The sequence below is a fragment of the Nicotiana tomentosiformis genome, chromosome 4 (assembly GCF_000390325.3).
Source record: "Nicotiana tomentosiformis chromosome 4, ASM39032v3, whole genome shotgun sequence".
NCBI classification, from domain to species: Eukaryota; Viridiplantae; Streptophyta; class Magnoliopsida; order Solanales; family Solanaceae; genus Nicotiana; species Nicotiana tomentosiformis.
In genome coordinates, this window is record NC_090815.1 from 129981215 (window position 1) to 130053303 (window position 72089).

Sequence of the window (72089 nt, forward strand, 5' to 3'; positions counted from 1 at the left end):
GGATGAAAATTCTTTCTTATAGCTAGTTGTAGGGTTTTTGGGGGAAATATACTTTGCTTCTTCTTTATGTTTGCTTCAAGTGCGATTGAATCAAGTATCCATGGAATTGCTAATTCCTTTAGGAGATGAAAGAAAAGGGAGTCTGTCAATGATGGTCAATTCATCTCCTTTGTCTTTGTTCCTCCCCCAACTCCAAACCCCACCCCCTAACAGTGGATCTGTTTTGTGACCTTATTTGTTTTATCGATGCTATGCATGATAATGTTTCATTCTTGTAGGATTATACTGGGTTGTTGTTGTGCAGGATAATGTTTCATAATATATGCTATTTGCAAATGATCCAAAAATATGAAGCGCCTCTTACAGGATATGTATTTTAAGAGCAGTAGAAGTATGGAATATATGCAGTACAAGTTTAATAAAAATTTCAAGGAGAATAGCCTGATATATGAAAATTTAATGCATAAAATAAAATAAAATGGGTAAAATAGAGGAGGATAGCATAATTAGCGGAAGTCAAAGTGAATTAGATGCAGACAGGTTTTTGTGGTGCCTAGTGCAAGACAATTCAAATATTTAGGATCAGTTTTCTTGGAGAATATAACGATAGATGCATTAACAAATAAGTAGGATAGCTAAAATAAAGGACTGCAATGGGTTGCTAGACTAGTAATGTTATATGAGAGTGAATATAATGTCTGTAAGGCTTAAAATGTCCACGAGATGAATCTCGCAAAAAATGATAACATTGGATAGAAAGGTTAGCACATAGAGGATAAACTTAGAGAAGGCCACTTGAGATGGTTTTGTCATGTCTTATGTGGACCTCTAGATTGTAGTGCTCAATTTGTCCAGCTAGTTTAGGATGTAATTGTAACCCTCTCTTCGTGTAAGGCTAGTAATGTTAATGTCTGTAAGGCTTAAAATGTCCACGAGATGAATCTCGCAAAAAATGATAACATTGGATAGAAAGGTTAGCACATAGAGGATAAACTTAGAGAAGGCCACTTGAGATGGTTTTGTCATGTCTTATGTGGACCTCTAGATTGTAGTGCTCAATTTGTCCAGCTAGTTTAGGATGTAATTGTAACCCTCTCTTCGTGTAAGGCTAGTAATGTTAATGTCTGTAAGGCTTAAAATGTCCACGAGATGAATCTCGCAAAAAATGATAACATTGGATAGAAAGGTTAGCACATAGAGGATAAACTTAGAGAAGGCCACTTGAGATGGTTTTGTCATGTCTTATGTGGACCTCTAGATTGTAGTGCTCAATTTGTCCAGCTAGTTTAGGATGTAATTGTAACCCTCTCTTCGTGTAAGGCTAGTAATGTTAATGTCTGTAAGGCTTAAAATGTCCACGAGATGAATCTCGCAAAAAAATGATAACATTGGATAGAAAGGTTAGCACATAAAGGATTAACTTAGAGAAGGCCACTTGAGATGGTTTTGTCATGTCTTATGTGGAGCTCTAGATTGTAGTGCTCAATTTGTCAGCTAATTTAGGATGTAATTGTAACCTTCTTCGTGGTTGATTATTAAGTTAGAGTAGACAGACAATGCCATGTGAAAGCAAAATTGTTCACTTGTTGAACTGAGGAAATAGTTGGCATGAAAGTCATATTTACTTTTACAATCATTCAATGTCTTTTCTTACTATAGTTGCAAATTGATCTTTGCTGCAGTGGGGGCAGAACCAGTGAGTGAATCTCCAGTTTCTCAAAAGGCTTCCAAAAAGGGGTCTGCTAAGGCACCTGCAAATTCAAATAAGAGGAAGAAAAAAGATGCATCATCAGAATCTGAAGATGAGGAGGAAAATAGTGATGATGAGAGTGATGACTATGAAGAACAATCTAATGGGCGAGCTAAGTCTTCCGGCAGAGGTCGAGGAAAGGCTGCTGGCAAAGCTTCAGCAAGTAAAAAGGGCAGTGGCCGTGGGAGGGGTCGACCTCCATCGGCAAGTAAAAGCCCCCAGCCTGAAGGGAAAGTAACGACAGGTAAAAGAGGAAGGCCCAGGAAATCATAAGAGTTCAACTTTCCTGGTTAAGTTCTCAATATGATGAAATGTATCTTATCTCCATTGGCTACTTAGTTGCACTCAAAGTAATCATTTTCGTCATTATTTCCATTCTACATTCTGAAATTTAGCAAGCTTAAAGCATTTGTGCTTTAAATTTGTAACCTGTATTAACATAGAGCATTGACCGCGAAGATGGAGGTGTTTGTCCGAGTTTGTGCCTGGTCAAGCTCGTTTTTTGGGGAGAAAAAAGGGAAAGAAAAAAAACTTTTCTGGCAGTGAGGTGTATTGGATTTTTCACTAACCTTATAAGTTGTAGCATTCCTCTCTGGTGGCTAATTTCTTTGCTAATTTATTTTGAACAAATCTGCATTGCAATGGAAACAAATCTATGCTGATCATCTATGATAGCGATAAATATGGTGGTCAAAAAGAAGTATTAAACGGAATGTGTTAATTCTGGATTAGCACTTTAGTAATGTTTTGTTCTTGTCGTGTATATGATCAATGATAGTGATTTATCTTCCTTTTATTTCCACATGCCCTTCTGCTAGTTATTGGTTGTTGAGACTAAGAAATAGAGCAAACTGTCGCAGTCTCGAGTTCCCATTTGGAACACAGTGGATAATCAAATTTTTGATGTGTATAACTTAAGAGGAAATGTGCTCTAGCATCTGCAAGGATCATCTTAAGTGAATTTTCCCTTATTTTTGTGTTGTTTTCTTGTCTTTCTATCTCTTTTCCGTTTTTATTGGTCTATAAACAATAAAAGGTAGTCTAAGAGCTAAAAGAACAAAAAGGGAAAGGATGTTTAAGTATCATTATATTCCTTCTCGTATTTGTTTCATTTTCAGAGATGGTGCAAAGGCATTCTTGCAACAGACGTTGTAGTGATTCCAATGACCACAGTTCGTTTATAATTATGTTGAAGTCTGAGTTTTGGACCCTACATTTTAATCGTTGTTGCTTGTAAAGTCGAGCATGGAATAGAAAGAAGCTAGAAACCAGACGTTTAGTTGCTTTCATTTATGGAAAGCTAGTGACTTTTCTCTTTGGGGGAAGCAAAGTTGGGGACCAAATAGAGAAAAACAAAGAGAAAGAGTATTGAAGTTTATGTCTCGACTTGGATTTAAGTCAAGAGTTCTACCAATAAGCATTCATTCAATCATTCGAAAGCTACTATGTTCCTGCAATTTTTTCTTTTTTCATTTTCTTGGGAGAAAAAGAAAAGCCCCCCTCCCCCTCCGAAAGGCCGAAATGATCTCACTTAGTGATATTCGATAAAATTGGAATGATACAGAGAAGATTCACATGAGTTTTGCGCTTGCTTAAAGTTCGAGTTTTAATTCTCAAAGAGAAAAAGGAATAAGTTTACTTAAAGTGGAATAATACCTTGATCGTGATAGTTAACTTATCAATCAGATCTGGAAAAAGAAAAATGATCGATTAGAACGCTAACAAAAGTTTATGGCAGTATATTGTTTGTGAGTCTTGTAACAGAACTCTTGCAAACCAAAATAGAATTGCCCTTTCCCCTTTTCTCTAGTAATAAGGCAAGACTACGATGCCTTATAGAATATACATTACGTTTTCCAGATGGATTTGGGCCTCTTGTTATGGTTACGTGTGTAAACCTACTATTTCGTAAAAATAGCACGGGCTAGCCAGTTTTTGGACTGACAATTAAAAAATAGTCATTATTTTGCTGCAACACGAAAAGTTCCAGCATAATATAGAGATTGGAGCACATGTGTATGAACTTCCAGCATATTATACTGTACCAGTATATTATGCTGGAAGTTCACATGTAAAAAATTCGAAAATATTTTCCGGATTTTGAATAATATTTTCGTTCAAATTTATCTTTACATGAAAAGTTGCTAAATTTTGATTACTTTTGAAACTGTGGCTATTTTTCAATTACCACTTGTAAATCTTGCTATTTTTGAATTTCACCCTATTATTTCTAGCTTAGATTGATGAAATCAATACCCATTATACTACAGTATAACATATGTAATCTCACAAGTAGAGTCTGTGAAGGGTAGGGTGTACGTAGACCTTAAACTTACCTTGTGAAGGTAGAAATGTTATTTTTGATAAACTCGCGGCTCAAGGAAAATATAATCACAGCAATTCTAAAAAAGAAATACAATAGTGGAGAAGCCATGGAAAAAAAAACAATAACAATTGCAAGAAAATAAGATACCGGAAGCATTAAACAGAAGTTTTATAAAAGGAAAATAAATTGTGGGGCATTACTTCCCTCGGGAACATAGTGTTTTTCCTGTGATGATGATTTTACAGAGCACCATTGAGAAGGACTGAAGAAGAATGAGAAGGGTTAAGTCACTTTTGTTTAATAATTTAATTCTAATGATTGCAACTTTTCTCCATTTGCCTAAGGTCCACCACCCATTTTAACATTTTTATACAAGTAAAAAGTAGCAATTTTGTGTGAGTAGCTTTATCTTCTGTTGTACCTAAATGTCAATTGCCCTCTTCTATTTCACAACCTAAAAGTAATTAGGGCCTTTACTTTGGACAGTTGTGAATTTTGATAATGATTTTATGCTTCCAAAATAAGGTTCATCGTAAAATTATTGTCATGTAACCAGGAGGTCACAGGTTTGAACCGTGAAAATAATTTCTTACAGAAATATAGGGTAATGCTGCGTTCGATAGACCCATGTGATCTGGCCTTTCCCCGGACCCCGCACATAGCGGGAATTTAGTGCACCGAACTGCCCTTTCTTTTCTTTCTTTTTTTAAAATAAGGTTCAGTCCCCCCCTTGAATATTTGGTCTAAGTCTATAATATTTTTACTATATAAGGTAAATGGGACCTGAAAAGGCCATTTAGCCTAACCAAAATCTTAAAGTAACAATCAGGATGAAGCTTATATGACTGAATTTGTTAGTTTCACAAGTTATTCTACTACTTCAACCGTAATCCAGCTTGGGAACTTTTCTTTGATTATCTCATTTTGGTTAAGAAAATAGCCGGTTATATTTTATATGATTTTGGATAATCTTAACCTCATGATATGATTTTTGGAGTTACCTTAGGATAAAGATTTAATTTATTAACACGAAATAAGAACCCATTCATAAGTCATAACTTGATCTTTCCATATTGGGTTCCTGTATTATGTTATCTACTATCAATTAGCCTAATCCCTTAGTGTCAAAGTACAAATTCCTTTTTTTGTCTTACCTAAACATTTTTTTTATTTTTTCATATAAAAAAAAACCCTCGTTTAGTAAGATTTTACATATAAGTGTAGGAAAGAGGGACAACATATAATCTACTAGGTGGATGTACTCTTTATTTCTTGGTTTGTTCTGATTGTATATTTAATGTAGAGGTCTCTATCTAAGCTTAACAATTGTTTTTATTTAATTAAAAAATTAGTACATCACGTACTTAAATAAAAATTGAGAGGATGGACAAGGACAACTATGCACAAAATGGAACTCAATCGTCATTTTGCAAGTAATTAGCAAATAATAGTCAATCACATTTTGGGATATATTTTTATCTTCTTTTGTCCTTTCCTTTCCTTTCCTTTCTTTTTCTTTTTCTTAACATGTTTGGACAAAAAGTCAAATATATTACGTGTTCAATGTGCAACTGAACATCAGAACATGGATCCACTCTTTCATCATTTTGGAGTACAAAATATTTATTGCTTACATCCGAAAAGAAATTAAAAGCACTATCAGCTAGAAATTAATTAGGAACTTTAAATAGTAAAAATGGTTACTTGAAAAATGATTGTCATAAGAAAATCTTAGCTATACTCTTTCACTTTATAAATTAGTCAAAATTCCTAGATAAATATCTTTTTTCCCAATCAAAACTCACTCGCTAGTAAAGTTAATACTCTTTCTCAAGAAATTCTTTGATGTACAACTCTTTGAATCTAGAATCTAAATATATGATTATATGATCTTTTTTTCTAAGTTTGCTAAATCAAAATTTATAATATTAAAAAACATATAGACCTAATATAACATTATTCAACAAAGATATATCGAATGTGTCTAGCATGTATTAGAAATGATACCTTGGGACCAGAGGTGGAAGCTAGCATATCGAGTAGTGGTTCAGCCGAACTCAATCACTTTTATTTAAATATTATATTTATACTTAAAAATTTATTAAATATTTATTTAATTGAACCCAGTAACTAAGACGAATTATGGGTTTTGTGGCAAATTCAGAACCCATAAACTTTAAATTCTGGCTTAACTCTACTTGAGACAGTTGTAATCAATAAATTACTACTCAGAAAAACTGTTGGAATGCTTTTAGCTTAATTGCATCTTCCTATTTTCACAATTAATTATAATAGTTCTTGGTTAGTTAACCAGCCAATGTATGATGTATCGATAAGTTCAAGACCTATTTTTTATGCAAGTTATCCGTTAATTATTGGGTTAAATTAATCTCATGAACATGTGTAGTCCATGTACATATACTCCATTATTTCAACCTCACATGCAAATATATTTAAAATAAAACAAAAAATAAAGAAGAAAGAAATTCACCGATTCGCATGCGCTGTCAGTTGTGGAAAACGGGTCGGAGGTTCTTCTCATGTGCTCCGCATGTGTCCGCTAAGCTGTCTAAAACTTGACCAATGTAGAAAAAAAATAGTACTACACTAATTATTACTCTTTTCGATTCAAAATAACTGATTAATTTGTCTTTTTATTTTGGTCTAAAATAAATATTCATTTATATAATAAAAAAATAAATTAATTTATTTTTTTAAAATTATCCTTATTTACGTATCCCTAAAAAGTCTTTTACTCATCACATTAAATTATGCTGCAACATTTAATTAAGGGTAGTTTAGTTACATTAACTATTTTTGTCTAGAATTTAATATTTTCTTAATGGGTGTGCCCAAGGTAAATTGGTCACTTATTGTGGACCGGAGGGAGTATTGTCTAACTATTATTTCTTATTCCCTCCGGTTCACAATAAGTGATTTTTTAGCCTTTTTTGTGGTCCAAAATAAATAATTTTTCCAGATTTCAAGAATGAATTATTTATTTATTTTCTACACTGCCCTTGGAGTAAATAGTGCTGGAATATATGTTAGGAGTGTTTATGTAAAGAGATAATAAAGGTTAATATGGTCAATTTTATTGCTAATTAATGTTAAAAGGTAAATTTCTTAATACGTGTGAAAACAACTAAAAAAATCACTTATTGTAGACCGGAGGAAGTATATTTTTTGCACATTTCTTAAGAAGATATTTGATAATTTTTGTTATAAAAAAATTTCCTTAAATATCCATTATCTCTCTCTTAAACGTTTCAATTTAATTAACACCACTAGTTAGAACAACAGAATTTGAAGGGGGGAAGTACAAAATAATAAATGTATTTTTTGTAAAACGTAAACTATTTAGGAACAAATTCAATTTAACAACGGACAGGAGGAAATACCAAACCATATTGATGGTTCACTTATTATGAAGCCAATTCACAGTTTTATAACAACGATTACAAATTAAAGTACATATATCGTAGTGACATTTTTGTCGATTACAAAGGCGTGCGTGAATGATATTGTTCTTGAGTTTGAGCTTTAGAAATGAAGCTCCTTTATTAGAAAATACTATAATTCTTCCTAATGAATTTTTTCTTGTATAAATTCGAATTAGTGGAATCAGTTTATTTCCTATATAGAATACTTTAACAAAAGGAAGCACAATTTTGTGATAGTGAGATGTAGGAACTTAATATTTATATGATACAACAACAATAACATTACACAATGTATTTCAAATTCAATTGGTGGAATATGTATATGATAGTGTATACATAAGCCTTATCCGTACTTTGTGGAGTTAAAGTGAGGATGTTTTGGATAAACCCTCGGCTAAAGAAAAATATTTTAAAACAGGTTTGAAAAGAAAAAACAATAGTAAAGAATTGAGAATAATAGTGATAAGAACAATAACAACGTCAAAATAACAAAGCAATAAAATAAAGCAGAGGAAACAACATGTAACAATAGAGATCGAGGAATAAGATAATACGAGAATAATAATAATAATAATAATAATAATAATAATAATAATAATAATAATAATAATACTCATATGGAAAATAAGGAACATATAAAGTGTCCCAAACTCGACTATCTACTAATCTTTTACCCTAATCATCGACCTCCGTAATCTTAAAAAATTTAACGGTATTTATTTGTAGTATTTGTTTGCTCTAGTGGTTAGCACCTTTCACTTCCAACCAAAAGATTGTGAGTTCGAGTCACCCAAGAGCAAGGTAGGGAGTTCTTGGAGGGAGGGAGCCGATGGTCTATCGTAAACAGCATCTCTACCCCATGATAGGGATAAAGTCTACGTACACACTACCTTTCTCATACCTCACTAGTGGGATTATATTGGATTGTTGTTATATGTGTTTGGGTTGTTGTTGTATGTGTCGAGAACATTAAAGTATCTTTCGTATCTGCTGTTGCAGTAAACGTACATGAGAGCATTTGTCATTGGATGCTGTCCAACATTGTTACCTGTAATTCGCCTTGATTTTGCACCATCTATGTATATTTTCATGTGAGTTTTTTCTTCTTTTCGCACTATGTATGTTTGACTGTATTTTTGTGGTTATGTACTCATGTATACACCTCTGTATTTTTGTTATTTGTATCCTTGTATGCACCTTTATATTTTTATATTTCATTTTGATTGTATTTGTTATGCGTATATATACAGTTAATACAAATTATATTAGTTGTGTGAATGAATATAATTGACACATAATATATTTATTGCGGGAACGAATATGTACATATAAACACCGACAAGGGAAGATTTGTTAAGAATGGTAAATTTTGTAACAATAGCTGCGAATTGTTTAACTATGAAACTGTAGTGCTTCTAAAATTTCCAAGAAGCCCAAGGGCCCACTTCATGTGAATTGGTCCACTAACTGGGCCCACAACCGTTTTCTACCTTATCTTTTATTTTTGTCTCGCATCTTATAAGCAGCATCACAATTTACAAAGTACTTTAAAAGTGCCATCAATTTTGTAAAACTAATTAGTAGATACCTTTCTTCTGTTTTAAGATTGTTCTGTTATCCTAACTAAGATTAATTAACAACTAATCCATCATTAAGATTTTGATTTAACTAATCCCATCATTGATCAAAGTCACATTAACGGTGTAAGTATATATAGTGTTGATAGAGAAACACCAACTATAATCATTTTGCTTCTTCTTTTTTTGTTTAATAAACTTTATCCTTTAATTTACTTTAAGCTTTCCGTTCACATCACTGAAAAATTGTAGGACTTTGTAATTCTACTAAAACTTATCCAGAAAGATCATACTATATGCAAACGCATAAGAGTAAATTGCTATGTATGTTAACAATTATGAAAAAAATATATCTTTCAGTATAATTTTTATTAATTGACATATATCTATAATGAGTGTATAGAATCTTGAAATAGCTTTTTTCACAAAAATAAAAGAAAGGGAAAAGGACAAAGATAAGGTAAACTACCTAAGAACTTCATTAGAGGAAGGTATATGCGAAATAAAGATAGAAAAAGAATTATTAATTAATATTAAAAAAAGGAAGAAAAATCACTTAAAGTCATCATTATCAGAAAAGGATGAAGTGTCACTTGAAGAATAAAAGAATTAATGGAAAGGTGATAGTTTATGCCATTTCTCGTGATTATTTGTTGTACGAGATATTGGTGAACTACTAAGTTTATGCCATTTCTCGTGATTATTTATTGTACGAGATATTGGTGAACTACTTTCGAAATATTTTTTGTGTCATTAAAGATATTTGACTGTTTTCATTTATTAATTCCTTTTGTCCCTTTCAATTTATTCAACTGTATTCTACACTATTTCTATATAAACTACATATATTGCTCTTCAACATTAAACCACTAATCAGATCTTCCTTTGAATCCAAATGTCACCTAAAATTAGAGGATTCACTAGTAAACTTATTGCAATGACACTAATAAAATGGAAGATCTGATTTTTGTAATTTATTGCAAATTTAGTTTAGTTACATGAAAATTTTCAAATGCAATCGATAAAAATAACATAAAAGATCAGTAAGATAACACAGGAAATCTTTGTAAGATTATTTTCTTCCATTCCAATATAAATAGATACAACAATAATAACAACAACATAATCATATATTCCATAGTGTGTTGTGTGAGGAGGATAATGTGTACGCAAACCTTACTCCTACCTTGAACAGGTAGAGAGGTTGTTTTTGATGGACCCTCGGCTCAAGAAAAAAATTCATAGCAGGTTTGGAAAAAAACAGTAGTAGAAGAAGTCATATTGAAAATAACGAAAGCAAGAATAGTAACAATAATAAAATAATATAAAAGAACGAAATAAGAGAAACAATAAGTAATCCAAATCGAAAGTTAAGATAATACGAGAATGATACTAAAGCTTGGACCTACTTTCTACCTTTTCTAGCAATAGATAAATCCACATAAAGTTCTATATGTTATACAATAAAGATTGTAAAGTAAAGACAAGTATAGAGAGAAACTGATATATTATTCAACTTCAAACTAATGTACATAATGAACTGAAAACTCTTCTATTTATAGAAGAAAGGAAGCTGTTGTGTAAGCTTCTACTGCAAGTTGTTGTGCAAGCTGCTACTGCAAGCTGCTGTGAAAGCTGCTATTATACCAGATATAGATAATCTTCTACCGGTGGTAATATTTATCCATAACGGAGTACAGAAATGATAAGCTTCTTCAGGAGGCTTATTTCCAATAAAATACTAAATAGATAAACATATTTACGGCGGAGTCTCATATGGATAAGCTTTTTCAGGAAACTTCTTTCTAATGGAGTACTAAATGAACAACCATAATATAATATATTTATAACATTCCTCCTTGGATGTTTATTAAAAGATAATGTGCCTCGTTAAAACCTTACTAGGAAAAACTCTGTGAGAAAAAAATCATAGTGAAGGAAAAGGAGTACATATATTTAGTAATACACATTGCTAGCTGCCTTATTAAAAACCTTATAAGGAAAACCCTGTGGGAAAAAAACTTAGTGAGGAAAAAAAAGAGTACATCGCGTATTTTACTACCCCGATGAAAATCTTATTTTAAATATTTGAGTCTCTGCATTCCAATCTTTTATACCATCTTCTCAAAAGTTGAAGGTGGCAAAGATTTAGTGAATAAATCTGTCGGATTATCACTTAAACGGATTTGTTGCACATCAATGTCACCATTTTTCTGAAGATCGTGTGTGTAGAATAATTTTGGTGAAATATGCTTCGTTCTACTCCTTTTATAAATTCTCCCTTTAATTGAGCTATGCATGCAATATTGTCTTCGTATAAAATTGTGAATTTTTTCTCACATTCCAAACCACATTTTTCTCGAATAAAATGAATTATTGATCCCAACCATACACATTCCTTAATCATGAATAGCTATTATCTCAGCATGATTTGAAAAAGTAGCAACAATAGATTATTTTGTGGAGCGCCATGATATGACAGTACCTCTAAATGTAAACACGTACCTAGTTTGAGATCTAACTTTATTGGAATCAGATAAATAACCTGCATCTACATAACCAACAAGATCTGCACTATCTTTGTTAGCATAAAACAAACTCATATCAAGAGTTCCCTTTAAGTATCGCAATATATGCTTAATCCCGTTCCAATATCTTCGTATAGGAGAAGAACTATATCTTGCTAGTAAATTAATAGAAAATGCTATGTCAGGCCTTGTAGCATTAGCAAGATACATTAGTGCACCAATTGCACTGAGATAGGATACTTCGGGACCAAGGAGTTCCACATCCTCTTCTGGAGGTCGGAACAAATCCTTATTCACTTCAAGTGATCGAACAACCATTGGTGTACTCAATGAGTGTGCTTTGTCCATGTAAAAGCATTTTAGGACCCTTTCTGTATAGGCAGATTGATGGATAAAGACCTCGTCTGCTAAATATTCAATTTGCAGACCAAGACAAAGTTTTATCTTTCCAAGATCTTTCATCTCAAATTCTTTCTTATGATATTCAGTTGCCTTTTGGAGCTCTTCTGTAGTTCCAACAAAATTTATGTTATCAACATAAACAGCAAGTATAACAAATTCTGAAGCCATTTTCTTTATAAAAATACATGGACAAATAACATCATTTATGTAACCCTCTTCAGCAAATATTCACCGAGTCAATTATACTACATGCGCCCAGATTGTTTTAAACCGTACAAATATCTTTGTAATCTGATTGAGAACACTTCCCGAAATTTTGAATATGCTTCAGGAATTTTTATGTAAATTTCATTATCAAGTGACCCGTACAGATAATCTCTAACCACATCCATTAGATGTATTTCAAGTCTTTCACGTAATGAAATTTATATGACGGGTGAATATGTTTCTTAATAAACGACTCCAGGTCGTTGTGAGAATCCTTGTGCGACAAGGCGAGCCTTGTATCTTTCAACTTTATTTTTATCATTCTTTTTTCGCACAAAAACTCATTTATGACCAACTGGCTTTATACCAACATGTGTTTGGACTGTTGGTCCAAAGACCTCTCTTTTAGCAAGTGACTTCAATTCCGATTGAATTTACTCTTGCTATTTTGGCCAATAAGATCTTTGTCGATATTCTTCGACAGATCGGGGTTCAAGATTCTCACTATCTTGCATAATGTTAAGTGTAACATTATATGCAAAAATATTATCCACCACTATTTCAGATCGATTTAAATTAATCTCATCACCAGTAGAACTTATTAAAAGTTCCTCACTCACTTGAGTCTCGGGTTCATTGATTTCTTCAGAAATCTCAGAACTAATCAGATATTGGGTCTCTTTAGGAGATCCTTTCATAGTATCATTTTGATCATTTATCGATTTTTTTTTCTAGGATTTCGATCCTTAAAACCCAAAGGTCTACCACGCTTCATGCGTGCTTTAGGTTCACTAGCTCTCGTGCTAGTAGATGGTCCTGCTGGGACATCAATTCAGATAAGCACATTCTCTGCAGGGATATGTGACTTAGTTATCCTTTTCAAATCAGTAAATGCGTCTGGTATTTTATTTGCTATATTCTGTAAATGGATGATCTTCTGGACCTCCCGATTACATATAGGGGTAAGTAGATCAAAATGAGATAAAAATGAAACTTTTCACATAATTTCTCTTTTGATTTTTTTTTCTCTCCCCTAATTGTGAGAAATTTATTTCATCAAACCGACAATCTGTAAATCGAGCAGTAAATAAATTTTCCGTCAATGGTTCAAGATAGCGAATAATATAGGGTGATTCAAACCCAACATATATTCCTAACCTTCTCCGTGGGCCCATCTTACTGCGATGTGGTGGTGCTACTGGCACATATACAACACATCCAAAAATTTATAGACGGACAATATCTGGTTCGTGACCAAAAACTAATTGTGACGAAAAATATTTATTATAATGTGTCGGTCTGAGACGGATAAGTTATGTTGCATGCAGGATAGCATGGCCCCAAACAGCAGTGGGCAATTTTATTTTCATAAGTAGTGGTCTTGCTATCAATTGTAGGCGTTTAATAAATGACTCTGCAAGGCCAGTTTGAGTATGAACATAAGCTACAAGATGTTCAACTTTTATCCCAACTGATAGACAATAATCATCAAAAGCTTGAGATGAGAATTCTCCAGCATTATCAAGGCGAATAGCTTTTATATGATAATCTGGGAATTGTGCCCTTAATCGAATTAGTTGGGCTAATAGCTTTGCAAACGCCAGGTTGCGAGATGATAGTAGGCACATATGAGACCATCTCTAAGATGTATCGATTAGGACCATAAAATATCCAAACAGCCTACTTGATAGGTGAATATGTCCATATATATCCCCATGTATACGTTCTAAAAAGGCAGGGGATTCAATGCCAACCTTCATTGGTGATGGTCTAGTGATCATTTTGCCTTGATAACAAGTATCACGAGAAAATTCATTATTTGTAAGAATCTTCAGGTTCTTTAATGGATGCCCACTCAAATTTTCAGTAATTCGTCTCATCATTATTGATCCAGGATGGCCCAAACGGCCATGCCACAACACAAAAAATATTTGAAGTAAACTTCTGATTTACGATAGAGTGTGCTTCAATTGTACTAATCTTTGAATAGTATAAGCTATAAGATAGAGTTGATAACTTTTCTACAATGCACTTCTGTCCAGAAATATTCTTTGTAATACAAACATATTTCATATTCATTTTATCTATCGACTCAACATGATACCCATTTCGGCGGATATCTATAAAACTCAACAAGTTTCTTTGGGACTTGGAGGAGAATAATGCATTGTCTATAATAAGTTTTGTTCCCTCAGACAGAAATATAGTGGCTCTTTTGGAGCCTTCAATCAAACTTATATTACTAGAAATTGTTGAAACATTTGCTTTTTTCTTATGCAAATAAGAAAAGTATTTCTAATCTTTGAATATGGCATGAGTTGTTCCACTATCAATTACACAAATATCTTCATGATTGGTCTTTGATCCAAACATAATTTGAGGGTTATCCATATTCTTCAAAATGACATAAACAAAATAAATATGATAGTAAGCATCATTATCAAATCATAACTTTTATTTATGTAAAACAATTACATAACTATACTATCTATTACAAACAATAAAAATTAAAATATTTACATTTCTACAGATTCATCACCGATCACATGACTTGTTTCTCCTTCCGGGAGTGCAAAGTAATCAGCTACATCCAAATGCATGAAGTCTAAATTATCTTCAGAAATAAAATTTTATTGAGCATTTTTCTCCGTCTTCTTCAGGGAGACTTGATACAGCTCAACCAGGTGCTTTGGCGTACGACAGGTACGTGACCAGTGCCCTTTTCCTCCACATCTATAGCACACATTTTCTGTCTTTGCTGCTTGCACCGCTTCATGCTTTTGTTCCTTTCTTTTCCATTGCTGGAGGTGAGGAGGGTTCTTTGGTGCATTATTATTACCATGATTAGAGTTTCTTCCCCGACCATGGCCATGACCACGACTTGGGCCACGACCTCTTCTATGCTTAGCTTGGTGGAAGTTCGTCTCATTCAGTTCAGGGAATGGACACGAACCAATAGGCCGACTTTCATGATTTTTCATTAATAGCCCATTATGTTGCTCGACTACAAGAAGATGTGAGATAAGTTCAGAATACTTTTTGAATCCCATCTCTCGATATTGCTGTTATATGAGTATATTCGAGGCATGAAAAGTGGTGAAAGTTTTCTCCAACATATCATGATCAGTAATATTATCACCACATAATTTCAATTGGGAAATAATTCTGAACGTAGCAGAATTATACTCACTGATAGATTTAAAATCTTGTAGCCTTAGATGAATCTAATCATAGCGTGCCTGTGGAAGAACGACTATATTCAGGTGGTCATATCTATCTTTCAAATTATTCCACAGTATGACTGGAGGTTTGATACTTGATTTTTGTCCATGATGGTGTCTGCCACACCCATCGCATCAAGATGAATTTCAGCATCAAGGACCCAAGACATGTAGCTTTTGCCCGATATATCCAGAGCTACAAACTCAAGTTTAGAAAGATTTGACATTATTTAGAAAAAAAAAGTTCGTACCTCTGATACTTTCAAAGTATTTGCTCGAGATGGCAGAGTCTCGTGCTGATAACGTGTTATGAAATAAAGACTGTAAAGTAAAGGCAAGTATAGAGAGAAACTGATATATTATTCAACTTCAAACTGATGTACATAATGAACTGAAAACTCCTCTATTTATAGAAGAAAGGAAGTTGCTGTGTAAGCTGCTACTGCAAGCTGCTGTGTAAACTACTACTGCAAGCTGCTGTGTAAACTGCTATTGCAAGCTGCTAGTACAAGCTGCTATTGTATCAGATATAGATAATCTTCTACCGGTGGTAATATTTATCCATAACGGAGTACCGAAAGGATAAACTTTTTCAGGAGGCTTATTTCCAATAAAGTACTAAATAGTAAATATATTTACGGCGGAGTATCATATGAATAAGCTTCTTCAAGAAGCTTCTTTCTAACGGAGTACTAAATGAACATCCATAATATAATATATTTATAACACTATATTCTATAATTATTTAATACTACTCGAGTACTTGTATAGCTGTATTAAGTTAAATTTAAACGTTTTTATCCAATAAAGAAAATATCATTTTCAACTTATTAGATGTGTTGTAAATATGAAAGTTGGATTGAGCGTAAAAACAAGAGTGGGACAAAACAACAACAGATCTGAATTTGGATTTTTTTAAATAGGATAATTCTTGTCTTCAAGTCTCAACGGAAATATATTCATTTCTTTATCTTTTATAAAGACAACTACTGGGGTCTGTAAAAAAAGGAAAATGAAAACCACGGACCTCAAAATACCAAAGTCAGCTAGATTTTAGGAGAGTGTTGAGGTCCGTGGTCTTAAAAAAGTTTTTATCATTTCTTATTTTTTTACTTTTTTAGTATTATTATCAGCTCATCAGGTACAATTTCCAACAGCTATAGAATATCTACTACTAACAACACTGGACCAAAAAAAGGCTAGAGAAGACTGGTCAGGTCAATCAGTGACTGAGAGGGAAAAAAAGAAGAAAAAAATATGGGAAAATCAACAGCTTCTTCTTGTTTCAAGATTATTGCTTGTGGCAGTGATTCAGTCGAACATGATGAACTTGAAACTCCTTCTGAGGTATAAATCTACAACCCCTTTTTCTTAGATCAAATATTGAGTTGTTATTTTACTGATTTTTGTATTGCCTAATTAATAATGTATGTTAAAAATTGGATCTTCTTTGTGTGAAAATGGTTTCTAATGAATCTTGGATCAACCCCTCAAACTGTGAAGTCTGATTCTTGTTTTTCTACAAAATTGTTATTTCCTGTTTTTTTCCCCACTGATAATGTAGCTTAAAAAATGATTTTTTTTGGGTCAGAAAATGGTTTTCAAATGAATGTTGGATCAAAATCCTCTTCTTTTTTGTTTTTCTGCAAATTTGTTAAGTTTTAAGATGATGGGATTTGTCCCTTTATTTTGATCCATGAGTAGAGCTAATTGTTTTTCTTGAATAAAGGAGGGATGTGTGTAGAAAAGTTTTAAAATTTGTCATTGGATCTCAATTATGAGTGCTGGATTGTTAAATGTAGACTGATTAGGTTTGGATTTGAATTTGTAGCTTAGTTGGGAGTTGTTAGATGTGTTCACAACACATCAAGGTTAAATGAGATTGGCTGATATATAATTCAATGTATCTCTAAATGGAAATGGATTGAACTCACTAGTGTTCACATAAAATTTCCATATTTCTTTTTTCGCCCAATATATGCTTGTCTTCCTTCTTTACATTATTATGGCCTTGCTGCTGTGGATTCAGAAATATAAGTTGAGCTGACAATTCCAGCTATGAGACTTTCGCATTATCTACTCCCCCCCGGTTGGTGGATGTGCTTAAGTAGGGAAAAAACAAATCAAGTACTAATTCACTGACATAGATGTGATGAAACATGATTAAGACGACAACCTTGTGTATGATTTCATTCCTTATCTACGGCCTTTGCATGGGAGTTTTTCGGGGTTGTTGTTTTAAGAGAGCGCCCCCCCCCCCCCCCCCCCCCCAAAAAAAAAAAAAAGCATCATCTGTTCCAAAAGTGAATACATGGTAAAGAAGATCTCATTGTCAATGGTTTCATTTTCCTATCTGAGGCCTTTGGACATATTAATTTTTCTTAGTATTTGAAGCTTGATTGATGTTCAGATCATTTTACTACATGCATCATGACTCATTGACATATGTATGTAACTTGATATCAGAAATGCTTAGTCCACAATCTGCACATCGCCCTCTCTTGTCACAATTGATCTATAGAATGGTCTTATTAGGGACTCTGATTTACTTCCAATGCTTCCCCTTTCCTATCTAAACTTTATTGGTAAAGAGACATATTGACAGAATGTGGAAGTGCTAAACTCCTGATACTTGCAAGACGATTTCAGATCATTATGGATGTTCAGTTATATATCTTGCACAACTGACAAAATAACTTTGCAGAATTTAACTTTTGCCATGTTCTTTATTCTTTGTGGATGAATTATTTGAGACATTTTTGTAGAGTAAGAGCTCAAGCGACAAGCGTGGATGGAGTTTCCGCAAGAAATCAGCCAGGCATCGTGTATTAAGCAATACAGTAGTTTCAGAAACACTATCTGGGAACAAGGACTGGCCAGAATCTGCAAATGCCAATCTGCAAACGCAATCTAACTCTACCATTCCAGAGAAGGCATCTGTCATCCAATGGGCAGATGAGAAACCCCAGTTCTCAACAGCCGAGAAGCCCAAGGTCTGCGCAGACGAGAAGCCCCAGATCTTGGTGGACGAGGAGCCCCAAGTCTCGACAGCCGAGAAGCCTCAGATCTTGGAGGATGAGAATCCCCCGGTCTCCAAAGATGAGAAGTCCTTGGTCTCCGAAGACGAAAAGCCCCCGGTTTCCAAAGACGAGAAGCCCCTGGTTTCCGAAGACGAGAAGCCCCTGGTTTCTGAAAATGAGAAGCCGCGCATCTCATTAGACAAGAAGCCCCATGTCTCAACAGATGAGAAACCCATACCCTTATCCGTGGTGGATGCAACACTATCAGAGCCAGTAACATCTAGAGTCAATGATGGTAAAGCTGATGTCACTCCAGATGAGCATGTTGTTATTGTTATCCAGACTGCAGTCAGAGCATTTCTGGTACATTAATTTTGTCTTCTCTTCTTTCCATTGTCTTGACCATTTAATGGTTAAAGCTTTTGGCAAATTATAAAGTTAATTTTGTATTTGATGGTTTCTTCTCCCAGGCAAGAAGAGCTCAACTGAAGCAAAAGCATATAACTAAATTGCAAGCTGCTGTACGTGGACATTTAGTTCGCAGGCATGCTGTCGGAACTCTGCGATGTGTCCAAGCTATTGTCAGAATGCAAGCTATTGTTCGAGCACGCTATGCTAATCGCCTTGCAAAAGGTTCTAGAAACAAGGAGAAGTTAAATGTAAGTATGAAAAGATGAAGAGCTTGATACTATATTGGTAATATTTCTTGCTCAAGCGTAAATCTGAAGGTTTTTGGTCAGCTCGCTTTTGAATCCTAGATTTGACTCTGAGGAACTCTGTACCTATCATTTGAGACATTTCTTTCTTTTCCCTCTTCTCTCCCACCTTTTGGGTGTTGTTTCTGTGCAGAAGCCCTTTCGACTAATTTTTTATCTGATGAATCACATCTCTGATGTTTCATCCTTTCAGGGAAAGGGAAAGGAGAGCTCAGGAACAAAATCAGAGGTCACATACACTTCTATTTCGAAGCTACTAAGCAATAGCTTTGCTCAACAGGTATATATTATAGTCATTTTCCACTATGAGATCTAAAATTTGCGACAATTTTGTTAAATGTGCATCATTTCGTGTCCAAACTGATTTGTCATTTTATCCTTTGGTGCAAGCTCCTTGAATCAACTCCGAAGACCAAAAGTATTAATATTAAGTGTGATCCTTCCAAATCTGATTCAGCCTGGAAATGGTTAGAGAGATGGGTGTCTGTTTCATCACCAGGAAATGAACCGTCAGCACAATTAGAATTATCAGCAGAACAGCAGGAGAAGGAAAGTAGTGTTGAGCACTCCAGCAACCTTATTGAAAGTAAAGTTCTGCTTGATTCTGAGTCAATGGACTTCAGACAGGATGACGAGGTATCGTTATCTGCGGCTCTGTCAGAAAATGACGAACATTTGATCACTTATGATGCAGATAGCTTAGAGGTGCAAGCCGACATACCAGTACCTCCTCAGCCTCAGAATGTTGATGAAACAAATTCAAGAGATGACAATTTCTGTTCTATTCCTACTCAATATAAGGAGTCCGAGCTGCTCCCCGAGTCAGAGACCAATTCTTTCCCTGCTAAGACTGAAGTTGACAGTGAGGATACACATTCCCTTACTGTTGAATCTCCAGAGACGGAGAGCAAACAGGTCGTACATGGATCAAGAAAGGCAAGTAATCCTGCATTTATTGCTGCTCAGACAAAGTTTGAGGAACTCACTTCGGCAGCTAAATCAACCAAAATATCTAGTTTGTCCAATCATAAGACTGAAGACGAATCCAGTGAAGAAACATTTTCATCTATCACTGATCAATCATTTGGGGCAAGGGAAACTGCCATGTCAGAAGCTTCTGTTCCTCATAGTACAAGAGCTCAAGTTGGTGGTTCTGAATGTGGCACCGAGCTTTCTATTTCTTCTACCCTGGACTCACCAGATAGGTCTGAAGTTGGAGCTCGCGAATTTGAGCAGGAACTAAAGCCTTCATACGATCAAACTGCCCATGACAAGAGCAACGGATATCCGCACATTGGAGACGACAGTATAAATGACTTATTGCACCCCGACTATGTTCAGACAGGGACAGAGGATCCTACCGATAATGCTAACAGTGAGCTTAAAGATGTTATGGTCAGTTCAGATCTATCACACGAGGAGAAGCCAGAGAAAAAATCAGTTAATGTTCAAATAGAACAAGAAGCTAAGACGGATCGGCTATACAAAGTGTCACCAGACGCATCTCCAAGGAGCCATGTAACTGTCCCTGAATCCCAAGGGACACCTTCTAGTCAGGTGTCAGTGAATCCTAAGAAGATCAAAAGTGAAAAAAGTGGATCAAATCCCAAGCGTCATGCCTCATCTGCTGGCAAAAAGTCTCCTTCGATACCAATCCATGGTTCAGGTACAGCTAGTTCGGAACAATTACCTAAGGATCATAAAAATGGGAAGCGACGGAATTCTTTCGGTTCAGCAAAAGCTGGACAAGTTGAACAGCAGGAGCCTAGAGATAGCGGTAGTAGCAGTTCTCTCCCAAGTTACATGCAAGCAACAGAATCTGCAAAAGCCAAAGCTCTCCCAAATAGCTCTCCGAGATCTAGTCCAGATGTCCACAATAAAGATGAATTCATTAAAAAGAGACACTCGCTTCCTGGTTCAAATGGTAGGCAAGGTTCACCTCGTATCCAGCGGTCTTTGTCTAATGCACAGCACGGTGCAAAGGGAAACGGAACTCAATCTCCACAGGGTATTTCCTACACCTTCAGATGTTCATACAATTCATTGCTTATCTAATCGTCATAAAAAAGTTATTGTTATTATCTAATGCCATGAAAAACAGTATGAGTTGAGAGGGTTGTAGTATGGCAAGGGTGTCTCATGGATTGATGCAGTTTCTCGATTTTGGACCTATTAATCCCGTCCTCCAACCATTTCCTACCTGCTTCCCCTAAGGATGAAATCAAGTAATAATATCCTACTATTCTGAAAACTACTAACACTATGCTCATGTGGTGGCATATTGATGTAGATGAGTAGAAGACCCCTTAGTGATTGAGCAACTAACAAATGGTATCAACTACCTGCTTGAACTTGCAATTTCAGCACTTTTTATGCAGACCAAATCTTTTCTCACATATGCTCATCACCTTGCATTTATTCTTCATCTTAGATTCTGTTTTTTCTGGTTTCGGCTAACTACTCTACTTCTTTGTTATATGATATTCTTTAATATGACTTAGCCTTAATACTTTCATAGACACCAACATTATTGATTGTGAAGCATGCTTGAGTCTCCCCTAGATTTGGCAATTCATTTTGAGTTTCCTTTAAAGGTCCTCTTATCCGTAAAATAATTTCATGCAAATTCTTGACAGTTGGTACAGGCTTTAAGGTTCAAATGGATGATAATTCACTGTAATTTTTTTGTGATGAATATTGTGGCTCACCAAGATTCTTTGAAGCTTGAACTGGCTTTCAACCCCCCTCCCCCAAACACAATTCTGAGCTCTATGGAGTTTTTCTTAACGTGTAAAATGTGTCTTTTCAGAGAGGAAATGGCAGCGATGAGTAGAGTTCCTCAGCGACACAACGGATGGCATATGATGGATTGGCGCTTTCTTTGACTGCTGGTCCTCTGCTCTTAGGAACTCCATAGCAAAGCCATGCCCTGGACTATTGTTTATTTGTGAAGAAAAATGTAGAAAGAATTATTTTTCTTGTAAATTTACTATTTGCTCATGCCTACTCAAACCCTCCCCCTTTCTTTTTCAAGGATTTTGTTTGAGATGCTTGTTCTTTTTTTCCTTTACATCACCATTTGTGTGTATCTTTATAATATTGTGTGCTTTTCTGGCTGATGTATTTCTGACTGCTAATGAGAAGTTTGGGAGAGTTGTTTTCAGTTGAAATTGCTGTCAACCCCTCCCCTGGTTTCCACTCTATAGGTATCTAAGTTTATTTGAGTCTTTTGATATTAGGTGAAAATGGCCTTTAAGATTATTGAATTAAAGCAAGTACCCTTTTGCTTTGGATCTCGAACAAGAAATGTACAAAACAGAATAGTTACGAAAAGGTATAAACTAAACTGTTAGAAAAAGATGCAATTTTCTAAAGAAAAAAGAATGACATGAAAATAAATTTGTGTTCTCTTCCTCTTTATAGTTTATGAATGGCAAAAATAAAGCAGCATACAAGCAAAGTCTCTTTTGATCATCAGAAAATGAATCAATAATGTTTAAAAGCCTCCAAGATGAATCCAAGTAAGCAATACACAGCTTATCACATCCCTAGGAATTGATGGTCTAAAATAAGGGTAGCTCGGTGCACGAAGCATCTCGCGTTAATGCAGAATCGGAGGAAGAGCCGCACTGCAAGAAATGTGCTGTAGGCAACCTACCTTAATGCAAAGAAGACTAAATACAACACAAAAATATTAAGTTTTCTTCTTCTTTCAAAATCCTTAATTTTGTTAGAGCATAAGTTTCTAGCTCCGCATTGAGTATACGAGGTCCGTCAACTTAACCAATGACCTGACCCTCTGTTTGGATGGTCGTTACCCATGGTTTCATAATGTACAGTATCGTATTGTATTGTACTGTGCTAATAAATACAATATTTTGATATACTGTATCGTTTGTTTAATAAGTATAATGCGTAAATGAAATAAGTAACCATGCAAAAACCATCAAATCCGTGGTTACAAAAATGAGCATTTTCATAGTTATATAGCAACAAGGTTATAATTTTAAGAACAATGAAAACAAATATGGTATCAATAAAAATAATATAATAATGAATCAAGCAACCATCCAAACAGGGGGTTAATTTACATCTTAAGTATGGTGGCCAGAAATTAAGCTCCATCACCACAGGAGCGGCTCAACAAAGTTGGTGGCCTAAAGTCAAATTGTATTAAGAGGTCTATTTCACAAAATTCTTGTAACAGTTAGACACAAAAGAGCTTCTGTTCTAATCAATGAGTCAATTAAATATGAGAAAGTAGATAAATCAAAGAAACAGAGTTTGAAATTGGAAAGAGAAATTTCAATTGTGAAAGAAAAGAGGAAAAATTAGAACGGAAGAGGAAAATAAATATGCTACTAACAAGACGGAGATTTATTGCTTTTTACTCACTCATTTGTACATTCTTAACCAAATAAACAAATATTAAAATTTGGACTATCGCATAAGATATATAATACATAATAATATAGTATAATATTTTTGGGCCCCTCTAGAATTTGGGGCCCAAGGCAATGGCTTGAGCAGCCTTACCCTCCGGCTGGACCTGGATCACCATAGGGCTGAAAGTTATAGAAGATTTAACCCAAGTAGCCGTTCACCTAATTTCTTAAATTTAAAATAACCGGCGGATATATAATATAGATATAATTCATGTACAATATATGTATAACTATGTATAATTACTATATAATCTATGTATACCGATTAGATAAAGTAAATATTAATTATGGACGGCTATTTGGATTACAATCCCAAAGTTATAAAACAATAGTACAATCACATTCGGTGTTTGAACAAAACAAATCAAATTAATTTTTGAGTCACGTTTGTACGTCACCTAATTTTAGTTAAGTGATTAAAAGTTACATGAAAAATACATATCTTATCTTCATTAGTTGAATAACACTTGTGTGTGAATACACTACCAAAATTATAGGGCTGTCAAATTTAGCTCAAGCTCAAATGACCTGTTCAAGGATGGGTGGCTATTGACACGCTCATTTATTCAGCTTAGCCTATCTTGATCTAACTTATCTAACCCGTTTAAAGTTGACCTGATTTTTAGTCCAAATTGATCTATAAGTAATTTTGCCAAAATATCTTAGAAATAATTCTTTTTTGTTTGATATGTTATAAGGTTATATGACCAAAATAAAAGGAAAAAAATCTTATTTAATAATTTTACAATTCATAAGAAAACAACACATATTAATTAAAAGTTTGGTTAAAATTGGGCGGGTTGGGCTATAATCAAAATTTTAGTCCATCTTGACCCAATTCATCTTAGTCAAAATAACTTTTGGGTACATTTATTGATTTAGTCCATTTTGACCCAAAAGCAATCCACCCGTCCATTTGACACCCCTGCAAAATTATGTCTCGCACATCTTGCCCTTAATTCCCTTTTTCTATTAACAAATGAGAATTCCCTTTTTTTTTTGCTATTAATTTCGTAAGACTAAATGGCTAAAAAAGAACAGAACAATTATAAAATAAAAACTGTAAAGTAAAGACAAGTATAGAGAGAAATTGATATATTATTCAAACTTCAAACTTATGTACATAATGAACTGAAAACTCCTCTATTTATAGAATAAAGGAAGCAGCTGCGAGGCTTTTAAGGAAGCAGCTGCAAGGCTTTTATTTAGCTGCTTGTAAGCTGTCTGCATGAGCTGCTTGCAACATGCCTGTTTAATAAGAAGCTGCTGCAAATCATTTCATTGAGCTGCTTGCAACCTGCCTGCATCAGCTGCTTGTAGATAAATTTCAACAGAATACTAAATGGATAATCTTCTTCAGGAAAATTATCTATAGCGGAGTAATAAATAAACATCCACAATATAATTATTTTTATAACACTCCCCCTTGGATGTTCATTAAAAGATATTGTGCCTCGTTAAAACCTTATTAGGGAAAATCCAGTGAGAAAAATCCTAGTGAAGGAAAAAGAGTACACAATATCTAGTAATACGCATTTCTAGCTGCCTCATTAAAAACCTTATAAGGAAAACCCTGTGGGAAAAAACCTTAGTAAGGAAAAGAGTACATCGCGTATTTTACTCCCCCTGATGAAAACCTTGTTTCAAATATTTGAGTCTTCGCATTCCAATCTTGTATACCATCTTCTCAAAAGTTGAAGTTGGTAAAGATTTAGTGAATAAATCTGCCGGATTGTCACTTGAACGGATTTGCTGCACATCAATATCACCATTTTTTTGAAGATCGTGTGTGTAGAGTAATTTTGGTAAAATGTGCTTCGTTCTATAACCTTTTATAAATCCTCCCTTCAATTGGGCTATGCATGCAGCATTGTCTTCGTATAAAATTGTGGATCTTGTATCACACTCCAAACCACATTTTTCTTGAATAAAATGAATCACTGATCTCAACCATACGCATTCCCTACTTGCTTCATGAATAACTATTATCTCAGCATGATTTGAAGAAGTAGCAACAATTGACTGCTTTGTGGAGCACCATGATATGACAGTACCTCCACATGTAAACACGTACCCGGTTTGAGATCGAGCTTTATGGGGATCAGATAAATAACCTGCATCTGCATAACCAACAAGATCTGCGCTACCTTTGTTAGCATAAAACAAACCCATATCAAAGAGTTCCCTTTAAATATCGCAAAATATGCTTAATCCCATTCCAATATCTCCGAGTAGGAGAAGAACTATATCTTGCTAGTAAATTAACAAAAAATGTTATGTTAGGCCTTGTAGCATTAACAAGATACATAAGTGCACCAATTGCACTGAGATAGAGTGTTTCATGATCAAGGAGTTCCTCATCCTCTTCTGGAGGTCAGAACGGGTCCTTATTCACTTCAAGTGATCGAACAACCATTGATATACTCAATGGGTGCGCTTTGTCCATGTAAAAGCATTATAAGACCCTTTCTGTATAGGTAGATTGATGCATAAAGATCCCGTTTGCTAAATGTTCAATTTGCAATCCAAGACAAAGTTTTGTTTTTCCAAGATCTTTCATCTCAAATTCTTTCTTAAGATATTCAATTGCCTTTTGGAGCTCTTCTGGAGTTCCAACAAGATTTATATCATCAACATAAACAACAAGTATAACAAATTCTGATGTCATTTTCTTTATAAAAATACATGGACAAATAACATCATTTATGTAACCCTCTTTCAGTAAATATTCACTAAGAAGATTATACCACATGCGCCCAGATTGCTTTAAACCATACAAAGATCTTTGTAATCTGATTGAATACATTTTCCGAGATTTCGAATATGCTTCAGGCATTTTAAATCCTTCAGGGATTTTCATGTAAATATCATTATCAAGTGACCCGTACAGACAAGCTGTAACCACATCCATCATATGTATTTCAAGTCTTTCACGTAAGGCTAAACTGATGAGATATCGAAATGTTATGGCATCCATAACTGGTGAATATGTTCCTTCATAATCGACTCCAGGTCGTTGTGAGAATCCTTGTGCGACAAGGCGAGCCTTGTATCTTTCAACTTTATTTTGGTCATTCCTTTTTCGCACAAAAACACATTTATGATCAACTGATTTTACACCAGCAGGTGTTTGGACTACTGGTCCAAAGACCTCTCTTTTAGAAAGTGTGTTCAATTCTGATTGAATTGTCCCTTGCCATTTTGGCCAATCAGATCTTTGTTGACATTTTTCGACAGATCGGTGTTCACAATCCTTACTATCTTGCATAATGTTAAGTGCAACATTATATGCAAAAATATTATCCACCACTATTTCAGATCGATTTAAATTAATCCCATCACCAGTAGAACTTATTAAAAGTTCTTCACTCACTTGAGTCTCGGGTTCATTGATTTCTTCAGGAATCTCAGAACTAATCAGATCTTGGGTCTCTTCAGGAGATCCCTTCATATTATCATTTTGATCATTTGTCGATTTTCTTTTTCTAAGATTTCGATCCTTAGAACCCAAAGGCCTACCACGCTTCAGGCGTGCTTTAGGTTCACTAGTTCTTATGCTAGTAGATGGTCCTGCTGGGACATCAATTCGTATAGGCATATTCTCTGCAGGGATATGTGACTTAGTTATCCTTTTCAAATCAGTAAACGCGTCTGGCATTTGATTTGCTATATTTTGTAAATGGATGATCTTCTAGACCTCCTGATTATATATAGGGGTACGTGGATCAAAATGAGATAATGATGAAACTTTCCACATAATTTCTCTTTTGATTTTCTTTTTCTCTCCTCCTAATTGTGGGAAATTTATTTTATCAAATCGACAATCTGCAAATCGAGCAGTAAATAAATCTCCCATCAATAGTTCAAGATAGCGAATAATAGAGGGTGATTCAAACCCAATATATATTCCTAACCTTCTTTAGGGGCCCATCTTACTGCGCTGTGGTGGTGCTATTGGCACATATACAACACATTCAAAATTTTGTATATGTGCAATATTTAGTTCATGACCAAAAATTAATTATAACTGAGAATATTTATTATAATGTGTTGGTCTGAGACGGATAAGTGATGCTGCGTGCAAGATAGCATGGCCCCAAACAGTAGTGGGCAATTTTATTTTCATAAGTAGTGGTCTTGTTATCAATTGCAGCCGTTTAAATAAATGACTCTGCAAGGCCATTTTGAGTATGAACATAAGCTACATGATGTTCAACTTTTATTCCAACTGATAGACAGTAATTATCAAAAGCTTGAGATGAGAATTCTCCAGCATTATCAAGGCAAATAGCCTTTATAGGATACTCTGGAAATTGTGCCCTTAATCAAATTATTTGGGCTAATAACTTTGCAAACGCCAGGTTGCGAGATGATAGTAGGCAATCATGAGATCATCTTGAAGATGCTTCTATTAGGACCATAAAATATCTAAACAGCCCACTTGGTGGGTGAATAGGTCCACATATATCCCCATGTATACGTTCTAAAAAGGTAGGGGACTCAATGCCAACCTTCATTGGTGATGATCTAGTGATCATTTTGCCTTGATACCAAGCATCACAAGAAAATTCATCATTTGTAAGAATCTTCAGGTTCTTTAATGGATGCCCACTCGAATTTTCAGTAATTCGTCTCATCACTATTGATCCAGGATGGCCCAAACGGCCATGCCAAAGCACAAAAGTATATGAATCGATAAACTTCTGGTTTACGATAGAGTGTGCTTCAACTGTACTAATCTTTGAATAGTATAAGCCAGAAGATAAAGTTGGTAACTTTTCTACAATACATTTTTGGCCAGAAATATTCTTTGTAATACAAAGATATTCCACGTTCATTTCATCTATTGTCTCAACATGATACCCATTTCGGCGGATATCTATAAAACTCAACAAGTTTCTTCGGGACTTAGAGGAGAATAATGTATTGTCTCTAATAAGTTTTGTTCCCTTAGACAGAAATACAATAGCTCTTCCGGAGCCTTCAATCAAACTTATATTACCAGAAATTGTAGAAATATTTGCTTTTTTCCTTATGCAAAGAAGAAAAGTATTTTTAATCTTTGAATATGGCATGAGTTGTTCCACTATCAATTACACAAATATCTTCATGATTGGTCTTTGATCCAAACATAATTTGATGATTATCCATATTCTTCAAAATGACATAAACAAAATAAATATGATAGTAAACATTATTATCAAAGTATAACTTTTATTTATGTACAACAATTACATAACCATACTATCTACTACAAACAACAAAAAATTAAATATTTACATTTCTATAGATTCACTACCGATCACATGACTTGCTTCTCCTTCTGGGAGTGCAAAATAATCAGCTACATCCAAATGCATGAAGTCTAAATTATCTTCAGAAATAGAATTTGCTTCAGCATTTTTCTCTGTCTTCTTCAGGGAGGCTTGATACAGCTCAACCAGGTACTTTGGCGTACGACATGTACGTGACCAATGCCCTTTTCCTCCACATCTATAGCATGCATTTTCTGGCTTTGCTTCTTGCACTGCTTCATGCTTTTGTTCTTTCCTTTTCCACTGCTGGTGGTGAGGAGGGTTCTTTGGTGTATTGTTATTACCACGATTAGAGTTTCCTCCCCGACCACGGCCATGACCACGACTGGGGCCACGTCCTTTTCCACGCTTAGCTTGATGAAAGTTCGTCTCATTCACTTCACGGAATGGACAAGAACCAGTAGGTCGGCTTTCATGGTTTTTCATTAATAGCCCATTATGTTGCTCGACTATAAGAAGATGTGAGATAAGTTCAGAATACTTTTTAAATCCTATCTCTCGATATTGCTGCTGCAGGAGCATATTCGAGGCATGAAAAGTGGTGAAAATTTTCTCCAACATATCATGATCAGTAATATTATCACCACATAGTTTCAATTGGGAAATAATTCTAAATATAGCAGAATTATACTCATTGATAGATTTAAAATCTTGTAGCCTTAGATGAGTCCAATCATAACGTGCCTGTGAAAGAACAACCATTTTTCAAATTATTCCACAGGTGATGGCGTATGAATATCATTGCTTTGGCACGGTCTTGGTTTGATGCCTGATTTTTATCTTTGATGGTGTCTGCCAGACCCATCGCATCAAGATGAATTTCGGCATCAAGCATCCAAGACATGTAGCTTTTGCCCGATATATCTAGGGCTACAAACTCAAGTTTAGAAAGATTTGACATTATTTAGAAAAAGAAAGTTCGTACATCTGATACTTTCAAAGTATTTTCTCGAGATGGCAGAGTCTCGTGCTGATTACGTGTTATAAAATAAAAAATGTAAAGTAAAGACAAGTATAGAGAGAAATTGATATATTATTCAAACTTCAAACTTATGTACATAATGAACTGAAAACTCCTCTATTTATAGAAGAAAGGAAGTAGTTGCGAGACTTTTCAGGAAGTAGCTGCAAGGTTTTTCTTTAGCTGCTTGTAAGCTGTCTGCATGAGCTGCTTGCAACCTACCTGTTTAATAAGAAGGTGCTGCAAATCATTTAATTGAGCTGTTTGCTACCTGCCTGCATCAGCTACTTGTAGATAAATTTCAACAGAGTACTAAATGGATATTATCTATAGCAAAGTAATAAATGAACATTCACAATATAATTATTTTCATAACAAGAACATAAATATGTCGAAGCCAAAAGAGTAGTAATAATAAAAGGTATTGTCAAAATAATGTTTTCAATAATGAAATAAATTTATTAAACCGAATATATTCTCCTTTTTCTTTTCACAAATATATACTCCTCAAAGGAGAGGGGAAGTGGAAATTAGTGTTTGAGAGACAAAAGAGAAGGAATAAGAGCAAAGATGTTGAAATTCTTGTCGAAGGTGAAAATCGAATTCAATGCCTTAGACCCAAGAATAGCTTCATGTATGGAGTTTTTGGCTCAATGTAATGCTCCTAAAGCCAAAGAATCAAACCCAAGTTGCCAGGTTCAAGTCAAGCGCCGCACCGATGACCATCCACCCCAAATCACAGTCACCTTCGTCAATGGTGTCGAGCAAAGCTATGATGCTACTTCTACACCGGCACAGAACATCCGTACTATGATTCTAGAAAAGGGTCAGTATCTTGAGACTGAACAAATGTTCCGTGAAGCTGGTGAGAAATGGCCTGTTGTTATTCCTGATGAAGAGCTTCAACAGCCATTTCTCGGAATAAAGGTTGGTGCTTTCCCTATTTTTGTTGATGCTTAGTGGTTTTTTGTTATGATTTGGTTGAGGCATATCGTCGAACAGATTGAGTGTATAGCTTTTCAACCTGCTTATGCTTATTTTGTGGTGAGAAAAAACAAAATTTTATAAGAGAAGTAGATGTTTTACTTTATATATGTGATTTCTGGATGTTAGAGTTTATTTGTTATACTCTAAAGGGTTGTCAAATTGAGCAGAATGAAGATGTGTTGTTGTACTAGTTAGGCGAAATTAGTGTACTTAATTGATTTTCCTAATAGGACACAACTTTAATATAACTGGCATAATACATAGTAGACCAAGAATAACAGGTTGAAATCTTTGTAACATTTTCAGTTCTCCTTGATATCAAAATCTTTGACCTGACATTTTGTTTCCCAGTTCTAAATAATGCCACTCTAACTGTGTGTGACTGAGTTGTAAAAGTGCTGAGCTAAAGGGTTACTATGCCCCGCACCTCTAGTTACAGGCAGTGTGGTAGTTTTGAGGAGCGTTCAGGATTGAATCCAGAGCCTTGGAAAAATTTGTTTAAAATCAAATTATAGAAGAATTTAGTAGCTTTCTGACTTTAAGACAATCATTCATAAGAGAAAGTATTTGTTTCTATGTACTGATTTTGTTACCATTGGAAGTGTTACTCATATTGGTATGCTCCACGATCAGTTGCTAGGTACTAGTCTAGGGAGGCTGGTTACCTAGAAGTTCCTGTCGGAACAGCTAAATGTTTGATGCAGATTTTAAAATTTTGAGCATGACATGATCACAGGGTTAAGGATTGAGTGCGGAAATATTAAAGTGTGACATCTTGACAGAAATGTGAATGGTGAGGTGAAATCTAGAGTGTTAAGTTTCAACAGTTACTAGTTGGCAGTTGCCCATACTTTATGTTGCCTAAGAAATTCTTACAGAGCTTCACTTAGTCGACTTATTGTGAAGTTCTAAAACCAGGTAAGATCAAATCTATCTTTAAAAAAATGTAAAAGGCTGATTTTGAACTTCTGATCGTGGGTGTATGATGTCTGGATATTTGGACACCACTTTGACACTGAGTTTGGCTATTGATGTGTGCTGCTTTGGAGTCTCTTCTTCTTTTTCATCTTGTTCCCTACTCTTCATTGCATCTTGTTCTTCTCTGTCCTGCTCGTCCTCCAGTGTGCTTCTTCTTTATGAATATGAAAGCGATTTGGACACTGGAAGTACATGCATTTCATTTAAGGAGAGATGAAATCTTTCTCGCTATCCCTTTACTTTCTAGAGGAAAGATTAAGCCTTCTAAGAAGATCATATCTAGCATATATAATGTTCTACTCCCCAAAATGGTGAAACTTTTCGTAATCAGATAACCTCGGATTCCTTCATAAAAAAAAATTAAAAAAAATCGGATAACCTTGTATCCACATTGGTGCTGCGTAGGTTAAACTTTGAAATTGTTCCCTACTTTCGGGGTGGGGGAGGGAGGTTAGTTTTTTTTTTTTGGTAGCCAAGTGTTCCTGGAGTGAGTTTGTCTATTGTTATTCCTATTTATTTATTTATATTGTTGTTTTTCTAACTTTCATTTATGTGCAAATTTTTAGCCAAAGAAAGCAGAAGAGAAGAAGCAGTAATCACAGCTACTCACGTTTAGCTTCTTGTTGGGGCATTTTCTCAGCCCTGAAATGCCTTTTTACAGTCCTCATTTCTTCTACAGTTAGCTCTGAAATGCCTTTTTACAGTCCTCATTTCTTCTACAGTTCTACCCTTTGTCCTGCGAAAAAATAATATTTCCTTTCTAAAGATTTTATTTGATTTTGGAATTGACTCAGGCGATGATATGTGCATTCAAGGGTCATCTTTAAGTTTTACCACACAGTTAACATTTAGTAGCTCTGTTGCGAAGTGCTAGTCTGTTTTATAACATAATGAGTTGCGCATTTTCTTTTATATGTTTACTACCCGACCAAATATTAGTTGTTTTGGAAAACTAAATTTGTTTCAAATATTTTATATTTTAGAATAATAGGAAGTCATTTAGTACTTTCTTCCCTATTAGTGAGTATCAATTAAGTGAGAAAGAGAGAAATAGTATTAGACAAAATACTCTTATGGCTAAAACTAATAAATGTCTTTCACTTTGAGTCCCTACACATTGTATTATCAATTTAGAGTATTCTATAACCAAACTACATTTGTGGGATTTAGCAAAAATATGGCAGATGAACGGATTTATGATTTAACGCATGAGAAATTTCAACTGTGAAACGTCATATCTAACAATTATCTGAGGCTCATTGACGAGTCACTGGCAAAATAAATATACTAAGTTGAGCATTTTCCATAGATGTTAACTAGTACCTTTGGTCTCTCCATTATTGGTAGACTAAATTCGTTTCAATACGTATTTGATATTTTAGATAAACAAGATTTTACTCCATATGGTTCCAACTAGATTAAGTGAGGAGACCCGAACGACAATGTGGACAAATACTCTTATATACTACTATTCAGACCAATTATGGGAGTGATCCCGAACTCAATAACAACTTTAATGAAATGCCTGCTTTCGATCCCGGGCTCACGATAATGAAGAACTAATGAACAAAAGTAAGAACTTTGAATAACAGAGAAAATAAGAGTGTATTGCCTTGATATGCGTGTTACAACGATGCCTAAAGAATAGTTAGACTCCCCTTTATATAGTAGGAGAGTTTTACCCTAAGTACAATTCCAAAAGAGGTAAAAATCTTCCGTTTTACTAATCACTGATTTTCCGCCGATACGTGTCGAGATTCACGCCGTAACATTCGGCTGGGCACGAATATCACAATCCTTTGTTTGTCGTGCTCGATTATCTGGTAATGCTTTCCGGAGTTTTGGGGTTCGAATCGGACCTGGGGGAAGTGGCCTCGATTCTTCGGAGGGCAGGTGTATTGCCCGGACCCCGACTCGAGGGGCTCCTTGCCCCGATTCCGGTTCCTTACAGTCACATCTCTGCTCCGTTTACTTCATCGGGAACTGAGGCGTCCAAAGGGATCGGTTTCACCCGTATATAGATAGTCCACTCGTTTCTCGGAGAGTAAGTTTACGAAAATGACGAGAAACGACATATGCACTTCGATTCCTTCTTCAATACGCCGTGACAGAAACGACAAAGAATCTGAAACGTCCCGTCAGTCGTGTCATTATGACTTCAAACACGCGTCAGCCATCGGCATGTCATCCCTGAATGCGAAACGGCGCAAAACCTCTGTAATTACTTTCCTCCTTCGTTCATTTTTTACCTTTTGATCAAGCTTCTACCTTCGAGTTTTCAGGATATCACTACCCTTCTTCACACTCTAATATTTTCGCCTCCATTCTTCAAAACTTCTCAGTAAGTTGCAAGTTTTTACTTACTTTCTACCCAAATCAGCGCACTTGACCTTTCATCTTTCATCATCTCTTTATATTTTTCCAGCTTTTTTGACATAACAATGGCTAAAACTTCCAAATCTGTCCCCAAAAAGTCGTTTCTTCTTCTTCACAACCGACCGCTGAAATCGATGAGACTACTCCCGATGTGGTCGTCCTCGAGAGGTTCGCTCCTGATGCGACTACCGATGAACTGGTTGTCGAGCCTTCCTCGAAAATGTTCGTTCCCGGGGGGGTTCGGATGCTGATGACTTTAAGGTTGAGAAGCCCTCGTCGGTGCATGGCTGGTGTGAGGGAGTATCAAGATATATATGCTCCATTATCGAAGACGTCCTCCCCGCGGTCCGAGAGGAATGCAATTGGGCGGGTAAGGACGTAGTAGTCCCCGCGCCTACAGACTCCATCTCTACCCACGTGGAGGGTTATCTCAGTGTTTACACTTATCCCTTCACGTTAGGCCCGGTGGATCCGGTTCTCTTGGATTTCTACAAGAGGTACGAAGTATGCCTCGGTCAAATCCACCTATACAGTCTCCGAATCTTCCGAGGGCACACGCCGGGCCAGCATAGCCCCATTCTCGAACATCGATGAGGACCGGGACCGGGACCGGGACCGGAGTTGGCAGGGACGTATCGTTCGGGTGAAGACCGAAGACTTGTTTCCCCCGAACTCATGTCGTTCCCCGAGAAGTGGAACGCATCTCGTAAGTTTAGTTTCCCCTTGAACGCCATTTTACCTTCATCCCCTCTCTTTTTACTGGTATTTGTGGTGGTGCAGCCGTTACTCGAGTCCCAAACGCGATCCCTCGGCTCAAGGAGTGGATCGAGGGCATTTTTTCATAGATGCCTTATTCCGAGCGCTTATGGCGCAAACTCTCGAGGGGCCGTTGGGAGGCCCGTTTTCACGGTAATACCCTTCCTCAAATAGGTAACATCTGGCTCTCTCATTCGTATCATATTTACCCTTTTTTCTTCACTTTTCCTTTTGCAGGTTTGCCTAAGACCATTGAGCTTTGGCCTTTAGTAGGGGATGAGGATCCGTCCGTTGACCCCTCCGCTTTGGGGCAGCTCGAGGCTGCAGTAGAAGAAAAGAAGAAAAGAAGAAAAGGAAAGGCTCCGGGATCCTCGAGCTCAGAGAAGAAGAAGCCAAAGTAAAGGTTGGCCCGTAAGCCAAAGGAAAGTTCTAGTTCTCGAGCGTCTGACTCGGATTCCCTTTATCGGCTCAGGGATGATCCCAAAAAAGATGATTTTTTTGTGGCCCACGGGACAACAACCCCCGAGGAGCGAGAAGCCGTTAAAGAGGAGATCCATGAGGCTGATCGCCCTAAGGCCCGGGGGGTCGATGAGGAGACCGAGGCCGAGACTTCTCGAGATGCCAGCCACACCCCAAAGAAGGAACTCGGTATAATAGAGATTTCAGGGTCGCCTTCCTATACCGAGTCCATACTCGAGGTAGCCCCGAGTGGGAAACGAGAGGTCTAACGAAGGGACTCATGGCGCGAACGATCCCCTTTATTCCTTTTTTGATGGTGTGGACTCGTCCGTTTTGGAGGATTGTTTCAGGCTAGGCGACCTGGAGGTGCCGAGAAAGGGGTCGTCTTCAGAAGTGAAAGGGGTCGTCTTCAGAAGTCGGTGGGCTGAATTCGAGCCCGAAGTTAGTCAACCAATTCCCTACCCCGAGCGTGGATCCCGGCCGCAAGAGGTCTATAGTCACTTTCGATGCCTGGTGACCAAAGAAGACCAGACGAATATGAACGAGGTGGACGTACCGTGCATGTTCAACGAGGCACATCAGGCACTAAATCAGGTAAGGTATCATTACGATATTTCGACCTTTGACTTAATCCTTGATATTTCTCACGTCTTCTTTCTTTTACCCTTTTGCAGGCCTCAGTTCTCCATCACGAAAGCTTTCTTTGGTAACGGGCCGAGGTTAACCAGCTCGCCGAGATCAAGGAGTTTGCTGAGAAAAGAGACACTTATAAGCTTCTCAGCGAGCAACACGGAGGGGTCGTCAAGAATCTCCAGACCAAGCTGGATGCGGCTCAGAAGGAGCATGCCGACTTAGTCGGAAAGGTAAAGGTTTTCAAAGTTAGCAATGAGGACTTAGCCATGGTAACTAACGACCAAACCTCGCAGGTTCAGCAGAAGATTGACCGGATCGACCAACTCCGAGCTGAAATGAACGAGGTCCAAGTCATGGCCGATGTTTGGAAGGGCAAAATGGACCGACTGGCTTCGGAGAAGGAGACCGCTCAAACTCAGCTGGCATCGGTAGAAGTTCAACTCCAAGTGACAAAAGAGAAGGCCGATAAGCGAGCCCGGCTGAACGAGGAACTCCGAGCTCAACTGAACTCGGCCCTAGTAGAGCGGGATGCCCTCGGCAGTGAATATGAATCTGTAAAGGCTCAGATGCGCACAACCTCCACCGATGCTGAAGAGATGGTAGCCCAGTATGGGGGCAATGTCGAGGCATCCGAGGCCCGTCTGAAAACCATTGTTGAGTGTATGAAGCGGTTGTCTCTAAGGGAGACCCTCGAGATATCCATGCCTTAGGCATCGACCTATCTGCCGAGATCGAGGAGGCGAAAAGGCTTGAGGTCAAGGCCAAGAAGCTGGCTGATCCCGAGGATGAAGAAGGCTCTGAGGGCTCCGACATACATGAAGGTGAAGAAGGACTCGACGGCTCTGGTAACGAGGCGGGTTCTGATGAAGATCGGGCGTAGGTGCCTTAGGAATTTTTGTCTTTGTTTTTGCACCTTGTACATTTATTTTGTTGAGGCCGTTTTCATTGGCCTTTGTAAATACATTCTGGAATGTACATATAAAGTTTTTTCCCTTTTGGCAATTTTCAAGTCTATTACCTTTACATCATTTTTACAATTGCATAGATTTCAAATGCCATAGCACGGAATAAAATGTAAAGTTATTTTTCGGAGGTCCGAACAAAACTTGTTCTCGATGCAAGTTTTCTTTGAAAATTGTGAGGGCTCGGAATGACCGGAAGCTTACCCCAAAATGCTTGTTTAAATGTTTTTAGACTATAATATTTCCGAGGGTAACCTTTGAATCGATTTGAAATTTTGAAGGCCTTATGTTTTGATTACGGGCTTCGTACGTCTCTGAGCCATATTTTTAGAATGGCCGTAGCCTTTTAGGTTTGGGCACTACCTAATAGGTTTTGTGTCTCTGGGTTTCGATAACTCGAGCCATTTGAACTTATCAAGGACGGCAATCCCCTAGTGGGGGTAGCCTTTTGTGCTCGGATAGGGGTGGCCCTTGGGCTCGATAATTCTCGGGCACTAGTATCCCTTAGGCTCGATACTTTTAAGAAGCAAACAATGTTTGTTAGTAAGGTAGACACTTTATTTCATTTCTGTGCGTAACGTACAAGATTGTGTAAAAGCTCGTATTGCGGCCAGTATGACCTACGTGGGCACGATTGATTTGATCATCTGGTCCTTAAAATAAATCCTAACTACCGAACCTAGACTGATCGAGCCCAAAGTTTTCTTCCTTGCTAAAAATCATGACCCGCGGGTGATGACCCTCAGTATTCGAGGTCTATAGTCGAGAGGGTTCGGATACTGTTGACGTGACCATCGACTCCGATTCAAAACCGGTCTTCGATTCTAAGTTAGCACGATCCACTGTTGCCTCATTAAAAATCTTGTCGGAAAACCCATTTGGTACAAAACCGGTTCAAGGAAAAAAGAATGCAACGCGTGCTTTCAGACCTAACAACTACATTTAGTCCAATTCGCAATATTTATAAATAAAAATATAATGAATAGAGTCGTACCTTAGTAGTAGTATCGTTTTAAGTGGGTCACGTTCTAGTTGTTCGATAGCTGCTCACCGTTCCCTGCTTCGAGTTGTACGAACATTTACCGGTAATCTCGATAATTCGATATGGACTTTCCCAATTCAGTCCCAGCTTCCCTTCGTTTAGGTTCCGGGTGTTCAGTGTCACCTTTCTTAACATCAAGTCCCCGATATTGAAGTGTCGGAGGTTGGCTCTCCGGTTTTAATACCTTTCGATCCGCTATTTCTAGGCGTCCAATCGGACGAGGGCGGCCTCGCGCCTTTCATCCAATAGTTCCAAGCTCGTGCTCATGGCCTCACCGTTCGACTCTTCGGTCGCATATCGGAACCTGAAACTCGGTTCTCCTACCTCAACCAGTATTAGTGCTTCGGCACCGGAGACCAACAAAAATTGGGTGGCCCTGGTACGGGACTTTGAGGTCGTACGGTATGCCCACAGGACTTCGGGCAAAATTTCCTTCCATTTTTCTTTGGCACCGGTCAACCTTTTCTTAAGGTTTTTGTCACGACCCCAAAACCTAACGTGTCGTGATAGTGTCTATCAGTAGTACTAGGCAAGCCGATCTTTCCAAAAATACTTCCAAACTAAATATAAAATTAAAGTAAAGCTTTCCATATCAGGAATGTTTCATAAAAATCAAAGTTAAACTCAAATTTGGAACAAAGTGTGGAAAACGAGCCCCAAACATCGGGATGTCACCAAGTCATGAGCGTCTAAGTAATTAAAACTATTACAACCAATGTTTAAATATCAGTACAAAATGGAAAGAAATATGGAAGGAGTAACAAGGTCATGCATACACTGGCAGCTACCTTGCAGTCTCCGAAACTCGAACAGGCCTGGACTCAACAGTCTCCATGCTCAAGCACACCTGGATCTGCGCATGTAGTGCAATGTGTAATATGGGTACAACCGACTCAGCAAGTAACATAAATAAATAAGGAATTGAGAAGTAGTGACGAGCTATACAGAACAATTCAGTTGATAATTTTCACAGTTAAGAGTAAACATGAGTAAAAGATCAGTTGCATAATTACCAATTCCAGCCAGACAATTATCAGCTAAATGCAGCAACAAAGCGAAATAGATGAAACCTCACAGACACTGTCACTCAAACCCTCAATAACTCGACACTCAACTCTTAGCCCTCAATGCACACGCTCAATAGGTACATGCACTCACTGGGGGTGTTCAGACTCATGAGGGGCTCCTACAACCCAAGCTCTATAATTCGCACGGACAGCTCACGTGCTATAATATCATATCAAGGCCCGCACAGACAACTCACGTGCCACCATATCATATCAGAATCCGCACGGACAACTCACATGCTAAGGTACAATACTTCACAAACAGGCCATCGACCTCACTCAGTCATGAACCTCTCTAGTCTCATAGCTCTCAATAAAGAAAGGGAAAACAACCTAAATCAAAGTGTTACAGTATATCATCAGGGAAAATAACATAGACTGAGGTAAAGATGTACAAGAATCACTATGACTGAATATAACTACCATGAGCAGGAATATACCCTAAGCATGATTTCTAACATGAAAGATAATCAAGTTCTAGTAGACAGGAATGCATATAAACACAAATAAAAGCTATTAGACTTCAGAGTCTCCCGGGACAGACCAAGTCTCAATCCTTCACGGCGTACACCCACACGCCCGTCATCTAGCACGGGTGCCACCTCCAAACAGTCACATTATACCGAACTCCGAGTTTCATACCCTCAAGACCAAATTAAAAATTGTTACTTACCTCAATAGCGTAGAACTCCTACTCCGGAATGCCCTTTCCTCTCGAACCGGCCTCCAAATGACCAGAATCTAGCCACGAGCAATAAAATATGATCAATATGAGCTAAAGGAACGAATCCCACAAGGAAAATACCAATTTATAGGCCAAATTCCGAAATTCACTCAAACCTGGCTCCTAGGCCCACGTCTCAAAATCCGATAAAAGTCACAAAACCCGAAAGCCCATTCACTCACGAGTCTACCCATACTAAATTTATCAAAATCTGACATCATTTGGTCCCTCAAATCCTCAAATTACACTCTCCAAAATCCCAAGCCCTAACCCCCTATTTTCACTCCTAAATCCAACTAATTAGATGAGAAAACACCATAGCTAGGAGTATTAGAGCTCAAGAAACTTACCTCTGTGAAAACCCTTGAATCCCATTCAAAAATCACTCCAAAAGCTCCAAAGTCCGAATTGAAAATGGTGGAAATGAGCAAAAATCACGAAGTCCCCGTTTTATACCTTATGCCCAGTGAAACTGCATCTGCGGTCCACTTTTACGCTTCTGCGATACCGCACCTGCAAAATTTCCATCGCAGGTGCGGAACTCACTTAAAATCCCAGGTTCCGCATCTGCAGCCAAATCTCGCACCTGCGATTGCACACCTGCGCATCCCTCTCTACTTCTGCGGATATCGACCAACTCCTCACTTCCGTATCTGCGACTCAGCCTCGTATCTGCGGGCTCACAGATGCGACCACTCTTACGCACTTGCGGTTCCAGCCCAGGTTCTCTATGTCCGCATCTGCGGCTCACCAAGTGCACCAACGACCTCGCACCTGCGGCTCCCCCTTCCGCAGGTGCGGAAAAACACCAGCAGTAGCAGTTCAGTTGCATTTCCAAATTCCAAACCTCCTGTTAGCCATCCGGAATAACCCCAAGCCCCTCGAGACCTCAACCAAATATACCAACAAGTCATATATCAACATACGAACTTAGTCGAGCCTTTGAATCACTCAAAACAACATCAAAACACCAAATTACCCTCGAATTCAAGTCTAAGAACTTCTAAACTTTCAAATTCCGCAAACGACGCCGAAACCTACCAAACCACGTCCGAATGACCTCAAATTTTAGACACACGTCAAAAATGACACCATGAACGTACTCCAACTTTCGGAAATCCCTTCCGACCCCGATATCAAATATTTCCACTGCCGACCGAAATCGCCAAATTTCTAACTTTCGCCAATTCAAGCCTAATTCCACTACGGACCTTCGAATCACATTCCGGACGCTCTCCTAAGTCCAAAATCACCTAACGAAGCTAATGGAACCATCAAAATTCAAACCCGAGACCGTTTACACATAAGTCAACATCTAGTTGACATTTCCAACTTAAGGTTTTAAATAAGAGACTAAGTGTCTCAATTCATTCTGAAACCACTCCGTACCCGAACCAACGAACCCGATATATCATAATATAACTGAAAAGCACAAAAGGAAGCAGAAATGGAGAAAACAGGGCTATAACGCTCGAAACGACCGGCCGAGTTGTTACATCCTCCCCCTTTTAAACAAACGTTCTTCCTAGAAAAAGGGTCTAGAAACATACCTGAAGTCTCAAATAGGTGTGGATATCTGCTCCGCATCTCCCGCTCGGTCTCTCAGGTGGCCTCCTCCACAGGCTGACCTCTCCACTGCACCTTCACCGAAGCTATGTCCTTTGACCTCAACTTCCGAACATGCCGATCCAAAATGGCCACTGGCTCCACATCATAAGTTATATCACCCTCCAACTGAACCGTGTTGAAGTTCAAAACATGGGACAGATCGCCAACATACTTCCGGAGCATGGAAACATAAAACACTGGATTCTCACTTGACAAGCTGGGTGGCAAGGCAAGCTTATAAGCCACCTCCCTTAACCTCTGAAGCACCTCAAAAGGCCTAATGAACCGGCGGATCAACTTGCCCCTCTTCCCAAACCTCATAACACCCTTCATGGGTGATACCTTCAGCAAAACTTTCTCCCAACCATAAAAGATACATCACAGACCTTCATGTCCGCGTAACTCTTCTGCCTAGACTGCGCCGTGCGAAGCCGCTCCTGAATCAATTTCACCTTATCTAATGCATTCTAAACCAAGTCTGTACCCACGAGCCTAGCCTCACCCGGCTCAAACCATCCTACCGAAGATCTACACCTCCTCCCATATAAAGCCTCGTACGGAGCCATCTGAATACTCGACTGGTAACTGTTGTTATATGCAAACTTTGCGAGCGGCAAGAACTGGTCCCATGAACCCCCAGAGTCAATGACACAAGTGCGCAACATGTCCTCCAATATCTAAATAGTGCGCTCGGACTGCCCGTCTGTCTGAGGGTGAAAAGCTGTGCTCAACTCAACCTAAGTACCCAACTCTAGCTGCACGGCCCTCCAAAATTGTGATGTAAACTGAGTACCTCTATCTGAAATGATGGAAACTAGAACACCATGCAGGCGAACAAGCTCTCGGATATAAATCTCAACCAACCGCTCTGAAGTGTAAGTAGTACCAACTGGAATGAAGTGCGCGGACTTGGTCAGCCGATCCACAATCACCCAAATAGCATCAAACTTCCTCAAAGTCCGTGGAAGCCCAACTACGAAGTCCATGGTGATCCGCTCCCATTTCCACTCTAGGATCTCTAACCTCTGAAGTAAGCCACCCGGTCTCTGATGCTCATACTTAACTTGCTGATACTTGAGACACCGAGCCACAAACCTAACTATATCCTTCTTCTTTCGCCTCTACCAATAGTGTTGCCTAAAATCCTGGTACATCTTCGAGGCACACGGATGGATGGAATACCGCGAGCTGTGGGCCTCCTCAAGAATCAACTCCCTAAGCCCATCTACATTAGGCACACATATCCGGCCCTGCATCCTCAACACGTCGTCATCACCAATGGTCACATCCCTAGCATCACCTCGCTGAACCCTGTCCTGAAGAACGAGCAGGTGGGGGTCATCATACTGACGCTCCCTAATACGGTCATAAAGAGAAGACCTGGAGACCACACAAGCCAATACCCGACTCGGCTCCTAAATATCCAATCTGACAAGCTGGCCCGCTAAGGCCTGAATATCCAATGCCAAGGGTCTCTGATATTGGGAGATATGCTAAACTCCCCAAACTCTCCGCCCGACGACTCAAAGCATCGGCCACCATATTGGCCTTCCCCGGATGGTACAAAATAGTGATATCATAGTCCTTAAGAAGATCTAACCATCTCCGCTGATGCAAGTTAGGATCCTTCTGCTTAAACAGATGCTGCAAATTCCGGTGATCAGTATAGATCTCACAATGAACCCCATATAAATAATGACGCCAAATCTTCAAGGCGTGAACAATGGCTGCTAACTCAACTCTTCTCATGGGTCTTCAACTAGCGCGAGGCATAGGCAATCACCCTACCCTCCTGTATTAGAAGACATCCAATACCTACCCTCGAGGCATCACAATACACAGTGTAAGAGCCTGAAGCTGATGGCAGAACTAACACTGGAGTTGTGGTCAAAGCAGTCTTGAGCTTCTGAAAGCTCTCCTCACACTCATCCGACCACCTGAATGGAGCACCCTTTTGGGTTAATTTGGTCAAGGGCGATGCAATAGATGAAAATCCTTCCACAAAGCGACGGTAATAGCCCGCCAAACCAAGAAAGCTCCTAATCACCGTGTCTGAGGACGGTCTACGGCAACTCTGCACTGCCTCTATCTTCTTCGGATCCACCTGCATACCCTCACTAGACACCACGTTCCCCAAGAATGCTACGGAACCGAGCCAGAACTCACACTTGGAGAACTTTGCATAAAGCTTCTCCTCCCTCAATCTCTGCAATACAATCCTCAAGTGCTGAGCATGCTCCTTCTGGATACGAGAGTACACCAGGATGTCTTCAATGAATACAATAAAGAATGAGTCCAAATAGGGCTGGAATACACTGTTCATCAAATGCATGAACGCTGCTGGGGAATTGGTCAGCCCAAAAGACATCACCAAGAACTCATAATGGCCATAACGGGTCCTGAAAGCTATCTTAAGAATATCCGAATTCCAAATCTTCAGCTGGTGATAACCGGACCTCAAATCAATCTTGGAGAACACCCTCGCTCCTTGAAGCTGGTCAAATAAATCATCAATACGAGGTAAATGATACTTGTTTTTGACTGTGATCTTGTTCAACTGCCTGTAATCAATGCACATACTCATGGAACCATCCTTCTTCTTTACAAATAGCACCGGTGCACCCCAAGGTGACACACTAGGCCGAATAAACCCCTTATCAAGGAGTTCCTGAAGCTGTTCCTTCAACTCCTTCAACCCCGCCGATGCCATACGATACGGTGGAATAGAAATGGGATGAGTGCCCGTCACAAAATCAATACCGAAGTCAATATCCCTGTCAGGTGGCATGCCCAGTAGGTCTGCAGGAAACACATCTGAAAAATCCCGTACCACCGAAACAGAATCAATGGTAGGAGTCTCTGCACTAATATCCCTCACAAAAGCCAAATAAGATAGGCAACCCTTCTCAACCATACGTTGAGCCTTCAAATATGAAATCACCCTACTAGGTACATAATCTATAAAACCGCTCCACTCAACCCTCAAAAATCCCGGCATCGCCAACGTCACGGTCTTAGCGTGACAATTTAGAACAACATGACATGGAGATAACCAATCCATACCCAATATCACATCAAAGTCAACCATACTAAGCAGAAAAAGGTCCACTCGGGTCTCCAGACCCCCAATAGTCACCTCACATGACCGATATACGCGGTCCACAACAATAGTATCGCCAACAGGAGTAGATACATGAACAGATGAAACTAAAGACTCACGGGGCATATCCAGAAAATGGGCGAAATACGAGGAAACATATAAATATGTGGAACCAGGGTCAAATAATACAGAGACATCTCTGTGACAAACTAAGACAACACCTGTAATCACAATATCTGAAGCAATAGCATCTGGTATGGCAGGGAGGGCATAGAAACGGGCCTGACCACCCCCTGATCTACCTCCCCCTTTCGGGCGACCCCTAGTTGACTGGGCTCCACCCCTAGCTGGATGAGCTCCACCCCTGGCTGGTTGGGCGGGTGGTAGAGGAACTGGTGCTGGTGCCATCGGTCGAGTACTCCGCTGTGGAGTCCCACCTAATAGCCTAGGGCAATCTCTCATAATGTGACCAAAATCTCCGCTCTCGAAACAATCCCTTCTCTGACGAAACTGCTGCTCCTGATGCCCAAAAGAACTACCCGGGTAAATCTGAGCGGATGAGGCATGATAAGAACTGTGCGCTGGTAGTGCACTAAATGATGACTGGCCCTGCTGTTGACTGCGAGAACCATGGCCAGATGATGCACCACGGTGAAATGACCGAGCTGTCTGAGCCTGTCTGAAATGACGACCTCTACCGTGCTGGAACTGACCCCCAGAAGGAGCACTGCTGAATCCACCCTAACCACAAGGCCTCCTAGACTCCCTCTCACCCCTCTCCTGACCACGAACCATCTCAATATGTCGAGCAATGTTGACAACCTCATCAAAGGTAGCACCAGACACCCTCTCTCTGGTCATAAGCAACCGTAGCTGAAAAGTGAGACCATCTTTAAACCTCATGATCCTCTCCATGTCTGTGGGAACCAACCAGATAGCATGACGGGACAACTCCGATAATCGCATCTCATACTATGTCACAGACATATCACCCTAGCAAAGCTGCTCAAACTGTCTTCGCAGCTCCTCTATGCGGGACTGAGGCACAAACTTCTCCAAAAAGACCACGGAGAACTGCTGCTAAGTAAGGGGTGATGCGCCAACAGGCCTATGCCTCTCGTAAGTCTCTCACCATCTGAGTGCAGCCCCAGAAAACTGAAAAGTAGTGAATGAGACCCCACAAGTCTCCAGAATACTAGTTGTACGGAGTATCCTCTGACACCCATCCAAGAAGTCCTGGGCATCCTCTCTCTCTGTGCCACTGAAAGGTGGAGGCTGGAGTCTTCCAAACCTCTCCAACCTACGCTGATCATCCTCAGGCATAGCAGGAACCACATAATCCTGAGCAGCTGCAACCGGCTGAGCTGGTGGTGCCCCCTGTGTCTGGAGTCCCTGAACAACCTGTTCAGGTGTGTGAGCGGCAGGAGTCTGAGTGCCTCCCCCGGCCTGAGAAGTGGATGCGGCCGTTAAAACAGAGACCGCCTGAGCAAGGCCAGTACACACTGTCAGAATCTGAGCTAAGGCCTCCTGGAGGCCAGGAATCACAATAGGCATATGTGGTGCCTGAGCTGGTCCCGTTGGAACATCTACCACGGGGACCTGGTCCTGATCTGGAACAACTAGGGGATCTACAGGTACCGCCCCAGCTGCTGTGCGGGTTGCACCTCTGCCCCTACCATGGCCTCTATCGCGACCTCGGCCTCTTGCGGCCCTGGCTGGTGGTACTGGTGGCTGGCCCTCCTGACCGGTAGCACAAGTCCTCACAATCTGTGAGAGAATGAAACAACAGGTGTTTGATTACCAGAATAAACAGATTCGCACGACAAGAATCCAAGAATGTGAAATTTTCCTAAGGGTTCTGCAGCCTCTCGAAGATAAGTACAGACATTTCCGTACCGATCCGCAAGACTCTACTAACCCGCTCATGACTCGTGAGACCTATATAACCTAGGCTCTGATACCAACTTGTCACGACCCCAAAACCTAACGTGTCGTGATGGCGCCTATCAGTGGTACTAGGCAAGCCGACCTTCCCAAAAATAGTTCCAAACTAAATATAAAAGTAAAGTAAAGCTTTCCATATCAGGAATATTTCATAAAAATCAAAGTTAAACTCAAATTTGGAACAAAGTGCGAAAAACGAGCCCCAAACATCGGGGTGTCACCAAGTCATGAACGTCTAAGTATTTAACACTATTACAGCCAATGTCTAAATATCAATACAAAACGGAAAAAAATGTGGAAGGAGTAACAAGGTCCTGCATACGTTGGCAGCTACCTTGCAGTCTCCGAAACTCGAACAGTCCTACACTCAACAGTCTCCATGCTCAAACACACCTGGATCTGCACATGTAGTGCAGGGCGTAGTATGAGTACAACAGACTCAGCAAGTAACAAAAATAAATAAGGAATTGAGAAGTAGTGACGATCTATACAGAACGATTCAGTTAATAATTTTCACAGTTAAGAGTAAACATGAGTAAAATATTAGTTGCATAATTACCAATTCCAGCCAGACAATTATCAGCTAAATGAAGCAACAAAACGAAATAGATGAAACCTCACAGACATTGTCACTCAAACCCTCAATAACTCGACACTCAACTCTCAGCCCTTAATGCACACGCTCAATAGGTACCTGCGCTCACTGGGGGTGTTCAGACTCATGAGGGGCTCCTACAGCCCAAGCGCTATAATCCGCACGGACAACTCACGTGCTATAATATCATATCAAGGCCTGAACAGACAACTCACGTGCCACCATATCACATCAGAATCTGCACGGACAACTCACGTGCTAAGGTATAATACCTCACAAACAGGCCCTCAGCCTCACTCAGTCATGAACCTCTCTAGTCTCATAGCTCTCAATAAAGAAAGGGAAAATAACCCAAATCAAAGTGTTACAGTATATCTATCATCAGGGAAAATAGCAGAGACTGAGGTAAACATATACAAGAATCACTATGACTGAATATAACTACCATGAGCAGGAATAAGCATGATTTCTAACATGAAAGACAGTCAAGTTCTAGTAGACAGGAATGCATATAAACACAAATAAAGGCTATTAGACTTCACAGTCTTCCGGGACGTACCATGTCTCAATCCCTCATGGTTTACACCCACACGCCCGTCACCTAGCATGGGTGCCACCTCCAAACAGTCACATTATACCGAACTTCGAGTTTCATACCCTCAAGACTAGATTTAAAACTGTTACTTACCTCAACAGCATAGAACTCCTACTCCGGAATGCTCTTTCCTCTTGGACCGGCCTCTAAATGACCTGAATCTAGCCACGAGCAATAAAATACGATCAATATGAGCTAAAGGAATGAATCCCACAAGGAAAATACCAATTTATAGGCCAAATTTCGAAATTCACTCAAACCCGGCCCCCGGGCCCACATCTCAAAATCCGACAAAAGTCACAAAACCCGAAAGCCCACTCACTCACGAGTCTACCCATACTAAATTTATCAAAATTCGACATCATTTGATCCCTCAAATCTTCAAATTACACTCTCCAAAATTCCAAGCCCTAACCCGCTATTTTCACTCCTAAATCCCACTAATTAGATGAGAAAACAACGGGAAAACACCATAGCTAGGAGTATTAGAGCTCAAGCAACTTACCTCTGTGAAAACCCTTGAATCCCCTTCAAAAATCACTCCAAAAGCTCCAAAGTCCGAATTGAAAATGGTGGAAATGAGCAAAAATCACGAAGTCCCCGTTTTATACCTTATGCCCAGTGAAACTGCATCTGCGGTCCACTTTTACGCTTTTGCGATACCGCACCTGTGGAATTTCCATCGCAGGTGCGGAACTCACTTAAAATCCCAGTTCCGCATCTGCGGCCAAATCTCGTACCTGCGATTACACACCTGCGCATCCCTCTCCGCTTCTCCGGAAATCGACCAACTCCTCACTTCCGCATCTGCGACTCAGCCTCGCATCTGCGGGCTCGCAGATGCGACCACTGTTATGCACCTGTGATTCCAGCCCAGGTCCTCTATGTCCGCATCTGCGGCTCACCCCTCCGCAGGTGCGGAAAAACACCAACAGCAGCAGTTCAGCTGCCTTTCCAAATTCCAAACCTCCCGTTAGCCATCCGGAATAACCCCGAGCCCCTCGGAACCTCAACCAAACATACCAACAAGTCATATATCAACATACAAACTTAGTCGAGCCTTCGAATCACACAAAACAACACCAAAACACCAAATTACCCTCGGATTTAAGCCTAAGAACTTCTAAACTTTCAAATTCCGCAAACGACGCCGAAACCTAACAAACCACGTCCGAATGACCTCAAAGTTTACACACACGTCACAAATGACACCACGAACCTACTCCAACTTCCGAAAATCCATTCCGACCCCGATATCAAATATTTCCACTGCCGACCGAAATCGCCAAATTTCCAACTTTCATCAATTCCAGCCTAATTCTACTACAGACCTCCGAATCACATTCCGGATGCGCTCCTATGTCCAAAATCACCTAACGAAGCTAATGGAACCATCAGAATTCAAAACCGAGACTGTTTACACATAAGTCAACATCCGGTTGACTTTTCCAACTTAAGGTTTTAAATAAGAGACTAAGTGTCTCAATTCACTTCGAAACCACTCCGGACCCGAACCAACTAACACGATATATCATAATATAGCCGAAAAGCACATAAGGAAGCAGAAATGGGAAAAACAGACCCCTTTGCGAGACCTGCAGTCATGGCCTCATACTCGACCTCATTGTTAGTCAATTTCACAGTTCTAATAGATTGCCTAACTACGTTACCCGTGGGCGGCTTCAACACGATGCCGAGTCCGGACCCCTTTGCGTTCGAGGCACCATTCGTAAAGAGGATCCAGATCCCCGAGGACGTCCTCGAGGTTAACAATAATTCCTTTTCCACTTCGGGTATTAAGGCCGGCTTGAAATCGACCACGAAGTCTGCCAAATTTTGAGATTTGATGGCGGTTCGGGGTCGATATTCAATATCGTATCTACTAATTTCCACGACCCATTTGGCCAATCGTCCCTAGAGCTCGGGTTTGTGTATTATGTTCCTCAATGGGTAAGTAGTCATGACACATATGGGATGGTATTGAAAATAGGGCCTTAACTTCCTGGAGGCGCTTCGCAAAGCGAGCGCCAATTCCTTCATATGAGGATGCCTCGTTTCTGCCTCACCTAAAGTCCTGCTAACATAATATATAGGAAATTATGTACCTTCTTCTTCCCGGACTAGGACTTCACTTACCGTTATCTCGGATACCGTTAAGTACAGGTATAACTGCTCATCTGCCTTCAGAGTATTAAGCAAAAGGTGGACTCGAAAGGTACTGTTTGAGTTCTTCCAAAGCTTTCTGGCACTCTGGGGTCCACGAGAAATTATTCTTATTCTTTAATAACGAGAAGAACTGATGGCTCTTATCGGAGGACCTTGAAATGAAGCAACCCAGGGCGGCTATGTGCCCGGTTAGCCTTTGGATGGCCTTGACATTGTCCACCACGGTGATGTGTTCTATGGACTTGATCTTATTGGGATTGATCTCGATCCTCCGGTCGGACACCATGAATCCAACGAATTTTCCGGACTCGACTCTGAATGCAATTTTCTCCGGGTTCAACTTCATATTGTATTTCTTCAGTATATTAAAGGTTTCTTGTAAATGTTCCAAATGGTCCTCTGCTCGCTGGGACTTAACTAACATATCGTCAATGTAAACCTCCATTGATTTTTCTATTTGCTCTTTGAACATCCGATTTACTAAGCGTTGGTAAGTGGCACCAGTATTTTTTAACCCGAATGGCATTACGTTATAACAATAGGTGTCGTATTTAGTGATAAAGGAAGTCTTTTCTTGGTCGCCCGGTTCCATCCAGATCTGGTTGTACCCGAAATAGGCATCGAGAAAGCTGAGTATCTCGTGGTCGGTTGTCGCATCGATCATGCGATTGATGTTAGGCAAGGGAAAAGAGTCCTTAGGGCATGCCTTGTTCAAGTCTTTGTAGTCTACATATATTCTTACTTTATTTACCCTTTTTCGGCACTACCACTATGTTTTCTAACCAATCTGGGCACTTAACTTCCCGAATGGAACCTATTTTAAGGAGTTGGGATACCTCGTCTTTGATGAATACATGCTTGACTTCGGACTGAGGCCTTCTCTACTTTTTAATCAGGTGAAACTTCGGATCCAAGCTCAGCTTGTGGATAGTTATTTCCGACGGGATCCCTGTCATGTCAAGATGGGACCAAGCGAAAAAATCTATGTTAGCTATAAGGAATTGAATGAGTTTTTTCCTGAGCTCGGAAGTTAGCCCCGTGCCCAGGTATACCTTCCAATTGGGCAGGTGCTCGATAAATCTGACTTTCTCCATCTCCTCGACCGTTGACTTGGTGACATCGGAATCGTCAGGGGCTATGAAAGACCTAGGAACTCCGCAATCGTCGTCCTCACATGTCTCCTGCTTTTCTGGCTCGGTCGGGGCTAGTGTTGGTGATTGCTATTTGGTTTCTTCCTTGGTGACCGAACTCGAGTTCGTTGAGGTTGAGAGTGCGGATATCGGGACAACCTCATCGACCGTGAACATTCCTTTTGCGTTCGGTTGCTCCCCGTAAACTGTTTTAATTCCTCCCAATGTGGGGAATTTCAACGCCTGATGTAGCGTCGATGGTACTACCCTCATGTTGTGAATCCATGGCCTCTCGAATAGAGCATTGTATCTCATATCTCCTTCGATCGCATAGAACTTTTTCCCTGAACGGTTCCGACGGTGTTTACCGACAAGTTTATGTCACGACCCAAAAATCACACCTGTCGTGATGGTGCCTATCTCAATACTAGGCAAGCCGACAACACCAATAACCCATAATTCTTTTAAGTACTGAAAAAATAATAATTAAGTTTAAGAGAAAATCCCACAAATATTGGAAATAAATACACTCCCAAAATCCAGTGTCACTGAGTACATGAACATCTATACATTACAAATCTGGAAAACACGGTCTATAATAGTCTGAGACCAAATACAGTAAACAAGGAGATAGGGAAGGAGAGACAAGGTCTGCGAAACACGTTAGCTACCTCTGAATCTCCGAAAAATCAACTATACGAAAGAATTAACACCCACTGTATCCGGAATCACCTGGATCTGCACACGAAGTGCAGGGCATAGTATGGGTACAACCAACTCAGTAAATAACAATAATAAATAAGAACTTAAAGTAGTGACGAGCTTCACAGCTAAGCCCAAATACAATAATTTTCAACATACAAGGGTAGGCATGCTCTCAAGTTCAACATTTAAAAGTCCACAGTAATTTCATATCAACTTCGACTGAAACAAAAGATAATGTCTTTCAGAAATTTCCAAAACATTGATATATGACAGCTGAAATGCAGCAATAATGAAATCAATACATCGTCTCAGAGTAACAGTCACTCAGTCCTCCCATTCACTCCAACCTTACAGTCACTCTTTCCTTACATTCACTCATTCCTCACAGTCACTCATTCCTCTCAATCACTCAGTCACTCTTTCCTCACATTCACTCATTCCTCACAGTCACTCATTCCTCTCAATCACTCAGCACTCGCACTCAGTAGGTACTTGCGCTCACTTGGGATGTGTACAGACTCCAGAGGGCTCCTTCAGCCCAAGCGCTATAACAAGCCAATCATGGCATAAATCAATGAAATATGATGTGGCGTGCAACCCGATCCCATAAATATCCTCACAATTAGGTCCTCGGCCTCACTTAGTCATCAACCTCTCCAGTCTCTCGGGCTCTCAAAAATCATGATAAGTAACCCAACATCCATGATATGATGCATCAATAATGAATAAGAGAGACCAAGATGTAATATGCGAGTAAAAATCGTGACTGAGTATGAAACAACAATTTAGCAGATAATTCAACATGTACACGACCAATATGGATCCCAACAATGTCAACACATAGTTTAAACATGATTTATAGATTAATTTCTCTAAATATATGGAAAAATGTACGGATATCAACAGACTATTCAACTACACAGTTTCATGAAGTTGACCAAGTCGCAATTCCTACGGTGCACGCCCACACGCCCGTCATCTAGCATGCGCGTCACCTCAAAACCAGTCACATAACACATAATCCAGGGTTTCATACCCTCAGAACCAAATTTAGAACTGCAATGCCTTTAACTCGCGAATCGGCCTCCAAATTCCTCGAATCTATCAACAAATAATTCGATTCGGACAATAAAAATTATAGGAATTAATTCCATATGAAAATACAAATTTTCCATCAAAATTCAAAATTTCACCCAAAAATTGCCAGTGGGGCCTACATCTCGGAACCCGACAAAAGTTACAAAATCCGAAATTCCATTCAACCACGAGTCTAACCATACCAATTTTACCTAATTCCAATATCAACTCAACCCTCAAGTCTTCAAATTAAATCAAGAGAGTTTTCTAAACTTTCCAACTTAATTCACCCATTAAATGTTAAAAACAACCATGGATTCGGGTATTTTGACCAATAATGAGTTAAGAACACTTACCCCGTTATTTTTCTTGAAAATCTCCCAAAAATCGCTTCTTCCTGAGCTTCAATCCATCAAAAATAGAAAATCAGAACAAACATTCTGTCAAGGCATTCCTTCTTCGTGAACGTGACAGGTCCCTCACGTTCGCGAAGCACATTTTTGTGCTGCCCGGATTTTCTCCTTCGCGAACGCGAGCCTGGTCTCGCGAACGCGAAGACCAATTTCCCCCAGGCCGGCTTTCCCTTTCGCGAACGCGAGGCCTCGACCGCGATGCAAGGACTTGCCCCTCGACCATTCGCGAATGCGTGCCCCGGTCGCGTTCGCGAAGCTTTGCCCCTCGACCCTTCGCGAACGCGTGCCCCCGGTCGCTAACGCAAAGCACAAAACGGCCTAGTCCAATTTTCATTTTCGCGAACGTGAGCCACCCCTCGTGAACGCGATGAAGGAAACCACATACATGCATCAGAAAAATTCCAGCATCTGTTTAAGTCCAAATTTCGATCTGTTAACCATCTGAAACTCACCCGAGGCCCCCGGGACCTCAACCAAATACACTAACAAGTCCTAAAACATCATATGAATTTAGTCTAAATCTCAATTCACATCAAATAACGCTACAATCACACCCCAATTCAAGCTTAACGAAAACTAACGAATTCTAACTTCTACATTCGATGCCGAAACCCATCAATTCAATTCTGATTGTCCTCAAATTTTGAAAACAAGTCATAAATGAAATAACGAAGCTATGAAAATATTCGGAACTGGATTCCGACTCTGATATCAAAAATTCAACTCTCCGGTCAAGCTTTCAAACTTAAATTTCTATTTTAGCCATTTCAAGCCTAATTTAGCTACGTGCTTCCAAATAATTTTTCGGACACTTTCCTAAGTCCAAAATCACCATACGGAACTACTGAAATTATCAAAACTCTATTCTGGGGTGGTTTACACATAAGTCGACATCCGGTAACTATTTTAACTTAAGCTTTAAGCTTTGGAACTAAGTGTTCCAATTCATTCCAAAACCTCACCGGACCCGAACCAATCACCCCGACGAGTCACATAACAACTGTAAAGCATAAATTGAGTAGTAAATGGGAGAACGGGGTTATAATACTCAAAACGACCGACCGGGTCGTTACATATTATCTCCCCCTCTTAAACAAACGTTCGTCCTCAAACGGGTTTAGAATTATACCTGGAGTCTCAAATAGGTGTGGATATTTTCTGCGCATCTCCCGCTCAGTCTCCCAAGTAGCTTCTCCGACTGGCTGGCCTCTCCACTGCACTTTCACTGAAGCTATGTTCTTTAATCTCAACTTTCGAACCTGCCGGTCTAAAATGGCCATTGGCTCCATATCATAAGTCAAATTACCATCCAACTGCACTGTGCTGAAATCCAAAATATGAGATGGATCCCCGACATACTTTCAGAGCATAGATATATGAAACACTGATGAACACTCGATAGACCAGGCGGCAATGCAAGTTCATAAGCCACCTCTCCAATCTTCTTAAGCACCTCAAACGGCCTAATATACCGAGGGCTCAAATTTCCCTTCTTCCCGAACCTCAACACACCTTTTATGGGTGAAATCTTGAGCAGAACCTTCTCCCCAACCATGTTAGCAACATCACGGACCTTCCGGTCGACATGGCTCTTCTGTCTAGACTGCGCCGTGCGAAGCCGCTCCTGAATCAATTTAACCTTCTCCAAAGCATCATGAATCAAATCAATACCCAATAGCCTAGTCTCACTCGGCTCAAACCAACCTACCGGAGACCGACACCGCCTCCATATAAAGCCTCATACGGAGCCATCTGAATGCTCGATTGGTAGCTGTTATTGTAAGAAAACTTTGTCAGTGGTAGAAATTGATCCCCAAAATCAATGACACAACCGCGTAGCATATCCTCCAATATTTGAATAGTGCACTTAGATTATCCGTCCGTCTAAGGGTGAAATGTTGTACTCAACTGAACCTGCGTACCTAATGCTCATTATACTACTCTCCAAAACCGTGATGTAAATTGCGTACCCCGGTCCGAAATGATAGACACTAGCACCTCGTGTAGGCAAACAATCTCGCGGATATAAATCTCAGCCAACCACTCTGAAAAATAAGTAGTACCAACTGGAATAAAATGCGCGTACTTGATCAACTGATCTACAATCACCAAAACATCACCAAACTTTCTCAAAGTCCGTGAGAGCCAAACTATAAAGTCCATGGTAATACGCTCCCACTTCCACTCCGGAATTTCAAGTCTATGAAGTAATCCTCCCAGTTTCTGAGGTTCATACTCCACCTGTTGTCAATTTAAACACCGAGCTACAAACCCAACTATATCTTTCTTTATTCGCCTCCACCAATAGTGTTGTCTCAAATCTTGATACATCTTCGCGGCACGTGGATGAATGGAGTGCCACGAACTGTGAGCCTCCTGGAGAATCAACTCACGCAAACCATCTACATTAGGCACACATAGCCTACCCTACATCCGTAATACACCGTCATCCCCAATAGTGACTTTCTTGGCATCACCGTGTTGAACCGTGTCCTTAAGGACAAGCAGATGGAGGTCATCATACTGATGTTCTGATCATAAAGAAAAAACTGAGAAACCACGCAAGCCAAAACTCCGCTTGGCTCGAAAATATCCAATCTAACAAACTGGTTGGCCAAGGCCTGAACATCCAAGGCTAAAGGCCTTTCTACTACCGGTAAGTATGCTAAGCTGCCCAAACTCTCCGCTTTACGACTCAAGGCATCGACTACCACATTGGCCTTTCCGGGATGATAGAGAATGGTGATGTCATAATCCTTATGCAACTCCAACCACCTCCACTGTCGCAAATTAAGATCATTATGTTTAAACAGATGTTGTAGACTCCCATGATCGGTATAAACCTTACAATGGACACCGTATAAATAATGCCGCCAAATCTTCAAGGCATGAACAATAGCTGCTAAATCAAGGTCATGGACCGGATAATTCTTCTCATGTACCTTTAACTGTCTGGATGCACATGCAATCACCATACCGTCTTGTATCAGCACTGCGCCGAGACCAATACGCGATGCGTCACAATACACAGTATAAGACCCTGAACCTGTAGGCAACACCAATATTGAGGTTGTAGTCAAAGCTGTCTTGAGCTTCTGAAAGTTCTCGTCACACTCATCCGACCACCTGAACGGATCACCTTTATGGGTCAATTTCGTCATAGGCGCCGCAATAGACGAGAAACCCTCCACGAAGCGAAGATAATAACCGGTCAAACCGAGAAAACTCCGAATCTCCGTAGCTGAAGATGGCATGGGCCAACTCTGAACTGCCTCTATCTTCTTCGGATCCACCTTAATTCCTTCACTAGACACTATGTGTCTCAAGAATGCCACCGAACTAAGCCAGAACTCACACTTAGAGAATTTGGCATACAGTCTCTCCTCTCTCAACCTCTGTAATACAATACCCAAGTGTTGTGCATGCTCCTTCTGGCTACGGGAGTACACCAGGATATCATCAATAAATACCACGACAAATGAATCAAGATACGGCTGGAATATGCTATTCATCAAGTGCATAAATGTTGCTGGGGCGTTGGTCAGCCCAAACACATCACGAGAAATTCATAGTGGCCATAACGGGTCCTGAATGTCGTCTTTAGAATATCCGAATCTCGAATTTTCAACTAGTGATACCCACATCTCAGATCAATTTTGGAGAATACCTTCGCTCCCTGAAGCTGGTCAAATAAATCATCAATACGCGGTAAATGATACTTATTCTCAATTGTAACTTTGTTCAACTGCCTGTAGTCGATACACATCTGCATAGTACCATCTTTCTTTTTCACAAACAGAACCGGTGCACACCAAGACGACACACTAGTCCTAATAAACCCCTTATCAAGAAGTTCTTGAAGTTGCTCTTTCAATTTTTTAACTCAGTTGGTGCCATACGATATGGAGGAATAGAAATGGGCTGAGTACCCGACAGCAAGTCAATACCGAAATCACTATCCCTGTTGGGTGGCATACCCGACAGTCTGAAGGAAATACATCCTGAAAGTCTCGCACTACCGGTACCGAATCAATAGTAGGAGTATATGCATAAACTTCCCTCACAAAGGACAAATATGACAAACACCCCTTCCCAACCATACGTTGGCCCTTCAAATAAGAAATTAACCTGCTGGGAACATAATCTAGAGAACCTCTCCATTCGACCTTCGGCAACCCCGGCATCGCCAACGTTACGGTGTTTGTGTGACAGTCCAGAATAGCATGACATGGAGATAACCAATCCATACCCAAGATTACATAGAAACCAACCATACTGAGCAACAAAAGATCAACTCTAGTCTCCAGCCCCCCAATAGTTATCACACACGACTGATACACACGGTCCACATTAATAGTATCGCCTTCCAGCGTAGATACACGAACAGGTGAAATTAAGGACTCATAGGGCATATCCAGATAATGAGAAAAATACGATGATACATACGAATAAGTGGAACCAAGGTCAAATAATATAGAATCCTCCCTAAGGCACACTAAAACAGTACATGTGATCACTGCATCTGAAGCAACAGCATCTGGCCTGGCAGGAAAAACATATAATCGGGCTTGACCGCCACCTGATCGGGCTCCCCCTCTTGGGCGACCCCTAGATGACTGAGACCCACCCCGAGATGGCAGGGCGGGTGGCGAAGTAACTGGTGCTGAAGTCGTAGTCTGACTCCTCTACTGCACTGGACCTCGCGGATGACTAGGACACTGCCTCCACATATGCCCAAACTCCCTACACTCAAAGAAGCTCCCCGGTACTGGTGGTGGTGCAGACTGAATCGGGCCTCGAGAACCAGAATAACTGCTAGAAACACCCGGTGCAAATGAACCCTGAACTGGAGGGGCACGGGATGAACTCTGGGCTGGAAGGGCGCCGAGAGATGGCTGACCATGATGAGAACTGTATGAACCATGACTGGATGATGCACCATGGTGAACTGGACGACCCGTCTGAGTGTGCTTGTAAGGACGACCCTTGTCGCAGTAAAACTGACCATGTGAAGGAACACCGATGAAACCACCCGGTCCACAAGGCCTCTTGGCCTCCCTCTGTCCATGCTCCTGGCTACGAACCATCTCTATCTGCCAAGCAATGTCAACTACCTCATCAAAAGTTGCACCAGATACCCTCTCCCTAGTCATAAGTAACCGAAGTTTATATGTGAGGCCATCAATGAACCTTCTAATCCTTTCCATATCATAGGGAACCAACCAAACTGCGTGACTAGCCAACTCAGAAAATCCCATCTCGTATTGCGTCACAGACATGCCATCCTGACGTAATTGCTCAAACTGTCTACGCAGCTCCTCTCTGCGAGACTGCGGCACAAACTTCTCCAAAAAGATAACGGAGAACTCCTGCCATATAAGTGGTGCCGCCGCACTAATCGTCCTGCGCCTCTCATCATCCCACCATCTGAAGGTAGCCCCAGAAAATTGAAAAATAGTGAACGAGACCCCGCTGGTCTCCAGAATACCCGTTGTCTGAAGCATTCGCTGGCATTTATCCAGAAAACACTGAGTGTCCTCTGACTCAGCACCGCTAAATGATGGAGATCGAAGCCTCCCAAATCTCTCAAGTCTCCTTTGCTCATCATCTGCCATAACGGAGACTACTGGGGCCTGAGCAGCTGCAGCCGACTGGGCTGGTAGTGCCCCCGGTATCTGAAATCCCTGCACTACCTGCTTTGGAGTACGGTCAACAGGGGTATGAGTACCTCCCCCGGCTTGAGAAGTGGCAGGTGCGGCCTGAGCCTAAACCACACGAGCAAGGCCAGTGCAAATTGTCAATATCTGGGCCAAAGCCTCCTGAAGGCCTGGAATGATAATAGGTACAGCTGGTGTCTGAGCTGGTTCCGCCGGCTCAACTATATCTGAAATCTTCTCCTGAGCTGGAGCAATGGGTGGTGTTACATGTGCTACTCCAACTGTTGTACGAACTACACCTCGACCTCTACCTCGGCCCCGGCCTCTCGCGGCCCTAACTGGTGGCACTGGTGGCTGACCGTCTGATTCGGTAGTACGTGTTCTAACCATCTGTGAGAGAATAGAATAACAGAATTTTAGTTTTCGAAATCAACAAATTCGCACGACAGAATACAAGAAGGTGAAATTTTCCTAAGGGTTCGGCAACCTCTCAAAGATAAGTACATACGTTTCCGTACCGATCCGCAAAACTCTACTAAACCTGCTCATCACTCGTGAGACCGATGTAACCTAGGCTCTGATACCAACTTGTCACGACCCAAAAACCACGTCTGTCGTGATGACGCCTATCTCAATACTAGGCAAGCCGATAACACCAATAACCCACAATTTCTTTTAAATACTGAAAACATAATAATTAAGTTTAAGAGAAAATCCCACAAATACTAGAAATAAATACACTCCAAAAATCCGGTGTCACTGAGTACATGAGCATTTATAGATTACAAGTCTGGAAAACATGGTCTATAATAGTCTGAGACGAAATACAGTAAACAAGAAGATAGGGAAGGAGAGACAAGGTCTGCGAAACACGACAGCTACCTCTGAATCTCTGGATTATCAACTGTGCGAAAGAATCAACACTCACTGTGTCCCGGATCACCTGGACTTGCACACGAAGTGCAGGGTGTAGTATGAGTACAATCAACTCAGTAAGTAACAATAATAAATAAGAACTCAAAGTAGTGACGAGCTTCACAGCTAAGTCCAAATACAATAATTTTCAACATAAAAGGGTAGGCATGCTCTCAAGTTTAACATTTAAAATTCCACAGTAATTTCATATCAACTTCGAGTGAAACAAAAAATAATGACCTTCAAAAATTTCCAAAACAGTGATATATGATAGCTGAAATGCAACAATAATAAAATCAATGCGTCCTCTTAAAGTAACAGTCACTCAGTCCTCCCATTCACTCCAACCTCACAGTCACTCTTTATTCACATTCACTCATTCCTCACAATCACTCATTCCTCTCAATCACTCACCACTCGGCACTCGCATTCAGTAGGTACCTGCGCTCACTTGGGGTGTGTACAGACTCCGAAGGGCTCATTCAGCCCAAGCGCTATAACAAGCTAATCATGGCATGAATAAATGAAATATATTGCGGCGTGCAGCCCGATCCCATAAATATCCTCACAATTAGGTCCTCGACCTCACTTAGTCATCAACCTCTCCAGTCTCTCGGGCTCTCAGAAATCATGATAAGCAACCCAACAGTAATGATATGATGCATCAATAATGAATAAGAGAGACTGAGATGTAATATGCGAGTAAAAATCGTGACCGAGTATGAAATAACAATTTAGCAGATAATTCAATAATGCCAACACATAGTTTAAACATGATTTATAGATTAATTTATCTAAATACGTGGAAAAATGTACGGATATCAACGATTATTCAACTACACAGTTCTATGGAATTGACCAAGTTGCAATTCCTACGATGCACGCCCACACGCCCGTCACCTAGCATGTGCGTCACCTCAAAACCAGTCACATAACACGAGCTGTCACACATCTTTTTTTTCCGAGGGGATAGGGAGTTTTTTCAATTAGAGTGACGTTAATCGAAATGGGATTATTTAATTAATCAGAGTCGCCACTTGAAATAATTGTTATGGTGTCCCAAGTCACCGGTTTGTTTTAAAATCTCAGATCGAGGAAATTGACTCTATTTTAAAGTCTGCGAATACAGAAGACCGGGTAAGGAATTCTGTTAACTAGAAAAAAGGGGTTAGGCATTCCCATATTCCGTGTTAGCACGGTCGCTCCACTATTAATAATTGGCCTAATTATCTGATTCAATACATAATTGAAACCTATTGTGCACTTTTAACTTTTTAACCGCTTTTAATATTTATGGAATTTGTTTGAACAAGTCGCGATGTTGCACACTCGTTTATTTTTGTACACATTGCGAATCGCGCCACGTGAAACGCACCCGCGATTTATAATATGTTAATTTTTATTATTATTTGACCATATCTCCAGGCGGGACCCCTAAGCTCAAAGAAAGCTAAAGATTCTCCTCAACTAGGGGGAATGCCTAGGAGGGATGGTTCTTCTCAACTAAGAAAAATTTTTAGGAGGTAATGATCTTCTCAATTAAGAAAATACCTGGGGGTAATGAGATTCTCAAACAGCTTATGCTTCAGTTAAAACAACCACGTGATTTTTTGCTTTTTAAAAAAAATAAAAATAAAATAAAATAAAAATTGGTTGACTCATGACAAACTCGTAACCTGACTTTTAATCATTGTTGTTTGATTGGCTTGCTAGGATTGATTTGCATTGGTTTCAAAGAAGGTCCAAAGTGATTTGCCCATGGGATTCGACCAAGTTTGTTCTCGCCATTTCACTTAAATTACCAAATTTAATTCATTCTTTTTTGTTGAATTGCCAAACAAGTTATTTCCCTTTCACTTGGATTACCGAATCGATCGTCTCTTTCACATTGATTATCAAACTAATCACCTCCCTTCCTAATTTGGGACCTATTTGTGGCAAATTTAAAAATTTTTTCTTGCTTGTCTTGAGCAAAAGAATAAAAAAATACACTAGTAAAAATCAAAGAGAGTGGTATATGATGAGATTCCACTGAGAAGAAGGAGAGCTTATCTAAAATGAAGAATAAGGCAAATGAATGTGACACGCATTTAGACCAATAACTTGATTTGTCCATCTTTTCAAACTTGTTGGCTTGTCAAATCCTTACATGATGTTGTACAGTTGGTCTACTTTGCTCCTCCAAATGTACCGCAGACATTGTATGTTTTCATCAAAGACATTTTGTTGCACACATATCTCACCATTTCGACTTGTAGTGCCTCGAAAGATTTTCACCAACAAGCCCCTCTCATTTTCCTTCAATGTCGCTTCCAGTTCTTAGCTTGGCTAATTGACTACCCCTTCAATCGTTATTGATATCCACAAAAATCTTGATAAGCTCACACCATGCTTGACTTGGCATTCTCAGGAATCGATCTGATAAGGACTTTGATTTGGACTGTAATGAAGGCTTTTGGACAGGGTGAGAAAGAAAGGACCGCATGGAGGCTCAAAATTATAATGACAGGGTTACTTTATCTACAACTTTTGGAATCCATTTTAAAAACTTTGTCCCAGTTTCCGAAACAAGAGAATTTGAGTTTTTTTTCCTTTTTTTCTTTTTCTTTTCTTTTTGAGATGGAATTTCTAAAAACCTGCTCCACTCTTGACTTCGTGGGATTATAAAATATTTTATTTGGTGCGACCGAACCGTAAGGCTGCCTACGTATCTTATGGTAACAAGAATCAAGTCGAACGTAGTTCAAAGAACTACATGATACGAGGATCTCTCTCTTTTCTTTTCTCCTTTTCTTTCTTTTCTCTTTTTCTCTTTTTTCCTTTTCTTCTTATTTTCTTTTCTTTTTCGTTCCACCTTTTTCTTCTTTTTTTCTCTTGGATATTAACATTCAAATTGTGACTATTTTAAACCTTGACATGCACTTGATTCCAAAAGAAGGTTGCCACTGAAAGACAAACATATTAAGGCTCAAAGGGCTGACAAATGGTATTAGTGTTTGGATAGCAGAAAAATAGCCTTTCGTCATTTCAACTCTAAAAATACCAACTCAAGACATGTTTCACAATAATTTCACCTGGAACATCCTAAAGGATTAACGTACATCTAGAGGATAGTACTAAAATTACTTCAGATTCTATTTGTGAATTCTCTCTTCAACTGGGTCCTAGAGGTGCTTATCATTTGCTCAAAAACCTGTCTCTTCCTGAATGTGAAGTTCATTGTCATCTTTTTCCTTGAAACTTCATTATCTTATGACTCATTGCCTGAAAACTTGTGTTGATGTCCAAACCTTGTCACTGGTCAAGACGCATGTCACAATAATTAGGCTAGAAGATGGTGAACTATATTGAATGAGGATGGAAAGATTCAATAACGATGAGGAATGAGTAAAATATTCCATTTAAGAAAGAAAGGTGAAAAGGACATAGGGGTTGAACAAGACAAACAAAACATGATCCAAAACCCCAGATTGAACCGGTCTATTTGAAAGAATGACCAAATTAAAACCACAAACAGGTCCATTTAGCACGACAAAAGATTGAGATCTGAACTATTCTTGAATCCATTGGACAAGATCATAGGCGATTATTGGCAATTGAGCCCCAGGGGCATTAGTATCCTCCATTTCGAATCAGCTCGTTGGATCCTTTTAGTTAATCAAGACCTTGAAGTGTTCAAAAGGGTTAGGGCATGAAGGAAAGTGACAGTTGGTATCAACTGGCACATGGTCTATATTATCTTTTGACATGAGGATGGACTGAAAGAACATGGGTATGGTCTTGAAAGCACTTGAGTTGTCATTTCTGGCCAACATTGCTCATGGTTGAATAGAATCGGAATGGTGCTTGTTCATCTCCAAACTTGTCAAAAGTCAATCTTTATTTTGGAAAACCTCTTTTTTCTCTTGTTATTTACTTTACTTTTTTTTAAGGAGATCGAACCCGATGAAGGTTGCCTACGTATCTCATATCCGGTGAGAATCAGATCAAGCGTAGTTTTGGAAGATCGGGAATAAAGGAAATAAACTAACTCTTTTTTTTGGATTTTGAATTTTTTTTTTTAATTTTCGAAAGAAAGACTTATAAGGAAGAAAGAAAATATTTTAGGAATTTGATTTTTTTTGTTGAGAATTTTGAAAAGAAAGACTTCTAAAGAAGAAAGAAAATATTTTTATTTTAAATTTTGACTTTTTTGTTTTCTTTTTTGGCAATTTCAAAAGAAAAACTTCTAAAGAAGAAAGGAAATATTTTTGGAATTTCGGAATTTTATTTGAATTTATGAAATACGGACTTCTAAAGAAAAAAATATATTTTTGGATCTTGAATTTTCTTTTTAATTTTCGAAAGAAAAACTTTTGAAGAAGAACGAAAATATTTTTGGATTTTAAGAAGAAATTAAAAGAAAATATTTTTGAATTTTTTTAAAATTGGGAGCCAGAACCGATGAGGTTTGTCTACGTATCTCACACCCGGTGAGAATCAGACTCGCGTAGTTCGGCTTGTTTTTGACGAAACAGGGGAAACATGATTGTTTGAAAACATTGGCATATTTTCTCCTTTTTTCAAAATTTCGGCAAAGTTTCGGAAATTTTCAAATACCTACCTCTCCCTCTTAGTTTTTTAAATTTTTTTTTATTTCTTTTTTTGATTTTCTTTTTTTTTTCTTTCCCTATTCTAGAAGCCAGTCAACATGCAAGCCGAAACAAATAAATGCACAAGTAGCACGTAAAATGCATCAGGATAATCTTTTAAATTGGGTACACCTGTCCTAGACGGGCCCAACCCTTGTGTTGAGTCCCCAAAGTTAAATGCATGTGATGCAAACAAACGTACCTACTAGGGATCCGGCATGAGGTTATGTCATTCTAAGTTTGAATCTTGAGGTGTGTTGTTCTAGACCTGGTTTTCCTGAGCGGGCAACTCGAGCCGAGGGGGGCAACGTACTTGGAACCAAAAGGCCATCCAGTTATATAACTGATCCGATCCTCGTTCTAAATTTAGGTATATGACACTCTAACAGAAAAGAAGCCACACCAGCGTGCGCTTCCCAGAAGATTTGGAAGACTCAGAGAGAAGAAGGGTATCGTAACAGTTTTATATACAGTTCAAACAATATCAAAGCGGTAAAGAGCGACATTTATCACATTAGGCTCAAACAATTAATATCAGACAATCATAAGTAGCCAAGTATAACAGTCATCTAAGCTCGAATTCTGAACCCTGAACCAGAAGTTCTGGGTTTGTATTCCTAGCAGAATCGCCAGAGCTGTAACACCTCCTTTTTCCCGAGGGGATAGGGAGTTTTTTCAATTAAAGTGACGTTAATCGAAATGAGATTATTTAATTAATCAGAGTCGCCACTTGGAATAATTATTATGGTGTCCCAAGTCACCGGTTTATTTTAAAATCTCATATCGAGGAAGTTGACTCTATTTTAAAGTCTGCGAAACCAGAAGACCGGGTAAGAAGTTCTGTTAACCGGAAAAAAGGGGTTAGGCATTTCCGGATTCCGTAATTTTAGCACGGTCGCTCCACTATTAATAATTGGCCTAATTATCTGATTAAATACATATTTGAAACCTATTGTGCATTTTTAACTTTTTAACCGCTTTTAATATTTATGAAATTTGTTTGAACAAGTCGCGATGTCGCGCACTCGTTTATTTTGGTACACATTGCGAATCGCGCCACATGAAACGCACCCGCGATTTACAACATGTTAATTTTTATTATTATTTGAAGTTATAGTCGAGTCACGTGAAACGCACACTCGAATTGGGATTTACGTATCATGACCATGCCACGAAAACCGTACCCATAGTCACGATGATTTATTAATCGCGCCTAAAAGCATACTAGCGCATGTTCATAAGTTATTTATTCGACCTTGAGATTGTTATAAGGTTATGAATTAGGGAAAAGCTGTGGAAAGTGTAGAACTTTGTCATTGTTAATCTATATTTAAAGCCCTTAATAAGGACTAGCATTTTTATTTATTAATGTTGGGCCTAGCAGATATTTGGGCCCATATCCAATATTTTTTAAACCTAAATCTCAATTGTTATCTTCATTTTTATTTTTTAAACTCCATCAAAAGAAGTCAACCCAAACCAATTTATAGCATCTGTCAATTCATTTTAACCAAACGGACAACTTACAACAATAATGAATCCACAGAAACCAATATCTAATATGAAATAAGATAATATGATTTTAAATTTAGAGTATGACCTTTAAATAGCAACTTTCTTTATTTTTAAACATGAAGAAACTCCAATGAAGGTCAAATCTTTGAATCGACGACCAAAATAGCTAGCCAAAAAAACTTAGAGCTAAATGTATGGGGATCTCGAACCAAGACCGGAGCTCGAACGACGGCGACGAACTCGATTCTTGAAACTCTTTTTCACTCTAGCGGATAGAACCAACTTTTAAATGATTTTTGGTGACTGTTTTGGGATTGTTTCGTGGCTGAAGTTTGAGTATGTTTCGGCTGAAGTTTGATGGGGTTTTAATGGAAGTTTTGGGCGGAAGAAGATGGAGTGTGGTGTTGTTATGGTCTTACCATGATAAAGGAGCTGTTGTGTTTTTGTGAAGAGGGAATCCGTGAGGAGAGAGATGGGCGGCGGCTGAGAGGGTGGTCCAGGTGAGGGGAAAAGCTAGGATTTTCTTTTTAAAGGGGAAGAGGGAACTGTTCTTGAGAGAATGGGGAGTCAAAGGCTGCTCGGGTCCTTTTTTGTGTGAAGGGATGTAGAGTTTTTAGGGTGGAGGGATTTAGGCTTGGATTTAGGAAAATTGGGTTGGGTCCATGTCTTGTTGGGTTTAAATTTGAGCTAAGAAGACTAAAATAATATAATGTATTTATAAAAATATAAAATCACTCTTAATTAATTAAAATAAACTACTAAAATTAAATTAAATATTAAAAATGAAACTATTTTTTTGTATTTTCAAATGTTATAATAAAGTAAAAAGTAAAAATAAAATAGGCTAAAGTCATGGTAAAATTAAAATACTATAAATATAAATATACTAATTGACCTTAAACTAAAAAATAAAAATATTTTTGTGCTTTTAAAATTGAATTTGAAGTAAAAATTGACTAAAACTCCATAAAAATTAAAGTTAAGTTAAATAAATATTTTAAACACTAAAAATAGCTCAACAACGTGACGGGACAAAAATTACGTGCTTACACACATAATCCGGGGTTTCATACCCTCAGGATCAAATTTAGAACTGTTACTTACCTCAAACCGTGTAATTCTTTATTCTGCAATTCCTTTGCCTCGCGAATCGGCCTCCAAATGCCTCGAATCTATCCACAAAGAATCCGATTCAGTCAATAAAAATTATAGGAATTAGTTCTATATGAAAATACAAATTTTCCATCAAAATTCGAAATTTCACCCAAAAATCACCCATGGGACCCACGTCTCGGAACCCGACAAAAGTTACAAAATCCGAAAGCCCATTCAACCACGAGTCTAACCATATCAATTTTACCTAATTCTTACATCAACTCGACCCTCAAATCTTCAAATTAAACCAAGAGAGTTTTCTAAACTTTCCAACTTAATTCACCCATTAAATGTTTAAATTAAGCATGGATTTGAGGGTCCCATTTTGACCAATAATGAGTTAAGAATACTCCCATTATTTTTCTTGAAAATATCCCAAAAATTGCCTCTTCCCGAGCTCCAATCCGTCAAAAATAAGTCCCATTTTCAGAACAAACATTTTGTCCAGGCATTCCTTCTTCGCAAACGCGATAGGTCCCTCGCGTTCGCGAAGCACATTTTTGTGCTCCCTGGATTTCCTCCTTCGCGAACGCGAGCCTAGTCTCGCGAACGCGAAGACCAATTTCCCCAGGCCGGCTTTCCCTTTCGCGAACGCGAGGCCTCGACCGCGAACGCGAAGCCTTGCCCCTCGACCATTCGCGAACACGTGCCCCCGGTCGCGAACGCAAAGCTTTTCCCATCGACCATTCGCGAACGCGTGCCCTGGTCACGAACGCGAAGCACAAAATGGGCCAGTCCAATTTTCCTCTTCCCGAACGCGATGAAGGAAACCAGATATAGGCATCAGAAAAATTTCAGCAGTTGTTTAAGTCCAAATTTCGATCTGTTAACCATCTGAAACTCACCCGAGGCCCCCGGGACCTCAACTAAATACACCAACAAGTCCTAAAACATCATACAAACTTATTTGAAACCTCAAATCATATCAAACAACGCTAAAATCACACCCCAATTCAAACTTAACGAAAACTAACGAATTCCAACTTCTACATTCGATGTCGAAACCCATCAATTCAATTCCAATTGACCTCAAATTTTGCACACAAGTCATAAATGACATAACAGAGCTATAAAAATTTTCAGAATTGGATTCCGACTCCGATATCAAAAAGACAACTCCCCGGTCAAACTTTCAAACTTAAATTTCTATTTTAGTCATTTCAAGCCCAATTTAGGTACAGGCTTCCAAATAATTTTATGGACACGCTCCTAAGTTCAAAATATCCATACGGAGCTATTGAAATCATCAAAACTCTATTCTGGGGTGGTTTACACATAAGTCGACATCCGGTCACTATTTTAACTTAAGCTTTAAACCTTGGAACTAAGTGTTCCAATTCATTCCAAAACCTTACCGGACCCGAACCAATCACCCCGGCGTATCACATAATAATTATAAAGTATAAATTAAGCAGTAAACGGGGGAACGGGGTTATAATACTCAAAACAACCGGCCGGATCATTACAGGTTATCTCCCCTTTAGTGGTCTCGCATGCCATGTTAAATCCATTTAAAACTCGAACTTTAGAAACTATTTGGTCTTGTAGACCCAGCTGTTCCACGACCCTCGATCTGATGATATTGGCCGAGCTACCTGGATCAATTAACACACTCTTAACTCAAAATTTATTTATGAGTACAGATATTACTAGTGCATCATTATGTGGTTATACGATGCCTTCAACGTCCTCGTCGTTGAATGATACTGTTCCTTCCGATACGTAATCTCGAGTCCATTTTTCAATTATAATGGACACTTTAGTGCGCTTTAACTTCGGCCCTTGGGGGACGTCAACTCCTCCAATGATCATGTTAATTACGTGTTGAGGTTCCTCTTGCTCGATCTGCTTGTTGGCGTCCCTATTCCTGAAGTGATTTTTGGCTCGATCACTTAGAAACTCTCAGAGGTGTCCGTTATTGAATAACCGGGCTACTTCTTCTCTCAGTTGTCTGCAGCCTTCGATTTTGTGGCCGTAAGTGCCATAATATTTACACATTAGGTTGGGGTCCCTTTGGGCAGCATCGGATTGCAACGGTCGAGGCCACTTAGTATCTTTGATTCATCCGATGGCTGATACGATGCCAGCAGCATCGGCATTGGAGATGTATTCTGATAACCTTTGTGCTTCCTTGGACCCAATGGGTCTATCAAAACCATTTTTGCTCGAGTCCCTTGTTATTATGACCTTGATCGCTTCTTCTTTCATTCCTTGCAGGGTTGCGTCCGGAATCATTACTCCTTCGATCTCCATTGTATGGTTGATACCGATCTTTATTTGATATTGGTTCATGATCAATGACTCTTTTGGATCTGTCACTAGTCCTGATGGGATAAACGGATCCGGAAGGGGCCCCGAGCTGATCGTCTTCTAACCTGATTTTTGATTGGTACCTATTATGGACGTCGGTCCAAGTTACCGCCTGGTATTCTATTAAATTTTGCTTCAACTGATGTGAAGCCAATGAGCTTTGGGGGTTGAGTCCTTGGGTAAATGCCTAAACGACCCAATCGTCCGCGACCGGGGGCATATCCATCTGTTCCATTTGAAACCTCGACATGAATTTCCTGAGCACCCCGTTATCTCTTTGCTTCACCTTGAAAATGTCTGACTTCCTGGTCTCGAGCTTGATAGCCCCGACGTGCGCTTTTACAAAGGCATCTGCAAGCATAGCAAACGAGTCGATAAAACAAGGTCTCTCCGAACTTTTTCAGCAGAACAGATTCAATTTCATCATCTTCCAAGTCGTTCCCCCTGATGGTGCACGTGTAGGAAGTCACATGTTCGTTTGGACAAGTCGTTCCATTATACTTCGGAATTTCGGGCATACGGAACTTCTTCGGGATCGACTTCGGAGCTGCGCTTAGAGGGAAAGGCTTTTGGACAAACTTCTTGGAATCCAGGCCTTCCGGTATCGGTGGTGCTCCTGGGATTTTATCGACCCTGGAGTTATAGGTCTCCACTTTTTTGTCGTTGGCTTCGATTTTCTTTTCTCCCGATTACACTCGTTTTGTTAGTTCCTTGAGCATCTTTATTATATCGGAGTTGGTCCCGGGTTCAGCCTCACTCGGCCTTTCTGTGACTAGTTCATTTCTGTGAGTGTTTTCCCGGGATGTTTCGGGCTCAACTCTAATGGGGGCGCGACCCTGGTTCTGCAACTGGGCTATCACTGCCCGTTGATCCTGTAATATTTTGAAGATCACCCGCAAGTTGATCCCATTGCCTTTCGTGTGTACTCCGGGCTATCGATAAGGCTCCCTCGCGAATGCTGTTTTCGGGATCGGTTGGCAAGTTTGCTTCGATAACCACATGTGAGTCAGCACCGATCGGGTCCGCGACTGGAACTCCGTTGGGGTCAACAGGTGGCGCCTCGTCGTGGTGGCCGGATTCAACATCAACGTTCAAATGGGCAGATTGGGAATTTGACATTTTTAATTTGACCTGAAATTAGGAGCTCAAAGAATAAGTGCAAAATAGAGTGTATTATGGAAATTTGTATCAAATTGCCACTATTATCCTTGGCCCCACGGTGGGCGCCAAACTGTTTACCCTAAAAACGGATAACAATTAAATTTATTTGTGATTTTAAGCATACGCGGATTAAGTCAATACAAATGATAAATTGCGTTAGATTAAACAAATAAAGGACGTAATAAATTGTCAAACCAATTAAAGGGGAGTGATCCCGGACTCAGTAACAACTTTAATAAAATGTCTGCCTTCGATCCCGAGCTCACGATAATGAAGAAATGATGAACAAAAGTAAGAACTTTGAATAACAGAAAAAATAAAAGTATATTGCCTTGATATGCGTGTTACAATGATACCTAATGAATAGTTAGACTGCCCTTAATATAGTAGGGGAATTTTACCCTAAGTAATTCCAAAAGAGGTAAAAATCTTCTGTTTTACTAATCACTGATTTTCTCTCGATACGTGCCGAGATTTGCGCCGTAACATTCGGCTGGGCACATATATCACAACCCTTTGTTTGTCATACTCGATTATCTAGTAATGCTTTCCGAAGTTTTAAGGTTCGAATCGGACCTGGGGACGTGACCCCGATTCTTCCAAGGGCAGGTGTATTGCCCGGACCCCGACTCGAAGGGCTCCTTGCCCCGATTCCGGTTCCTAACAATCACATCTCTTCTCCGTTTACTTCATCGGGAACCGAGGCGTCCAAAGGGCTCGATTTCACCCGTATACACGTAAACATTCTCACTTTGAGAGAAAGTGTGTGAATAGAGACATATGAAGCCAAATATACATCTTTCTACACATAATGAAATAGCAATAAGATTATATGTTTTGATTATTTCCACATATACATTATGATATAGGTTCGGGATAATGTGAAAATCTCTTCTAGTGAAGAATTTGCTCATCGATCTTCGCGACGAACTCTGTTGGGGTCAGAAACCATATCCATCATCATTTTCTCAGGTGAATCTTCCCAATTTCCAAATGTTTTCAAGTCAACCTGCAGATAGATATTGAAAATACAGAAACTATTTTTATCATGCTGCTCATAACGTGATGAAACAGTGAATTAAAGTCCAAACTGTATGTCAATTACCTTTCGTCTTTGGTTAGTAAAAAGTTCCTCCCTCTTCTTGTACGATGATTGCACATCTCTTGCTCTTTTACCTCCCAATCCCCAAACCTCCACATCTACAATTGAAGCTTCGACGGGTAAAAACCCCTGGCACAAAGACAGTAGGATGAGAGGGAAATTCAGAAGAGAAAAATTAGACACTTCTAAAGAACATTAGTTAGCATTCGAAATATTAGCAAAAAGGCATTCTGAGAGCTATTGCTAGTAAAGTCGCATGTATATTAAAGGACTGCATGTTAAAATGAAGAGTGCAGTTGTTGATTTGTGTCGCAGACTCCAAGCTGACTATCTAAATATGTTGTATTTGTACATATCAATCAATCAATCAACTACCAAACTGCAGCAACTTCATTTTTTGTTATGAAGAAATCCC

At 39.3% G+C, this 72089-nt stretch overlaps 4 protein-coding genes across 5 annotated transcripts in view; 3 read left to right on the forward strand and 1 right to left on the reverse strand.

The window, feature by feature from the left end:
- The window catches only part of LOC104103909 (uncharacterized), a 10736-nt gene extending 8383 nt beyond the window's left edge, over positions 1-2353 (forward strand). The window contains exon 16 of the mRNA XM_070200246.1: positions 1683-2353. Coding sequence (XP_070056347.1) covers positions 1683-2023 — 341 coding nt within the window. The 3' untranslated portion in view covers positions 2024-2353. The remainder of the gene's footprint in view (positions 1-1682) is intronic.
- Positions 2354-16586: 14233 nt separating this feature from the next.
- LOC104103910 (protein IQ-DOMAIN 32) lies at positions 16587-22360 on the forward strand. The gene is made up of 6 exons (XM_009611868.4): positions 16587-16801; positions 18220-18837; positions 18945-19133; positions 19384-19470; positions 19581-21198; positions 22000-22360. Exons 1-6 carry the CDS (start codon positions 16712-16714, stop codon positions 22017-22019), a joined length of 2622 nt encoding a protein of 873 aa, XP_009610163.1. The 5' UTR covers positions 16587-16711; the 3' UTR covers positions 22020-22360.
- An 8005-nt stretch (positions 22361-30365) lies between these two features.
- LOC104108742 (uncharacterized) lies at positions 30366-32674 on the forward strand. The gene is made up of 2 exons (XM_009617856.4): positions 30366-30838; positions 32443-32674. The coding sequence occupies exons 1-2, from the start codon at positions 30482-30484 to the stop codon at positions 32470-32472; spliced, it is 387 nt and encodes a 128-aa protein (XP_009616151.1). The 5' UTR covers positions 30366-30481; the 3' UTR covers positions 32473-32674.
- A 38679-nt stretch (positions 32675-71353) lies between these two features.
- The window catches only part of LOC104108729 (uncharacterized), a 6465-nt gene continuing 5729 nt past the window's right edge, over positions 71354-72089 (reverse strand). For both annotated transcript variants that reach the window (XM_009617846.4, XM_009617838.4), the window contains exons 6-7: positions 71678-71803; positions 71354-71581 (exon numbers count right to left, since the gene is read on the reverse strand). In XM_009617846.4, the coding sequence (XP_009616141.1) occupies positions 71483-71581; positions 71678-71803 (225 nt within the window). In that variant the 3' untranslated portion in view covers positions 71354-71482. The remainder of the gene's footprint in view (positions 71582-71677; positions 71804-72089) is intronic.

What these genes read in the sequence shown, in the direction of transcription:
- LOC104103910 (XM_009611868.4), top strand. Translation starts at nt 16,712, where the DNA reads ATGGGAAAATCAACAGCTTCTTCTTGTTTCAAGATTATTGCTTGTGGC. An exon ending in CTGCAGTCAGAGCATTTCTG is followed by an intron (nt 18,838 to 18,944) that starts GTACATTAATTT and finishes TTCTTCTCCCAG; the next exon opens with GCAAGAAGAGCTCAACTGAA. An exon ending in GAAACAAGGAGAAGTTAAAT is followed by an intron (nt 19,134 to 19,383) that starts GTAAGTATGAAA and finishes TCATCCTTTCAG; the next exon opens with GGAAAGGGAAAGGAGAGCTC.
- LOC104108742 (XM_009617856.4), top strand. Translation starts at nt 30,482, where the DNA reads ATGTTGAAATTCTTGTCGAAGGTGAAAATCGAATTCAATGCCTTAGAC. An exon ending in AGCCATTTCTCGGAATAAAG is followed by an intron (nt 30,839 to 32,442) that starts GTTGGTGCTTTC and finishes GCAAATTTTTAG; the next exon opens with CCAAAGAAAGCAGAAGAGAA.